At 57.6% G+C, this 69,926-nt stretch overlaps 1 protein-coding gene across 1 annotated transcript; it reads right to left on the reverse strand.

Annotated features, from left to right (window-relative positions):
* Positions 1 to 5,319: 5,319 nt before the first annotated feature.
* EN2 (engrailed homeobox 2) lies at positions 5,320 to 9,173 on the reverse strand. The gene is made up of 2 exons (XM_036356115.1): positions 8,495 to 9,173; positions 5,320 to 5,636 (listed from the first exon to the last, which is right to left on the reverse strand). Exons 1-2 carry the CDS (start codon positions 9,171 to 9,173, stop codon positions 5,320 to 5,322), a joined length of 996 nt encoding a protein of 331 aa, XP_036212008.1.
* Between the last annotated feature and the right edge of the window lie 60,753 nt (positions 9,174 to 69,926).

The following is a 69,926-nucleotide window of genomic DNA, read 5'->3' on the forward strand; positions in this document are numbered from 1 at the left end:
GAAGTTGGAGGGAAGTGGCCAGTCTGCTGCCAGGAGGGGCAACGGACCCAACGCGGGGCAGCGCTTCCTTCCCGAGCGCCTGGGCAGCGGGAGCCTGTGATTACCCATCCAAAGAGGAGAGAAAGGGAAGGCTCAGCGGAGGGGGCAGGGGGAGGGGACAGGGGCTGGGGGGTAGGGGGTAGAGGCTGGGTGGAGGAGGGGGAAGAGGAGGCATGGACTGGGGGGAGGGAGAAGGTACTGGGGGAGGGGGGGCCAGGGGCTGGAGAAGGCAGGGCTGGAGGGGGAGAGGCTGGGGGAGGGGGCAGAGGCTGGGGGAGGAGGGGGCCGAGGCTGGGGAGGAAGGCGCAGAGGGGGCAGGGGCTGGGGGAGGAGGAGGAGGGGCTGGAGGGGGGAGAGGCTGGGGGAGGGGGCAAACCCCAGCGGCAGAGCCTGACAGTCCCCTTGCAGACAAAGGACTTGGCGGGAGCGGAGAACCCTGAACCGCCTTTGAAAGGCGCTGGGCGGCCCTTCCGCGGGCTGCGCGCTCCGGCCGCGCGGCCAAGTTTGTCAGCTCGACAGATGGGGACGCGGCAGCCGAGTCTTCAGAGGCTCGGGCTCGGGGCTCGCAGTTCGGCAGCCCGCTTGGCCGGCACGCGTGCCAGGCTCCTCGGCCCCACGGAGGACCCGCGTGTGTCAGGGGCCCTGAGGGCCTCCGCCCGCCTCCCCACCAGACCCTCCGCGGAGGCTCCTCGTCCCTCCCGGCTCCCCGAGATGGGGCGGGGCGGCGGGCGGGGCTCCCGGGCACGCCTTCCAGGCCGGGAGGCTGAGCGGGCCCTCTTTGTTCCTGCTGGGGCGAAGCACGGGGCTCAGCCCAGAAAGGGGGCGGGACAGCCGTGGGGCCGGCCCCTGGCTCTGCACCCAAAGTCCCCCCAGCCCAGAAAATCGGGGACCCGGAGGGCCTAGGGGCCTGGGGACACCCTTCCTGTGCCCAGAGCCAGTGCCCAGGCCTGGCACGGCCTGACGGGGGGGCGGGGGGACGAAGGACAGGAGTCTGACACCTGCTCCCTGAGACTCTGGGGTCGTTCAGCCCCCTCCCATCTTGGGGCTCCCCAAACGCCTCTGCGGGAGCTGGGCTCTCCCCTCAGCGGCTGAGCACGTGGCCAATGGCAGCAACAACAACAATAACGCCATCGCCGTCAGCCTCTCCAACCTCTCCACCCGCAGGACCGCCCCCCCCCCCCCATAGAGGCTCCTAGTCAGGAGCCACCCGATGAATGTGACGACATCGCCGACGGTGTCCAGGGCGCCTTTCAGTTCTGGGGCGGGAGTGTGCCGAGAACGGAGCCCTAGAGACGCACAGACCCCGAAGGTGCGCTCTGGCTCAGCGGGGCCCGCGACTCAGCGCGTTGTCCCCCGCGGCCTCCCCTCTCCACCCCCCCCCCCCCCAGCCCGTCCCCTTTGCTCCGAGGCCCGGAGGAGGCCTCGCCACGGAGAAGCGCGGACCAGGGGTGCCGGGCCCAGGTCCGCGCGGGAGCTGCCAGCCCGTGCGCAGGGAGTCGGGTGCGGTGAGGAGGGCCCGTCCGTCTTGCCAGAGGCTTCGGCAGCGAGGGGCTGGGTCGCCGGTCGCTATCCACCCCCAGCGCGCACACTCCGCCGGGCCGGCTGCAGTTTTCGGTGGAGCCGGGACCCTCGCGGGCGCGTGGAGAGCTGCGGGGCGAGGCGGGCAGTTTGCGCAGAGACGTGGAGCGGGGCGGCCGCGGGCGCTCTGTATGCACAGAGCCTGGGTGTCTGTGCGCCCTGCGCCGGGCCAGCCAGGGCCCAAGGCCCAGGAGCCCCTGGATTTGCCCTTTTCACTCAACAACAACAAGAGCAGAACTGGTGTCACCCGTGTGGCTCCCTCTCCTGTCCCTACAGAAGGCGCACGGCGGGTCCACACTGGGCGCTTCTCGTGCTGCGCTGCCGCCCGAGGACCCTCTCACCCGACCCTGCGGGCAGCGGCGGCGGAGGCTCCCGAGCAGCTCGGGAGCGCGGACCCGGCAGGCCCGGGGTGGCGTCTTTCCACCCCACTCCCAGCCCCGCGCCTGTCCCGCCGGCCACGGAGGGTGGTGGGCGCAGCCGGGCCTGGGTGGGTGCGGTTCGGCGGGGAAGCGCAGGGCCTTCCTGCAGACACGGGCTTTCCGCAGAGGAGCGCTTCGAACCCGCCTCCTGCGCGGGAGACAATCGGCGGGAGGGTTGGGCGGAGCGGGACTGTGTGCCGAGAGTCTCCTGCTGCGTCCCGGTCCTGGTCCATATCCCAGATCCCAGATCCCAGGTGGGAACCGCGGGGGCGGGGTGTAGCCGGGCTTCAGGGAGGAGCCCCGCCTTCCTGCAGGCCTCGCTCGGGTCTCCATCCCTCCTCGCGAGAGCGTGGGAGCGGCTGGCTGGGCGCAGGGCCTCTCCAGGAGTTAGAGCTTAGAGCGCGAGCTGTTGATTTTACAAATGTAGTAACAGAAGCGAAAGTAGCCTCAGCGTTCCGAGAGGGTCCGACGTCTCATTCAGTTACATCCCCTCCCGGAGAGAAAAAGGAAATAAAGAAAATTTCCCTTTACCACTGTAGACCTGGTATCTGCTTGCATGCCTCTGGGGACGGGGATCTCATTATCTTACAAAACCGTACCTTGCCTGTAATCGTGTTACGATTTGCAGATGAAAAATCAAAATGGTTGTTTAATGTTGTTATACTGTCCTTTTATTTAAAAGAGAGCCCAATAAGGGAATAGTTGTGCTGGTGGGCTTTTGTTTTTAATCTGGGAACCCAGAGCTGTGCAAAAGTGGGTGACACTGGGTATGGCGTCCTATTGTCCAAGACCCTGGGGCACTCCTGGTGCTCTGGGGCCTCCTCACTAAGTCCCTCTTTGCAAATCCAGGGAGCATCCGGCCCTGCCCCAGGCCCAGGGTCCTCGGGAAGCCGTCGGTGTGGAATGAACAGCCTGGAAGATTCCCTTTGGCAACATGATCCTCTGAGTAGTCTCTGAGTTTCTTTTACTGGGAGAAGAAAACTTTTTTTCCAGCCAAGAAAGTTTGGCAATGGAGCAACTGGCGCTCCAGACGCAAGCGTGGCTCCTGGAGGTAGGTCCCCGCTGCTCCCTGCTGGCCCAGGTGCCTCGTGAGCTCCGAAAGGCCAGTGCTTTCCCGAATATACTTGGGATGTTGTTTTTCTCATCCTGTACTTTTGGGGTAAAAGCAACAACAAAAGGTAAAAGAGGAGCGCCTCTGTTGGCTGAGTAGGAAGAATCCCTCCGGGGTGGGGGTGGGGGTGGGGGTGGGGGGGATTACCTGTTGCCTTCTGTAGGATTGTAAGTATTTATTCAATGGAATGGCTCCATGCTTTTGAACACTTCCGTCTGGTCAAGAGATGTGAACCTAAATTACTTTGATATTTTCTGTGCTCACATAGAAAATATCCAAAGTGTCTTCATCATTTTAAAAAGAGACACCAGCACCGGGCTGTGGGGAGAGGTCCGGAGTCGCCGGCCTCAGAAACACACTGAGGAAAACTAGTCATTCCACCTTGAACAGCCAATATTTTACAATAAATTGGGGTTATTTTTATTTAATGTAACTTTCAAGATTTTAAACACACAAAAATGCAGAGGGAATGTTCACAATTTTGATAACCACAGTTGGAGATAGAAACATTCAGAAACATTCATTTCTCATAAGATTATAAATATTTGATACTGGAACTGTAAAATGCACATTTTACAAACTAAAAAAAAAAAAAGAAAAACTTTGCTTCCTGCGAAAAAGGCATATCATTTCATTGCGTTTCCTAAGCAGCAGATGGTTATTCACAGAATGTTAAATTACAACTTTTTGATTTTATAGTTCCTTTTGCAAAAGGTTCACGCTACTATGTACAGAGTGAAAGTGTTGTCAACGTAAAATAAAGAGGTTTAAGGCAAAGAGAGAAAGTCACCCTCCGTCCTCAGGGCCCGCAAGGCTCCACCCAGGCTGCGGAACGTTAGGACGTGGTTCTTTTCTGTGCACTAAACAGAAGACAGTGTGGCGTTATATAGAAAGATAATGTGTTTGTTTATATATATATGTACTTGGTGAGGATATATGGAATATATTTAATTTACACTGTACCACACCTTCAAAAAATAAAATGTATATTTAAAAACAAAAGACAGTAAGCAGTAAGAAATCATTATTTACACGTTGTCCTTCCTCTGGATCCCTGAGGACTCAGAGAACCTTTAAAAGTCAAGGTAGCCATGTGTCCCAGAACTGGGGGCTCACATACAGCTGTCTGTGTGTGTACACACCTACATACATATGTACACACCTCGAACGCTCTCTGTAGCAGAAGTGACCACTTACAAAAAAAGGAAGGGCACAAAACAGAAAAAAAAAAAAAAGCAAGGAGAGGCCACCTCTGCCAGGAGCCTCCTACCTGCCTGGCGGTGACGGACCTGGACCTCCGCCCCTTCTGGGGCCGGACAGGCTTCTGAGGGGCCGGAGGAGCAGCAGAGAGGCCTGAGCCTGGGCTGCAGGGAGGAGGGTCACCCCTCTGCTCGAAGCCCTGGCATTGAGGCCGCAGAGTTGGCGCTAGCTGTGGGCGGAGGGACAGGGGACAGCAACACAAATACAGATGCAGACTAGCACTCACGGCCTGGAGCGGGAGGGGGGGCGGGGGAGAGAAGGCCAGAGGAGGGATGGAGCGGCCTGTGATGAGGCTGAGAACCACTGTGGGCCCGCTGCCTAGCACAGGCCCTGGCAATAGGCACAGCCACTCTCCCCGAGAGGGCCCTGCTCCTCCAAGGACCCTGCAGCCCCATCCCCACCAGGGCCCTGCCAGGCCGGGCTGCGGCAGAGCGGCCCCTCCTGTTGCCCATGGCACGACCATACAAACAAAGTGGCAGAACTCATAGGCCAAGTAGGAGCTATTTATTCGGTTCACAGTTGTGTGAAATGCAGCAATAAAAATCTTTGGACTTCAGCAAGTTGTTTTAATTTTTCTTCTTTTGAAATTAAAAAAGCGTCCCATGTCCCATATGGAACTTAGGGGATTAAAAAGATGAAACCCTAAGCAGCCCCCTTTCAAAAAAAAATAAAATCATAAAATTAGCATAATCTCATAAACACACAAAAATAAAAAAAATATTTTATAGTCAGATATTTTGGATTTTATATCACCTGTAAATTATATACACATAGAATATTGCAGAACCATAGCTAACACACGATCTTTTCACTAGGAATGCTGGTATAATTTTTGTACACTTGCCCTTTTTGATAACTTTAAATTATTGCATTGTTTTGCGCGCACAGAGACACACAGGGAGAAGACGGGGCCTACTCGCTGTCGGACTTGCCCTCCTTGGCCGCGGTGGAGTGGTTGTACAGGCCCTGCGCCATCAGGTGCACCGCCAGCGTGTTCTTGTTGCCCGTGGCCTTCTTGATCTTGGCGCGCTTGTTCTGGAACCAGATCTTGATCTGCGACTCATTGAGGCCCAGCTCCTGGGCTAGGCTCTGGCGCCGCTGCTCAGTCAGGTACCTGTTGGTCTGGAACTCGGCCTTGAGCCTCTGCAGCTGCTCCGCGGTGAAGGCTGTGCGTGGCCGCTTGTCCTCTTTGTTGGGGTTCTTCTTCTTTGGTTTTCGAGACCTGGGGCCTGGGGAAGTGTGGAGAGAGAGTGCTGGTCAGGGGCTGCAGACCTGCCTGCTGGCTCAGAGGCAGGTCACTCCACCAGTGCTGGGGGGGACGCAGGCTGCGGAGGGAGGCGACCAAGGTCTCTGGGCTGGATTTAGGGGGACTGAGCGTGGGCTGGCAACCACCATCAGGTCCCAACCCCCAGAAAGAAGGCTATGGGCTAGTGAAGCCTAGTGAGGGTGGAGTGGGGCGCAGGGCAGACTGCATGGAGAAGTCACCAGATAAAAGGGCAAGTTCTGAAGGAAAGCAGCCCCTGCAATGCCTGGCCTCGCCTTCCTAGCCCTTCCTGAGGCTCTGTCCAGGAGTTGACGGGTAGGCATACGTGCTGGGCTAGAGACAGGGGAAAGAATGGGGGGTGCAGAGTAGCAGGAGAAGCTCTGGGGGCTGTGGAGGGGCTCCCACAGGAACCTCACAGGGGACACCCACAGGGTGCCGAGGGCTGTGGGTCCTGAGAACGGGGCGGCAGGGGCCGATGTCTGCCTCCACCCCACCCCCCACTGGCCCTGTGGGCCCAAGTTTATTGTTCCTTTAAGAACAGGAGCACAAGGGTCCTCCGGGTGGAAAAGCAGCCCTGCCAATCCAAGCTCCCCCTGCACCCCCACCAAGTCTCCGTGGTCCCTAGCACAGGAGGGAGGGCCTGGGAGCTGACCCCAGCTGCCTGCCTCCCCTGCCGGAGCCCCCAATGAAGCCTACTCAGGCTAGGACCTTCCCCTCACTTGTGAAGTGGGGTAAGGCTCCCAGGACCCCGCCATCTGCAAAGGCCGAGCAATGCAGAGGGAAGCATTTCCTTTTTGTTGGTCAAGCTCACTCCGCCCGGAGGGTGTGTGAGAGATGTGGAGGCTGCTGGGGGTGCGGGGTTGCACCCCTGGGTCTCCATCTGTGAAGTGAGTGAATCAGCTTTGGGGCGCTCCCCACCTTAATGTCTACAAAGGTGCCTGTGGCCGGAGACTAGACCTTGGGCAGCCAAAACCCCAGGTCCCCACCCAGTTCCCAGCCCATCCTGCAGGCTGCACCCCCACCCACCGGGACCTGGGGGTGGGGGTCCACAGCTCCAGGGCTGTGCTGAGCCCAGGGGTGGGGATGGTCTGGGGACCCAGTGGGTGTGGAGGCTGACCCAGCCAAGCTCTCTCTCTGGGGAGGTAGACTCCCACAGAGGGGCCGTGGGCACCAGAGAGGGGTGGCCTGAGGCTGTAGGGCTCAAACTCCCGGCCTTTTCGATGATAAAACACTCACACTCCCGCTCTCGCCCCAGTCGCTATCCACGCACAGTGGAGGGCACCAGCACCAAAGCCCAGGCCTGGCCTTGATCCCCACGGTGCAGATTGGAGCAGCCGGCTGGCTCTGGCCTCAGGAAGGGGCAGGGGTGGCTCCGTGAGGCCGACAGGACCAGGCGCCTGCACCTGCCTCTGGTCTAGGAGCCAGTTCAGTCTCCACTCTCCCCCTCGCCCCGGAAGCAGCACACTTACCCCCCAAACTCCTCTGCTGCTCGGGTTCCTGCAGACACAGAACAGCCCCCCCCCCCCATACACACTAGTTGGAAAGAAAATCTCTCCAAAAGCAGAATTTTTAGTTCCCTTTCTTCCTGGATTTTCTTTCAAAACGAAACACGTAGGAGTCTTGGAAACAGAACCAAACCTCAGCAAGAAAACTCTGCCTCACTCTTTCCTGAAACCCCAGGAACACGAACGTGATCTCACAGGGTTTGTTGTTTTAAGTATGGGAAGACCCGATACCAGGCTCCTTGGGGCTGGGTTTGGCGGGCTGCTCCTGGGCGCACAAAGCCAGCGAGGCTGAGGCTCCTCGCAGCCCCATTGTGAGCCACTATGTTAATTAAATATTAACAAAGGAGGGAGGCGAGAACAATGGAGCAAATTTCAGATCTAACTGGAGAAATTTGGGTTTCATGGGAGAGAGACATACAGTCTGCAGCAAGGCAGCCAGGGGTGCCGGGGTTGGGCTGCAGGGCACACAATCTCTGCGAACACCGGAGGGTTTGGGGCAGGGGGTCCGTTACCAGCTGGGCACAGACCCGCACTCAGTGCAGTTGGGGTTTGCACGAGGACTTGGCCTTGGCTTTTTAAAACCCAGACCTGTGAGAGCGCCTCCAGCACCTACACAGACCTCTCTGCAACCTGCCCCTTCCCTGCCGGGAAGCCTCCGGGAGGAGTTCCCTTCTCTGGGGGGTACCGCAGGTCCCCCTCCTCCCAGCTATGTGCGAGGTGGGTGCTGCACTCCCCCGAGGCGTGCAAATAACACTGGGATGGGAGCAAAGGGCGCCTGTTTCCGCCATGCCCTCTCCCGCTCCCCGCTCCGTCGGCGGCCCCTGCGAGGGGCCGAGGAAAGAGCTGCATCTGGGGTTTCTGGGTCGCAGGATGAATCTAGGTCTGGGGTGAGCTACTCGTGGGTCCTGGGTCTACTCTAGACTGAGTTGAAAGGATCGGAGAAGGGGTTGAGCGGCGAGCTTCCGGCCGGCTCCCAGCCAGCCCCGTTTCCCACCAAATAAACTCCAGCCAGGGGCTGGGGGGCTGGTGGGGGGGGGGCTGGGAACTGCGCGGAGAGGCCCCGAAAGGCAAGAGGGAGCCCAGGTCCTGTCGCTCCTGCCGTTCTAAGAAGTCTGTACACCTCGGCGAACGGATCCTGCGCCCTCCCTCCGGGCCGCGGCCTGGGCCAGCAGCAGCCACACAAAATGTCGCTGTGTGCGTCTTTGTGTACTTGTGGGGAGGAGGTCCTGGCGTCTTCTTCCCCCGGTAAATTCCCGCGCCAGCGCCGGCCTAGCCCCGCAGCTGCCCCAGCTGCCGCGGCGGGGTCCCCCGGGCTCACCTGAAGAAGGCCGGTCCGAGTAGCGCGTGCAGTAGACCCACGCGGGCCAGAGCATGGGCTGCGCGCCCAGTGTGGCGCTGGCCTGCGAGCTGTCCGAGTCTGAGCTCAAGGACAGGTCGCCGCCTCCCAAGCCGCGGGCCTTGAGCGCCCCGTCCAGGGGGCCGCTGGGGTCGCTGCCTTTCTTGGCGTCGCTGTGCAGCGAGAGAGCCTTGGAGCCTCCTTCGCCTTCGCCCGGAGACTCGCCCCCGCCGCCTGGCAGCGGCCCGCCGGCACCCGGCGCACAGGGCGCTCTCGGCCGGGGCTCCCGGACAGACCCCAGGAGCTGATCGGCGCCACCCGCGCCACCGCCTCTATCCGCCCCGCCCGCCCCGCCTTCGCCGCTGCCTCCGGCGCCTCTTCCTCCGCCCGCGCCGGCACAGCACGTCCCCGCGTCCTTTCTCCGGCCGAACTCGGGCCGCAGGATGTTGTCGATGAAGAAGTTGGTGATGCGGTGAGGGTGCTGGTGGTTGCCCGGCACCTGCAGGACCGCTGGCAGCACCAGTGCCCGACGGCGTCCGGTGTCCGCATCGCCGGGGCTGCTGCCGCCACCGCCTCCCGAGCCGCCACTGGGGCTGGATTCTGGCTGCCACGGCCCCTCCGCCGCCGCTGCGTCGCTGGGTTTGGCGTCATTCTCCTCCATGCTGTTCACGACAAATCCCAAATCTTTTCTCCGGGGACCCCTCCAATCAGCCCTCGGCCCGCCGGCGGCGCACAAGGGGACCCCCGCAGCCGGCCCGCGCCTCTACCCCGCCGAGTCTTCCACGGGCGTGTGCAGGGGCCGCGGCCAGGGCCAGGGTCCGAAAGCGCCGGCCGCGCTCGGAGCGGAGCCGTTCCAATCCACGAGTTGAGTTCGAAAATACCGGGAGTTGCCCCGCGCCCAAAGCCCGGGGATTCAAGAGTCCGGAGCGCGCGCGGGCGCTGGGCAGTCACAACGATCCTGCAGGGACGCGGGGCGCCTCCGGGCTCCGCTCCGCGTGCGGCTGCCTCTGGCTCCGGCGCTGCCGGCGCTGCCGCCGCGGCCGCCCGGAGCTGGAGCTGCGCGCATGCAGGCAGCGCGCTCCTCGGCCCTTACGCCCGCCCGGGCCTGCCCCGGCCGCCGCCGCCTCCCGGCCGCCCTCGCCCGCGCGCCCGGGCCGGCCCTCGAGGGTGCGGGGCGCCGGCGGTCAGCACGTCCGCCGCTGCCAACACGCACATGGAGGCCCGCGGGCCCGCGCTGCGCTCGGCCGCCGCCCCGCTGCGGGCCCGGGCGCCCCACCTGCGTGCGGCCGCGCCCCCGCCGAGCCCCGCCGAGCCCCGCGGCCCGAGCCGCATGGGTGAGAAGTGGAGGCTGGGCCGGGCCGGGCTGGGCTGCCCGCGCTCCCTCGCCGTCTGCGCGCCCTCGCGGCCAAGACCTCCGCGCCGGCTCGGAAATTTCCAGGCCACTTAGCGCAACCTGAGACACTTTCACTCTGGATTTTGTTCTTATTTTTAACAGAGCCCCCTCGAGTGACGTCGCGGGCCGGTCTCATGGACACGTGCCTCGGGCCAATGGCCGCAGCGTCTCGCGCCCACGTGACGCGCCAACAGCGGCTCGGTGACAGGAGGCTCCCGCCGCCCCGCCGCCGCCGCCCCTCCCTCCCTTAAAGCAGCCGCGTCCTCTGGCTCCGGGTGCGGGACCCCCGAATCCGCGAGACCAGGTCAGCGTCCCTGCGCTCCATCGCGCTTTCCCCGTCGCTGGGACCGAAGGAACCCCCGCGGTGGCATTCTCTGGTCACCCTGGTTAGCGTCCGCACACACGGTCTGGGAGATTGCAATTTTTAACATTTCCATATTGTTTACCGTGGGGAAAAATCCCACAATTCCTTGCACAAAAATGCATAACTCATATTAAATAGGCTGCCGAGATACAAAGGGACTTTTGTAGCCCGTGTTCCTCGCTATGGAGAGGGAAGTTGTCACTTACGTTTGACTTTGGTGACCGGGCAGATTTCTGTGTTGAACGCAGAGCTGGCGCACAGGACCCTCCTCCTGCAGACACTTATTGTAAGTGTGCGTGTGTGTGCGTGTGCGTGTGCAGAGCGGTGCGTGCAGAAGGCAAGGTCCCCTGGGGACACCCATCCTCAGGAAACGGGCAGGTGGACCCGGAGGAGCGCGGGAGCAGATTTCGGGCTCCGCGGGAGGAGAAATAAAGGCGCATGGGGGTCAGAACTGAGTCGTCGGTTTGGAAATTCCCATCCAACCACACGCCCTGCCCCCAGGCCTTCCACCTCGTTTTCTTAGTCTTGAATTCCTTAAACAGGTTTCGTAGAGAGCGGGGCCCATCCGAAGGGGGATTAGGAATTACTTGGTGGGGGATTTGTTTTCCCCTCCCCTCCGTCCTCTGTCCCTTTGGACACTTCCTTTCCAGCTGCTGTCAGGTGTCCAAATGGAACTTCTATTTCCTCTTCTCTTCCCTCCTCCCTCAGGGTCCTGCCAGGAAGCTCCTCTCTCCTGGCCCCCAACAGCCTTTGTTACCCCAGGAGTACCTGTCCATCATTTAAAATGCATTTTTATGGAAATTTGAAAACTTCGAAGAAAACACCCAAAAGGGCAATTCTGAGGGTGCAGGAGCATTGGCACAATAAAAGTGCCCTTGGTGGAAAGGGGGCTGGAGAGGGGGGAGGGGAAAGGGGAGAGGAGGTGGAGTCAGGTGCTCCGGGACTGGCCTGAGGAGGGGCAGAGGCAGCAGCCAAACAGCGGAGGCCCATGCTAGTGCGGAGCAGGCTCTGGGTCAGGGGCTGTCTGCCCAGTGCTGCCAGGCCAGGAGAGGGACAGGTCTGCAAGCAGCCATCCAGGCAGAGTGATGGCCAGGCCTCCCCTTCCCCAGCCCAGCCAAGCTCTGCTCCTGTGCCCCCCAGGTCCTGTCCTTGCTCACCCACTGACCCACTGCAGGCTCCAGGTGCAGCAGCTGCCACACACACTGCTCCCAGGGGAACTGACCCAAGGAGGAGGGGCAAGGAGGGTGGAAGGAGGACCTGGGCTGGCCACCAAAGGGGTGGAGGCATGTAGGTGCTGGGTGTGGGTAGGCTCTGGAGACAGATGGGGAGTCCCTCCTGTGAGATTCAAGTAGGGGGGGAAGCCACTTCTCACTTGGGGTGACTCACAAATCATCCTCGCCACACGCCCCCCCCCCCTTTGGAAGGGTTATCACCAAATTACCTGGCTAAACACACAGCTGCCAGGGACACTGCCTGGGCCTCAAAAAATGACATCCCACAGTCTGCTGGCCCCTAGGAAAACGGGGCTGCTGGGGCTTGTGGGAACACCCTGTTGACAGGTGGTTAGGGTCTGGGGGAAATTTCCTACAGCTCTGGGAGCATTCAGTCGCTTTGGGTCTCCTGAAGGCAGGGGGTGTGAAGGGACAGCCCAGGCCCTCTGATTCCTGCAAAGCGGTCCAGGCTCATTTCTCAGTCGTCCCCTGAGAACCAATTAGGCCGCCTCCTGAGAAAGATTTTCCTTTCTTGGGCACTGTTGCTTCTGAGTGCCTCGGCATTAAATGAGCCCAAGGTGGGGACCTCCTGCTGTGTTCCTTCCTGTGACCCAGACCCCAGCTCACCGAGCGAGGCACTCTCCTGGCAAACCTGGACTTGGGGGTCTTCAGGCTGCACAGGAGGGGCACTCCTGAGTTACTGGCCTGGGGGGGCACGGGTGGTGCAGGAGGAGCAGAGAAAGGAGTAAGGAAAGCAATAATTGGGGGCGGGATCTCAGGCTTCCCAGAGCCCCCTCAAACATTAAAAGTCAGCCTTGAGAGTGGGCACCATCCAACAGGCAGTGGGGAGGCTGTGGGATTTGGGCCAAAGCCGCACAAAGTTAGTTTGCTCAGGGGCAGAGAGGATCGTGTCTTACATAGAAATCTCAAGCTGTTTCCAGAAGCTTCTAAAACGTGCTGGAGGCTCAATGTGGCCTCTTGCCGGATCTGGGACACCGCCCTGGCTGTGAGTGCTTTTCTGGGGACACGGGTGGGCGGCGGGGGGGGGGGGGGGAGCCTGCCTTTCCAAGTCTCTGCTCCTGGACCTGCAATGCAGCAGGTCCCCTCAGTCCTGGGCCCAGCCGGCCTGCGCCCCTCTCTCCAACCCAGACCCGCTGAGGCCCTCAGGGTCAGTCTCTGTGCAACCAGGCAGGCCACCTCTGGACCGTGTGTCTCCCCAAGCAAACCCAGCTGGGGAACCCCAGCCCTTCTCCTCTGGCAGGAGGGGGTCGGCTTCCTGAGGACAGCTCTGCTTCCTTCCAGGGGTCTGCACGGACCGGGGTAGGGATGGGGGGTGGCTATCTGAGCCAGAAAGAGGCCTCTAGACAGGAGGATTTATAACACTGACGCCAGTGGTGCCACAAATAACGTCTGGCACCTGAGGGTGGCAGGGGTTCCTGGAGACTCGGGTGCCTGGCTGCAGAACCAGGCTCCCTCCCTGCTTTTTCTTAAAACTGGGCCAGAGGACGGTGACTTTTGCAGAGGCTCTGCTGCCCCTCACCTCCCACACTCCTCTAGATGGGCGAGGGACACTGGGGGGAGCCACTGCCAGACATGGGTTCGCCCTGGGGACATTGGCACTGGGTTGGTAGACAAGCCCCACAGAGAGTGGCACCTGACCTCAACACAACCAGGAGCAGGGCCCTGAGCTGGAGCAAGAGCCACCTCGGTCCTTGCAAAGCGAAGCGCTGCTCCCCAGTCCTCAGACAAAGGCCGGAAGAGGGCATGGGCGGTGGGAGTGAGCTCTCCTGCAGCCAGGAGGGCCAGGGTTGGGGACACTGGCCTTGGGGGGGGGGGGACTGCTAGGAGAAACCCAGGAAGGGAGGGGTAAAGGCAGCAGCGGTGCCTGGAAAGGGGGTGGGCACCTGCCCTTGTCCTCAGGACACCACCTGTCCTGCCGCAGGCCCGCAGGCCGCCGGGGCCCAGCCAGAGGCACCCTGCGCCCGCAGCCACAGGGAACTGGGCAGCCGGAGCTCGTGCTGCCTGCCCAAGGAGGGCGGTGGGCATTGGCCTTGCTGGTCTGGGCCCTGCCCCAAGGGCTGGAGCAGAAGTGGCTTGTGCTCAGCCACAGCCCCCTCGGTGCTGGGGTCACATAGGAGGTGAGGCCACCACGGGAGACACGCTCCTGCCCAGGCCGCAGGGAAAAGACCTCCTTTTGACGCTCAGCCCCAGTGCTGGCTGGGCAGGCCGGGAGCTGCACACAGGGCGGCAGGTCTCCAGAGCCCGAGACTTCCATGCAGAACCTCCTAGAACCTATTTCTCCTGAAAACAGAGCTTCTGAGGACAGTGAGGAAGGCTCTCCAGCTCACTCCGGTCTGGCCCCGCACCGCCCTCCCTGGATTGCTCCGGGGCTGGGGACTCCTACCTTAGACTCCCTGCCTGTCCTTGGGAATCATGTGTCCTGGGAACCCCTTTCCCGTGTCCTCACACTGTATCACTGCTGTCCGCAATCCCAGGAAAAGCTGGCTCCCTCTGGAAGCGGGCCCCTGCCCGGGAGGTCGGCCATGGCATCGTCTGGGAGTCATACAGATGCTCCCTCACCTGACACCTCTCCCCAAAGGGAAATGTCCCCTCAGAAAGGCAGGGACCCAGAAGAAAACAGTCTAAACCAGCGGTTCTCAACCCTCTGGCCCTTTAAATTCAGTTCCTCATGTTGTGACCCAGCCATAACATTATTTTCGTTGCTACTTCATAACGTAATGTTGCTACTGTTATGAATCGTCGTGTAAATATCTGATATGCAGGATGGTCTTAGGCGACCCCTGTGAAAGGGTCGTTCGACCGCCAAAGGGGTCGCGGCCCACAGGCTGAGAACCGCTGGTGTAAACACTCCAGAGGCAAACAGAAGAGCTGGTTTGCGGAGGTTTGAAGAGCTGTGAGGGTGAGGGGTGTGAAGGAAGGCCGCTCTCCAACCTTACAATCACTCACAGACAACTCAGGAATGCTCGTGTCTGCTAGCCAGCCGCCTTTTGACCTTTGGAAGGAAAACAAGCTTTTCAAAAGCAACGCCCGCCCAGCCCACACCTGCTTCCCCGCCCCGAGCACCAGCGCTCTGTCTTTCTCCCCCAAGACACAGGTCAGCACAGAGGCTCGGGCTCCACGACGCATGTACACCGGCCTTACGGGGTTTTAGCAAAACGATTGGAGTGGCTGGAGAGTTCCAGTTTTAGGCAAGTTCCAGAGAAAACGCCTAAATCATGACCCCCAATTAACAACGGAGCGCCGCTTCACAGGGGCGCGGCTCCTGTCTCCCGCACTGCATAGGTCAGGGCGCAGGTTTTTAAATAACCTGTTCAAATTAGTCATGGAATTGATTTACTTTTTCCTTTATCAAATAGAAATACAGGGTGTCCCAAAAAGCACATGCACACTTTAACAGCGGATAGCCCAATGCTGAAAATGGAATGTATTTTAGTAAGTACTGCCTTTATGATTATTCAAAGTGTGAGTATACATTTTTGGGACACCTTTTATATTAAAATATATGGTTTACTATAAAGTGTGAAACGAAGGTGTGGATTAAATTTAGAATCCCCTGTACTAGATTAAACGATTGATCAATTCCACTGGGTGTGACGAAGGTGGTCATTTAGCACGAGTATCTGGCTGATAAACATTCTTATCTCCATGGTCTGCGAAAGGGAGCTCTGCCCCCACCTTGTCACTTCCAGGGCGCAGCACCGAACTGTGGGGGACCAGTGCTGGCCCTGGAGGGGCACCAAGGCTGGCCATGAGCTCTGAGAACCACATGCCAGGATCCCCGGTGCCACCCGCAGGGTGGTGCCTGCCTGCTGACTGCATTCCGGGCTGCTGACCAAGCCCACCACCCGCCGCAGGCAGCTAGGGCCGGACGGTCTCCGCGCCTCCCCGCGCTCCCCCTCCCCAGCCCGGCTCGCCCACTTCAGGAAAAGCCCAGCAAAGCAACACTTTCGCGCTGAGGCACTCGGTGAGGTGCCTTTTCTCCCCCAAAGCCACCCCTTCCTTTCCCAATCGTTCCTCTAAAAACCCATGTCTTTGCAGACAGCTTCTGTGCTCAACTGCGCGATGGAGTTTCAGGTGGTGTGTCTCATCTCACTTAATCCCCTGAGACACAACAGCCTCTGGCCGGCGGCAGAGTTCAGGGCCCTGGGCCATCTGGAGCCTCCGCGGCGCAGTGAGAGAGGGGTCGGCGCAGGATTCCCGCAGATGCAGCTAATGCCCCGAATTCCTCGGGATTTACACCTCCCCGCGTTCCGAGCGAGACAGGCGAGCTGTTCTAATTAACCGCCCGCTGCAGCTCCCTTCTCACTGCCGGGCCAACTTCGGCGGCGCGGCCTCGGGGTGGCTGAGGCTGGGGGTGGGGGCGGGGGCTCCGCGCCTGGGCGGGCGGGAAGGTGGGTGCCCATGGTGGCAGACGGCGCCCAGAGGGCAACGTTCGGGTTCCCCCAAACACACACACTCGCGACGCTGAGGTTTTCTGTCTGATTTGCAGAGACCGCTTCCTCCGGCCCCCGCGCCGAAGCACCCGACGAGCTCAGCCCGGAACGTCGGGTGTGAAGCCCGGGCTGGGTCGGTGGGAAACCTCGCTCCGCGGTCGGCGGCCAGGATGGATTTTGGATCGAGAGCGCCAGAGGCGAGCGTCCGCCGGGCCCGAGCCTGGGCCGGATGCAGGCCCCACCTTCCTGCTGGCGGGGGTCTCCGCTCCGCAGCAGAAACAACGGAAGGCACGACGCGGAGCGCCCAGGGAGCGGCGATGCTCGCTGCGCCGGGTCCGGGAGCCCAGGCGCCTCGCGTCCCCTGGCTCCGGGCTGGTGGGGGCGGCACGGGCCTTGCTCGAGTCTGGAGAGAGGAGGCTCACTCCGGGCACCGCGCGAGGGCCCGGTCCTCTCTGCGTGGCGGGAGAGGGGGCGCCACCTCCCCGGGCACCGGGAGCGGCCTGGAGGCGCCGGAGCCGAGGCGGAGGCAGCCCCGCTGCGTTTTCCTGGGCGCCGGCCTGGCAGGACGCGCGCGGCGGGAGCGGCCCGTGTGCCCGGGGGTGGGGGGCACTAGCCTTTGCTCGCTCGGGCGAGACCCGACCTTTTCCTTGCGGAACTGGCAGCCTCAGTCGGGGCGCGGCTCCTCGACCCCTCCCCGAACTCTCCTCCCCCCTCGCAGCTGCGGCGGGTGGAACCAGGGCGACCCTCGGGGAGCCTCGAGGGCCAGTCCGCCGGGGAGGGAGGGAGATCCCGAGGCAGGTTCCCTCCTCTCCCTGCGCGTCTGAGTGATCAGCGAATCCTGGGGAAGCGTGGTTTTAGGGGTGATTCCTTGTGTTTTGCCGGGTGCCTTAGGGTGCCCCAAGAGGGAGGGAGGGAGGGAGGGGGCGCTGTGGTCCGGCGCCCGACCTGCGGGGGAGACGCGGAGGGGCTGCACCCGCGGCCCCTGGCTGGGAGCAGGCCCCTGGGGGTGCGCCCCTGCTGCGCTCGGTCTTCTTTGGCGGCTGGCGAGGAGGGGACCTCGGCCCCCACCGGGACTCTTGGGTCCACAGCAAGGGCCCGGGAGGCACACAGCCCTGACCTACGGGCGGACTCCCGGGGGGCGGGCTTCTCCGAGGTGCGAGCCTGTGCCCCCCACTCCCGAGCGCCCGCGGGAGGCGCAGCCGGGGAGGGCGAGCCGGGCGCGTTGTCGGGGCCTGAGCTCTCCGCGGCTCACCGATCAGAGGCCGCCCGCCGCCCGCCGCGGTCCGCTGCGCCGCGCAGTGAGCGCGCAGCCACAAAGCGGGGCTCCGTGGGGACGCGGGTCCGCGCGCGGGCGGGGGCCGAGCCCAGCCCCGACTTCAAAGCCGCCCCTCCGGGCCCAGTGAAAGGGTGTCCTGCGCGGGGCAGGGAGTCGCGGTCTGAAACCGCGTTTCCCGACCCCCCCCCCCCCATCGGAACGCCCCGGGCAGGCCTCTCCGCGGGGACCCTGAGCTTCTGGCTGCCAGGACCCTCGACCCTCGACCCTCGTGTCTGGGCGGCCGAACCCCGGGCTGATCACCTAGTCCGGGCCCAGGACGTCCCCGCGCGCGTCTCCACAGCTAAGCAGCTGTGTTGGTCCAAAAGCTCTCACTGCCCCTTTTAAAATTAAAGTCTTTTTTGGGGGGCGGATCCCTGCTCTCCCCCGTGTAGGGGAGCAGCCCCCGCATGGGCGCCGGGGAGGGGAGCAGCAGCCGACCGGGCCTGCCCGCCGCGAGGCCCCTTCCCGGGTAGAAAGTCCCCCTGCGTGTCTGAAGGGCGCGCCTTCAAGAGATTCGGTCTCCTGGGTCCCCTAAGCCTTCCGCCCGCACTCTAAACGCCTGAGCTGTTTTTCTATTAAGCGGAGGGGGTAGAGAGAGGCTGGGGGCGTGGTGGGGTAGGGAGCTTGCTTAAAAGGAAGGAGAGAGGTCAGAGGTTAGAGGGATTCCGGCTCCTCGCTCAGTGACCCTTCTCATCCTCAGTCGCCCGGGGAGGGAATCGCTGAAGCAGGGTGTCCGGGCATCCCTGATAAAGCCGGTATTTGGGGGAGGGCGTTGGTCCAGGGTAGACACGGGAAAGTGTAAGGGGAGGTCGGAAACCAAGAGAGAGCGGAGGACAGGATCTGGCGGAAGGAGGCTAAGGGCCAGCCCAGGAGAACAGGGGTACCAGCGCAGTCTCCGTGACTCTGCCTCCCAAGGTGAGAAGGGCACCCCCAGCTGTGGGCACCATTGCCTGGGTCCTTCAGCAGCTGTCCGCTTGCACTTGGGGGCCAGGGTCACAGTGACAAAGGTAGACAAGGACTCAGCATAACTGTACCAAGAGCTGCATGGGGAGCCTCTGAAAGGGTCTCGGGGCCCCCAGGATCCGCAGACCACATTTTGAGAACTGCTGCACTACACAGTATGAGTGAATGAGTGAATAAATGAATGGACTTGACTACAGTCTTCTGAAGAGGACACTGGATGGCCACTGCCCGTTAACTCCTGTCGCATGCAGGACTCTCTTGATTCTGGACAGCGTGCGTGCATGTATGACCTGGCGGGGCGCATCCATGTTTCCTTGCGAGTGGGTAGGAACCTCACGTCGGTGGTTCAGGGCAGCGTTGCCACCAGGTGAGATTGGAAAGTGACTTGCAGTTTGGAAAGCTTTTGTAATGGAAAGGATTTGGTGGTTGTAGGTCCCTATCTTTACCTCTGGTGCAGCGGGGAACAGGCCCACACACCCAGCTGGAGGGCCAGGCTGCCAAGGAGCCCTGCTTCCCAGTCTGTCCCTGACACTGACCTCGGCTCCAGGGCAGCTTGGCCTGCGTCCAAGGCTGGGGCTGCCCCAAGTCTCTCCAGATGTGGGTGCCTCACAGGCTGACGCCAAGGCCCCAGGGCCCGACTCTCCCACACCAGCCGCTCCAGCTTCCGGGCTCCCCCGGCTCAGCACCCCTGAGAGCCCACTCCCAGCAGGGCTTTGGCAGCGTGAAAACTGTAAAATCTGAGATTGAAAAGGAAATTGTGCCTCTTGGCAAATTTGAGTTCTGCTGTCTCTGCTCAGGAGATGGTTACTCTCAAAATGTAGAGTATAAGTTGTATCCAATAATATTTCGAGGAGAAACATTAAATAGTGAAAGTTGTGTGTGTCCGATCTAAATTTTGATTTCATATATTGTTGAAAGGAAGTTAATTTTTAATTATGAAAAGGAGACAAAGTGTATCGTTGTGATCATTTTTTAAAAATGTTTTGACTATTTTTTTTTAGAGGAAGAGAGAGGAAGGACGGGAGAGAGAAACATTCACGAGAGAGCCATCAGGCTGCCTCCTTCACGCCCCTGCGGAGGATGAGCCTCTAACTCTCGCATGTGCCCTGCCTGGGAATGGACAGCTGACCTCTGGGTGCATGGATCACGCCAACCACTGAGCACTCCAGCCAGGGCCTCATCCTGAGTATTTTTTAAGCAGCAGCTCAGTGGCATTAACTACACCCACATTGTTGTGCAACCACCACCTTCATCTCCAGAACTTTATCTTCCCAAACTGAACCTCTGTTGCCATTAAATTAAACCGGAACGCCCTCCCCACATCCAGCTCCTGGCACCCACCATATATGTCTGTCTCTGTGAATTTGAGAGCGTAGGGTCCTCATTTAAATGTAATCAGACGGTTTTTGTCCTTTTGTGACTGGCTTATTTCATTCAGCATAATGTTCTCAGGTTCATCCATGTTGTAGCATGTGGCAGAAACTCCTTCCATTTACGTCTGAATTAAAAAAGAGAAAGAGAGAGAGAAAGAAAAAAGACTGAATTATATTTCATTGTGTGTATATACGGCCTTTTGTTTCCCACTCATCCATTAATGAAAGCCTGGGCTGTTTCTACCGCTGGCTATTGTAAATACTGCTGCTATGAACCTGGGTGTGTTAACATTTCTAATTCTTTGGGTCTATACCCAGAGGCGAGACCGCTGGATCACATGGTAATTCTACTTACCGTTTCCCCAACAACCACCCGTTTCCACAGCACTGTGCCAGTTTGCATCCTCACCAGCAATGCGCCAGGGCTCCAATTTCTCCACGTCCTTGACAGCACTTACTGTTTTCTGTGGGTTTTTTCCTTAGTAGCCATCCTAGTGGGTGTGCAGTGATACCAGCTCCCAGACTTTTGACAAGCGTTCCTTCCACTTAAAATACCCCCTACTACCTGAGGAACTGGCCACCTCCTACCCTGGCGCAGGGCCCCTGTCTGTCCGTCTGTCTGGCTGCCCCCTCACTGAGCTCCCTGCTTCCTCTCTTGTGGCCCCAGCTCCTCCTGCAGCTGGTCAGTGACAAAGGTGGACAAGGGGCCGCTGAGCGAAGGGCAGAGTGGAGCTGGGAGCAGCGGGACTGTGCCTCCAGACCTCTGTCCCGTTCACCTTCTTGGGGGAGGGGATGGCGGAGGAGAGTGTGGGGACACCTGAAGGGGGTGTGGGACCGCATCTCTCCAGCCATCTGTAGCATCGAGCCCTTGAAAGTCGGCTAGTGGGACTGAAGAATTTAATCTTTAAAATTAATTAAAAAATGACTTTCAGCTCAGCGTCTAGGAAATGCCCACTTACGTTTGGAACAACTTGGGTGTGACGGCCTCTCCCTGCAAACCTGACCAGCGTTCATTGCGCCAGGTGTTTTCCAGTGAAGACGTGGGGCGCTGTGTGTGTAGACTGTGGGAGCTGAGCCAGGCTCTCCATGTAAACTGCACCCCGGAATGTGAGGACTGAGGGCCAGAAAGTGTAAACTACCCCATTGATGAATATGTCCATCACAGCCCTGGCTGGTGTGGCTCAGTGGGTAGACTGTTGACCTGTAAACTGAAGGGTCCCAGGTTCGATTCCGGTCAAGCGCACAAATCCGAGTTGTGGGCTCAATCCCTAGTAGGAGGTGTGCAGGAGGCAGCCAATCAATGATTCTCTCTCATCACTGATGTTTCTGTCTTTCTCCCTCTTCTTTCCTCTCTGAAATCAATAAAAATATATTTTAAAAATATGTCGATCATATATTGCAGTGATATTTTGGATACATCAGGCTAACTAAATATATTATGAAAATTAATTTTACCTGTTTCTTTTCTTCCCACGACTATGGGTAAAGTTACAATGACACAGTGGTGAGTCTGAGCCCATCAGGGGAAAGGAAAGAGGGGAAAAATATGAAAACCCCAGGCAACAGCAGAGGGAGGGGGCGGCCCACAGGGGCCCCTGCCAAGACCTGGAGAGCAGGTTTGCTTACTTGCTTTTCGAGGTGGGGTGCAGGGAGGTGGCTTCAGCACACACCCCCGCCCCCCATGGCTGCCAGCACAAAAGCCCACAACCTGGGGACTTCAAACAACAGAAATTATTCTCTCATAGTTCTTTTATGAAAAAATATTTTTATTGATTTCAGAGAGGAAGGGAGAGGGATAGAAAGATAGAAACATCAATGATGAGAGTCAGTGATTGGCTGCCTCCTGCACCCCCCCAACTGGGGACCAAGCCCACAACCCTGGCATATGCCCTTGACCAGAATCAAACTTGGGACCCTTCAGTCCGCAGGCCGACGCTCTATCCTCTGAGCCAAACCAGCTACGGCTCTCTCATAGTCCTGAAGTCCAAGGTCATGCTCCTTCGAAGCCTCCAGGGTGATCCTTCCTGCCTCTTCCAGAATCCACTGTCACCTCCATCCTCAGCATCCCTGGCTTGTAGGCACATCACGTGGTCTCTGCTTCCAGCATCACATGCCCTCCTTCCTGTGAATGTGTCTCTTTCCTCTTTTAAGGACAGTCGTGTTGGAAGGGGCCAGTGTTCACACTTAGCGTCCACAGCCTCCGCCTGTCCAGTGCTTGACCCCTAGGCCCCCTCTGCACACCCAGAAACCCTGTCCCCAGCCTCCACGCTCCGTGAGCACCGTCCACCTGTCCCGTGACCCGCTCAGGTGTCCTTCGTTGTGATCTAAGGAACAGGTCCATGGCAGGGTCACATGGGCAGGTGCTGGGACTGGAGCGGGGACGTTGGGGGACTATTATCCTGTCGGACACAGCAGGGCTGCGTGGGGGATGTCTTGAGCGCTGCACATGCTAACCCCTGGTGACTCGGCCAGGAGCCAGTCGTCCCTTCTCCGCCTCTAGAGTGAGATGGATTCTCTCCAGGCCGGAGTGTCTCATTTCGAGAAGCACCTGGCAGTTGTCATCAACAGAACGCGCTGTTCACCAGCAAACCAGGAAGCAGCAAAGCTGAGGCGCCAGGCCCCTGTACAATTCCCCCCCACCCCCCGCCTGGGTCCCCCGCCTGGGTGCCCGCGCCTGTGTGCCGTGTGCCCTTGGTCTCGGACTAGACCCGGGGTGCAGGGGGGGAGGGCTTCCCCCTCCGCCCTGGCCTGCAGCGCCCGGCGGGCACTTGGTGAGGGCACAGAGCGCCCCCTGGCGGCGCCTGCCGTGCTGGCCAGCCGGGGGCACCCACAACAGCCCACACTGACCTGAGGGAATTCCAGGAGCAAAACTGCCCGTGATGAGCTTTCGGGACGTCCTCCAGGGGTGGGCAAGTGGAACCGCCCTTTATCTCGGGCTCATGCTAACATTCTGCCCACGAGCCCGTCCAGCCCGCCCCGGGGCAGTGGGCTGCGCTGCCAGGAGAGGAGCCTGGCGAGGCGGCGATGAAAGCTGGGGAAGCGCCCCTGCCAACGCGGTCCCCCGGGAGCGCTCCCCGCACCGAGGCTGTGGAGGGGTTTCTAGGCTAATTGAGCCTTGACCCCAATTCCGCCCCCTCTGAGCGAAAGCTCTGGATCATCCACGAATGAAAACAGGGCTTTAAATAGCACCTCCATTTGCTCCCCACCCACCCAGCCGTCTCCGTGGGGGCGCCCGCCCCCGGGAACCTTCTCCCATCACGGGGGGAGGGGGGGGCGCTCTGGCGGTGGGAGCTGTCCCTGCCGCCCCACCAGGGAGGGGGCCCGCCTCCTCCTCATTCCCAGGTGGTGGCGAGGTGGCTGCGACAATTAAAAAGGAGGAGAGTTATTTGCATTTTTCCTGGGTGTTAATGACCTTCCAAACCAGCGCTCACTGTCTAGTGGAAAGCAGCCGCGAGCGCACGTGGCATGAATAATGCAGCTGCCGCGGAGGTCGCCCCTCGCTCTGACCTAGTTCCCAGCGCGAGTCCGCGGTCACCTCTCAGACACTTGGTTCCGGTTTCCGGGTGTGTGTTATTGTACTCAGAGATAACACATCCGAGGTAAACGTCCTGTTAAGGTTTGGGGACGTAAATGGCTGGAGCCGAGACCTAATTTGTATTACAGCACCTGAAGCTTTAAATTTAATTAACTTTGGTCTTGGGCACGGAGGCACCTGCTGGTTGGCTGTGATCCGGCTCAAGCAGGCCCTGTAGATGCACACACAAAAGGAGCCGCAGGGAGACGTGGGGGAGGGGGTTCAGGATGACCTGGGGGCCAGGGGCTGCCAGAGGTGGGGGGTGATGGGGGTCTGCGGGGGTGGGGGGGCTGCCAACTGCAGAGTCCGGGCCCTCAGCACTACTCTACTGTTGTTCTCAATTTATAAACGAGGGAATTGTCACTTACTTGGCTTTGCCACACAACCAGGGAGTGGACTCACAGGGTCCCTCTAGCTCTCAGCTGAAGACCCCAAGGGCTGTGACTCCTCCTCCTCCTCCTCCTCCTCCTCCTCCTCCTCCTCCTCCTCCTCCTCCTCCTCCTCCTCCTCCAAGCCACTGGAAGCTAAACAGAGCGATTTCCCGGCGCCCACAGAAAGCATGATGGGTTTAGTGTGCAGCCTCCCCCTCCCCCTGGCACACCCACCCGGGGCCCGGGAGCCTGGCAGGCCGGGGGGCTGGGGGCAGGACCCGTGGTGCCTTCCTCTGCCCTCCAGCTGCTCCCAGACACTGAACACCCGGGCTCACAAAGGACAGAGTTCTTCTCCATCCGGAGGCTGGAGGCCGAGGCCAGGTGCCGGCAGCGCTGGTTCTGGTGGGGCTGCCCCAGGGCTGCAGGCCGTCTCCTCACTGGGTCCTCACTGGTGGGGGGCAGGGCACCGTCTGGGGGCCTTTTGTAAGGAGACACCTTCCATCCATGGGGCTCGCCCTCATGACCTCATCACCTCCCCTCAGCCGCCTCCTAACATCACCTTGGGGTTAGGATTCAGCAAAAGAACAGTTGAGGGGACAGACGTTCAGCCACAGTCGACGTGATCTGGGATTGGGGCGGACGAGAGGCATCCAGAAAACCTCGATTTCAACCCAAGTGAAAGGGTTGGCAGGGCCACTGGCAGAGGTGGGCAGAGCACCTGGCTGGGAAGGTGTGGTGTCGTGAGGCTGAGGAGCTGCCGGAGCCACGAGGGCTGGGCCGCAGGTCGGGGAGGTGGTCCTCGGATGGATTACGTAGGGAAGCTCTGTGTGACCAGGAGGCTGCTGGAGACAGGATGAGGGAGGGCCCCTGTGCAGGGGGCGAGGCCCCACACACTGACAGGCACAGGCCCTGCGGAGACCTTTGAATTTAGGGTTCTGGAATCAGGACACTCACCGCTCTTACCCTCTTACCCGAAGCAGGTTGGAGTGGGGGGCACCCACGTCCACACTCCCTCTCCCCCCCGGGCTGCGGGTCTCTGAGGAGAGGCCATGGGCTGTGCAGCCTCTGAAGCGACCCGGCTCTGCAGGGCTCCCCTGAAACAGGGGTCTGTCCGTCAGCAGAGATTTCTTCAAAGCCTCCCTTGGCCCGGTTCCCTGCAGGGCAGCTCCCGCCTGGGCTGCTAATGCTCCCGCCCTCTCCCGTCGGCTCCCGGCTCCCAGTGCGCAGCTTAGATAAATCCACCTGCTCTGAGGCGGCCGGGCTGCTGGTCAGGTGTGCGGCTGGTCTGGGCTCCAGTCCTGAGCCCTGGTATTTCTGAGACCGGAGGCTTCACAGGAAAAAGGCATCTTCTTCAAAATGCAATAAAATTCCCGAACAAACAGCCCTGTGCTGAGCTGCTGGAGACCCAGCTAAGGCGCCCCAGATGGGGATCCCACCGCCCAGGCCTCCGGCCGCCCTGTGCTGAGCGCATGCCTGTGCGAGACTCTGGTGTCTGAATGTGCCGCCCCTTCCCGTTGAGTTACTCTGCTTGTTTGGAGCTTGGAGATTTATGGCGTGTGCACATGTGCGCGCGCACACGTGTGTGTGTGTGTGTGTGTGTGTGTGTGTATGGGTGCATTGTGTGTGTGTGGAGGGGGTGCATGGTTGCCCGTGCATGCACGTGTGGGTGTGCCTGTGTGAGTGGTTGCATGTATGTGTGTGTGTAAGGGTGCATTGTGTGTGTGTGTGTGTGTGTGTGTAAGGGTGCATTGTGTGTGTGTGTGTAAGGGTGCATTGTGTGTATGTGTGTAGGGGTGCATTGTGTGTGTGTGTGTGTGTAAGGGTGCATTGTGTGTGTGTGTGTAAGGGTGCGTTGTGTGTGTGTGTGTAAGGGTGCATTGTGTGTGTGTGTGTAAGGGTGCATTGTGTGTGTGTGTGTGTAAGGGTGCATTGTGTGTGTGTGTGTGTGTAAGGGTGCATTGTGTGTGTGTGTGTAGGGGTGCATTGTGTGTGTGTGTGTAAGGGTGCATTGTGTGTGTGTGTGTAAGGGTGCGTTGTGTGTGTGTGTGTAAGGGTGCATTGTGTGTGTGTGTGTAAGGGTGCATTGTGTGTGTGTGTGTAAGGGTGCGTTGTGTGTGTGTGTGTAAGGGTGCAGTGTGTGTGTGTGTAAGGGGGCATTGTGTGTGTGTGTGTGTGTAAGGGGGCATTGTGTGTGTGTGTGTGTGTAAGGGTGCATTGTGTGTGTGTGTATGTGTGTAAGGGTGCATTGTGTGTGTGTGTGTGTGTAACGGTGCATTGTGTGTGTGTGTGTAAGGGTGCATTGTGTGTGTGTGTGTGTGTGTAACAGTGCGTTGTGTGTGTGTGTGTAAGGGTGCATTGTGTATGTGTGTGTGTGTAAGGGTGCGTTTTGTGTGTGTGTGTGTGTGTGTAAGGGTGCATTGTGTATGTGTGTGTGCATGGAGTCCCAGGCCTTGCAGACGATGATGCGTGTAGGACCTCTCCCCTCACTCTGCTGTGAAAGACAGGGTTTCCTTGTCCTCCACAAATGGAGAGGCTGAGTGACCCTCTGGGACAGCGATTTGCAACCTCGTGTGCTGTGGCAAAAAACAATGTATTTGTTGGTGTGCTGCAGAATTTTAGTAATTAGTTTATGTGTGCCAAGAGACGAAGAGGTTGAAAATTGCTGCTCTAGGACCACTGAGGTGACCCGTCCAGTTCAGAGGAGGAAATTCCAACCAAGATAAATTAAAGGACTGCCAGCCACAGCATGCTCGGCAGAGCCTGGAGAAGAAGCAGCCTCAAGCCATCGCTAGTTTCTAATACAGCCCGTGTGCGACATAAAATTCAGAGTTTGCAAACCCTACTGAGCAGTAGGCATTTACTCCACAGCCCACGGTGGGCGGGAGGAGACCACACACCCTTCCAAGAGGGGAGCGGAGGGCTCCGGTGACTCTCCAGGTGCCCAAGGTCAGGCAAGCAGTGTCAGCCCAGACTTGCTCCTTGGAGGAGGAAAGAGCTAATTGTGGAGAGTTCACAAAATGGCCTGGTCCCAGCAGAGGCCTCCTGGGTGAGCCTGGCAAGGAGATGCCCAGCAGCCCCGGTCCAGGGAGGGCCTGCTGCCGGGCTGCCGGAGGACAGCCAGCAGACATCTCCACCTGTCACCTCCTCCAGCTGTCACCTCCTCCAAGGCTGGCCTCAGCTGCACACCTTTCCCAAGGTGGCCACGGCCAGTGACCGGGGTGTCGGGGTACAAAAGGCCCCCCCATCAGCAGCTCTCACAGGCCACTCTGCCCTGAAGCTCTGGCTGTGTCTCTGCTTGGCGCCCCTCCCACCCGGCTTCCAACTGTGTCCCAGGTGCTGCAAACACCACCTCGGCAGAGCAGCCAGCGGCCCAGGTCTCTGTTGTAAGAAGACACTGGGCTGAGGAAGTCAAATTTAGGGGGAGGGGTGTTTTACAGCAAAGATGGGAGAGAGGTGGGAAAGCCTAGGGGTGGGGTGGGGTCAGCACCTAGGGAGGCTTGGCAGACTGGGGAGTGATATCTGAGCAGAAATGATCTCATGTGTGCATACACACGCCACAAAGCTCTAAGCCCCAACAAACAGGGGGGTGGGTTGGAGGGAGGGGAGGGCCAGGGGCAGCAGGAGCAGTTATGATCCTTGCTCCCTGGGCTGCACAGAGAGGGCCTGCTGCTGGGCAGGACTTCCCTTCCTGCCTCTGTCAACAGCACTAACAGATGGGTACCACCTGCTGAGCCCACGCTGGTTCCTGCAGGAAGGCTGGGCACCATGCAGCAGGGAGGAGAGTCCTGAATAGGCGCCGAGGAGGGACCACAGAGGCCTCTCCTCTCCTCAGCATGCACATAAATATACTAACCAGCCTTTGTATACGAAGAGTGCCTATGTATCAACAAGAGGAAAACGATAGGAAAATCCAAGGAAAGGATCTACACAGGTAATTTCACATAAGAGGAAATTGGGTCAAAGCCAACAGGTGGGGAGATCCACACTCCCACCCCTACCCCCATAATCACAGACAGACAATAAAGAGACACTGTTTCACCTAACTGACTGCAAATTGGTAAGGACAGTAGTACTGCACTTGCTGATATGAAGAATTAACATTACTTTATGGATAGTAGTTATGTTGCTGAAAAAGCCCTTTTCTATTAGAAATGCATGAGGATGGACATCTTGCCAGTCAAGAAGGCAGCATAGGTGACCTTGGGACTTGCAGCCTCCCACAACCACATCAAAATTACAACTAAAATATGGAAAAATCATCATTCAAAACTACCCAAAATCTAGCTGAATGGAAGTCCTACAACTAGGGAATTAAAGAAGCAAATTGAGACTGGTAGGAGGGGAGGAGATGCAGGGCAGAATTTCAGAACCCATTGGTCCCACACCCACATGTAGAGGGGTATCTTGGCTGTGGAGGTTTCCCTGAAGAGCAAGGGGTCCCGGCCCCCAGCCATGGTGCCAATACCAGAGAAGTCCCCACAATCTGTGGCTGTAAAAACCAGTGGGAATTGTGGCTGAGTGACACAGGGGCAGGGGAGGGGGTGCTGCAGGAGTCCCAGGCAGTTCCTCTTAAAGGGCCCAGGCATGGACTTATTCAGACTCATTCCCTCTGAGCTCCAGTGCTGGGGCAGCAGTGTGAAAGGAACCTGGGACATTTGGGGAGGAATTAACTTGTCTGGAATCAGGGCAAGAGTTGGCAGAGGCCAGTGTTCCTTTGCTGAGCTCTCCTGCACCATATCTGAATCTACATTAACCTGGCTCACACTTTTTGCCTTACCCTAGTGATTCCCTGAGATCTCACCTCTTCCTACTTGCAGGCTCATCCAAACTATTTCCAGTGTCTTTTTCATACAACTGCCCTCTCTTGCCTCATCTTTTGACTAAAATCTCTCAAACAAGCATCAGCTGGCATCAGCATGCCCTGTACCTCTCAATAAGTGGCTCCAGGCCTGGTACTAGTAGCAGCCCACCATGGTTCATAGCTTGGCCTCCCCTGGGCACCTCCAAGCTCAACACAAGTAGCAGCCATCGGCAGGTTGCTATGTAGCTCATACTGGATGGCCCCAGGCAGGGACCAACTGAACAGGCAGAGACTGACTTTGCACCTCCTGGGAGGCCCCAGAGCCAGTGCACCCCGTGGTCAACTTCAACCATGCTGAATTACAACTCTACCACCTCCACGAGTAACACACTTAAAGGGTAGACTTGGTGACCACCAAAGACCCACTGAAGCAATTCCTGCTCCATAGGGGTGTCTCCTGCACAGTAGCTCTTCCACTGTAGTTGCAACCAATCTTCACAGCCAATTGGCCTAGGGGTCAATCTCTCCCACTAACACCAACATAAATCAAGGCTCAACTACAATAGGACAGAGTACACAGCTCACATAGGGGTGCACCTGGAGTGCCCAGCTCAGGTGACTGGGGAGGCTGAGCCACTGGGTCCTACAGGACACCTACTACACAAGGCCACTCTACCAATTCCAGGGGACATAGAAGCTCTACCTAATACATAGGAACAAACACAGGGAAGCAGCCAAAATGTGGACACAAAGAAACATGACACAAAGGAAGCAAGCAAACTACTGGATATAGAGTTCAAAACAATGGTTATAAGGTTGCTCAAGGACCTAAAAGAGTGCTTCAAGGGACTTAATGAGAGCTTCAAGGGAGTTAGTGAGACTTACAAGAATCTTAGTGAGAATGTCAAAGACATGAAAAATGGCTAGTCAGAAATTAAGCATACAGTAACTGAAATAAAGAATAATTTACAGGGATTCAACAATAGAGTAGAGAAGGCTGAGAATCAAATCAATGATTTGGAATATGAGGAAGCAAAATACACATGATCAGAAGAGCAAAAAAGAGAAAAGAATACAAAATTATGAAAATAGTGTAAGGACCCTTTGAGACAACATTCACATTATGGGGGTACCTGAAGGAGAAGAGAGGGAGCAAGAAATTGAAAACCTTTTGAAAAAATAATGTCAGAAAACTTCCCCTACCTGGTGAAAGAAATAGACATACAGATCCAGGAAGCACAGAGAGTCCCACAGATGAACCAAAAAAAGCCCACAAAGCACATCATAATTAAAATGCCAAAGGTTAAAGACAAAGAGAAAATCTTAAAAGCAGCAAGAGAAAAGCAGTTAGTTACCTATAAGGGAGTGCCCATACGACCATCAGCTGATTTCTCAACAGAAACTTTTCAAGCCAGGAGGGAGTGGCAAGAAATATTCAAAGTGATGAATAGCAAAGACCTACAACCAAGATGACTCTACCCAGCAAAGCTATCATTTAGAATTGAAGGTCAGATAAAGAGCTTCCCAGACAAGGAAAAGTTAAAGGAGTTCATTACCACCAAACCAGTATTTAGAACAAATGAAATGTTGAAGGGTGAAGAAGAAGAAGAAGAAGAAGAAGAAGAAGAAGAAGAAGAAGAAGAAGAAGAAGGAGGAGGAGGAGGAGGAGGAGGAGGAGGAGGAGGAGGAGGAGGAGGAGGAGGAGGAGGAGAAGAAGAAGAAGAAGAAGAAGAAGAAGAAGAAGAAGAAGAAGAAGAAGAAGAGAAAAAGATAAAAATATGTACAATAAAATGACAATAAATGCATATTTATCAACAATTAAATCTAAAAATCCAAATAAATGAACAAGGAATCTAATGAACAATATAAACAGATGAAAAAAAATAGAACCAGAGGCATAGAAACAAGGAACAGACTGAGGAATTTCCGAGGGAATGGTGGGGAGATAAACCAAAGAATTTATATGCATATAATATGCATTACCTATGGACACAGACAATAGGATGGTGTAGGCCTGGAGTGGGGCGATGGGAGAACAAAAGGAGGGACATCTGTAATACTCTCAACAATAAAGGGTTTTTTTTTGTTTGTTTGTTTTTAAAGAAATGTCTGAGGACGTATATGGGAAAAACACCTTAATGCCTGGGATGTGTTCTAAATATATTCCCAACCCCAAATGGCAGATAGGTGGACTCATTGTTCTAATCTCTGGACTTAGGTGTATGTTGAGATTTTCTGTACTGAAGGTTTAGAAAAGAAGAAAGAACCCCATTGGTGTCTGGTGAGCATGTGGAGACTGGGTCCCCCCCACCCCCACGCCACCCCCCATATCTGGGGCCCATGTCTCATGGTTTTCAGGGAAGTGATCTGGCCCTTTTAACAAAGCACACCCGCCCTCGAGGCAGAATCCCACTATAGGTAAGTTACCCTATAGAAGCAGAGCCATAGGCACCTGAGGACACGTGCACAGGCGACCAGTGGGTGCTATATTGACAGGCTGTTGCAGACACAGTGGCCCATCCAAAGGCCCACTCTTCATGCAGCTATGTCAGGAAGGACGACATGTATGGGGTTGGCCGGGAGGGACATATATTGTGTGGTTCCATCACTGCCAACCTTAGGATGGATTCTGACTCCTGGCCTTGGAGCTGAGTGACGACCAAGTATGGAAGTCTTTGTTTCCTCTCCCGCTGGAATAAATCCCACCGCTTGCTCCCAGGCCCATCCCCAAGGGCCCCGGCAGAGGAGGGCTGAGTGCTCCGCCTTCCTGGGAGGAGTGGCAGGGCCCCGGGGGCAGACACACCTGTCCTTTCATGTGGTATTGGGCTTCCCTCCATGTTCGCTCACTTTACTAGGACACGGTGACTTTTCATTACAGAATCCCCCCAGTGCAGAGTTTTTAAAGTATCATTATATGAGAATAAAGACCCAGACACAGCATAGAACCAGCACGTGCTAAACACCGAAGCCAGCATTTTACAATTCAGGATGTGTCGGCGTCTTTAAAGCACAGACCTTTCAGGAGTAGGAGAAGGAGGGAGAGCATGCTATGTTTTCATTTATTTCTAAGCATTTGCATCCATTTGAGACTCAGCTTCACCCATGATTGGTGGTTATTCTCTGGAGCTCATCTGCTGTTGGGTTTTTAAATTTCCAAGGCAGGCATAGATTCGCACCTGTGGTTGCTGCAAAAAGAACAAGAGAACACTGGCTATTCTCACCCATGTGGTCATGGAATTCAAGCCTAGGCAGACTGTTTTTTTATTCACTGATATGTTCATAGTGCCCAGAATAGAGAAAGTCCCTAGGAAATGTCTGTCATAGGAGTGAATGAATGAACAAATACCAAAATCATTAACAAGACTGAGTTCTTTAAAAAGTATATAATGACATATTGTTTATCAGTTCATCCATTGAGCCAGCAAGGGCAGACTGCATCCCGGTGCAGGGCTGGCAGCCGGTTGGCACTCACTAATATTTGTGGAATGAATGAACATCGTAAATCGGTTATAATCCCTGACTTCATCTGGCTCCTACCTGGGAGGGGATCCCCTTCTCCTGGGGCCACACCTGGGGCTTCTTTCTTACACCCCTGCCTGGAGATGAGGCTGCTGTGGGAGGCAGTAGGTTCCTGAGCACCCGTGCCCTCTCACCCTCCGGGACTTAGAGTAGGGCCCAAATGCCTGTCTCGCCTGATTTGGCTTGACTCAAACACCGCTCCTCAGGGGCTCTCCTGTGCCTCCAGTCCAGCAACATGGGGTGTACCCCATGTCCACACTGGGGTCTGTCTTGGGGTGCCTCCAGTCCAGTGGCATGGAGTGCACCCTGTCCCAGCTTTCTGTTCTTGGCCACATGTCCACACTGGGGTCTGCCTCGGGGTGCTGAGGTTCTCCAGTGTGGGGACAGTGCCCTTGCAGCCCTCCTCTGCAAATGGCATAGCTTCCAGGGACAAGGTGTGACTCAGTGAAACAAGGATTGCATCTGAGATGTGGAGACCTGGCTTGGGGGTCTCTGGGGCCTGCACGACTGGAGGTGGTTGGCAGAATGGTGCCCGTAGATGTTCACAGCCTGGCCCCCAGACCCATGGCTGTGTCACCTTAGGTGGCAAGGGGGCTTTGGCAGATGTGACTAAGGACCTTGAATGGAAGAGAGCCCTGCGTTACCCAGTGGGCCCCATCTGTCACCAGGGAACCAAGAACAGAGGTCAAAGTCGGAGGGATGCACAGGTGCTGGCTTTGAAAGCGGAGGAGGGGCACCTCTAGAAGCTGGAAAAGGCCAAGGACTGATTCTCCCTTGGAGCCTCCACAGGGAGTCAGCCTGGCCAACTCTTGACTTTGGCCCACTTTGACTTCTGACCTGCAGAACCGTAGATAAAAAGTTTGCATTGTTGAATAGGAACCAAGATGGTGGCATAGGTAACCACCCGTACTTGCCACCTCCCACAACCACATCAAAATTACAACTAAAATACAGAACAACCATCATTCAGAACCACTTGAAAGCTGGCTGAATGGATGTCCTACAACTAGAGAAGTGAAGAAGAAAGCACATTGAGACTGGTAGGAGGGGCGGAGGCGTGGAATGGGCTGGCCTGACACCCACATGTGGCAGTTTTAAATCAGGAGGGATATCTTGGTTGCAGAGGCCTCTTGTGAAAAAGCAAGGGGTTCCAGCCTCACACCAGACCTCCAGCCCAGGGTTCCAGAGCTGGGAAGAGAAGTTCCTGTAACTTCAGGCTGTAAAAACCAGTGTGAATTGTGGCTGAGTGACACAGAAGCTGCTGTAGTCCCAGGGAGTTCTTACATGATCTCACTTCCTCTGAGCTCCTGCACTGGGAGGCAGCTTTGGGGGATCCTGGGACTTATGGGGAGGAACTGGTTTGTCTGGCATCAGGTCAGGATCTCAGGGGCAGCTTTCTCCCAGACAGTGGGTGCTCACAGGGGTCATTGTTCCTGGACTGGGACCTCCCCATCACAGACCTGACTGCCAGCCATATCTGAGTTTCCATCAGCCTGGCTCACACTGTTTGCTCTGCTCTGGTGATTCCATGAGACCCTGCCCCAGCCAATTTGCAGCCCCACACAAACTGTTTGTAGCAGCTTTTCCATATGCATGGCCTCTCCTGGCTGAGGCTTCAGACTTTTCTAAAATCTTTCAAACAAGCAACAGCTGGTGTCACCATGCCCAAAATCTATCAGTAAGAGGCCCAAGACCCAGCACTAGAACCAACCTTCCTTGCTTCACAGCAGAGCCTTGCCTGAGTACCTCTAAGCCCAATACAAATAGCAAATAACAGCCATCTGCAGATCCCTCTATAGCTCCTGCTGGGTAGCCCCAGACAGTGGCTGACTTTGCACCTCCCAGGAGGCCCCAGAGCCAGTATATCCAGGGAACAGCTTCAGACCACACCAGATTACAGTTCTACACATCCACAAGCAACACACTAAAGGGGCAGACTCAGTGAGCACCAAAGCCCCATGAAGCAAGTCCTGCTCCATAGGGGTGTCTTCTGCACAGCAGCTCTTCTGCTGTAGTTGCAACTGGTCCTCACAGCCAATTGGCCTAGAGGTCAATTCCTCCCAGAGATGCCAATAGCAATCAAGGCTCAACTACAACAAGACTGCACACACCCACACAGGGGTGCACCTAGAGGGCCCAACTCAGGTGATGGGAGGCTGAGCCACTGGGCCCTACAGGACACCTACTAAACAAAGCCACTCTATCAATTTGAGGAGACATAGCAGCTCTACCTAATTCATGGAAACAACTCAGGGAAGCAGCCCAAATGTGGAGACAAAGAAACATGTCATAAAGGAAAGAAATGGAAGCAAGCCAACTACTGGATACAGAGTTCAAAAAAATGATTATAAGGTTACTCAAGGGACTTAATGAGAGCTTCAAGGGACTTATGAGGCTTACAAGAATTCTACTGAGAATTTCAAAAACATGAAAAAAGACTAGTCAGAAATTAGGCATACACCTGAAATAAAGAATAATTTACAGGGAATCAACAGTAGAGTAGAGGATTCCAAGAATCAATTCAACAATTTGAAATATGAGGAAGCAAAAAGCACCCAATCAGAACAGCAAAAAGAAAAAAGAATCCATGAATATGCAGATAGTGTAAGGAGCTTCTTGGATAACTTCAAGCATACCAACATTCACATTATGGGGTGCCAGAAGGAGAAGAAAGAGCACAAGATATTGAAAAACTATTCGAAAAAATAATGATACAAAACCTCCTCTACCTGGTGAAAGAAGTAAACTTACAAGTCCAGGAAGCGCAGAGAGTCCCAAATAAGAGGAACCCAAAAAGGCCCACACCAAGGAACATTATAATTAAAATGCCAAGGCTTAAAGACAAGAGAGAATCTTAAAAGCAGCAAGAGAAAAGCAGTTAGTTACCTACAAGGGAGTGCCCATATGATTGTCAGTTTATTTCTCAGCAGAAACTTTGCAGGCCAGAAGGGAGTGGCAAGAAATATTCAAATAAATGAATAGCAAGGACCTACAACCAAGATGACTCTACCCAGCAAAGCTATCATTCAGAACTGAAGGTCAGATAAAGAGCTTCACAGACAAGAAAAAGCTACCAGAGTCATCACCACCAAACCAGGATTACATGAGATGTTGAAGGGTATTTTTTAAGAAGAGTAAGAGGAAGAATAAGAGGAAGAGGAGGAGGAGGAGGAAGAAGAAGAGGAAGAAGAAGATGAAGAGGAGGAGGAAAAAGAGGAAGAAGAGAAGAAGAAAGAAAAATCCTATATAATAAAAGCCTAGGGGGCATCACTTCCTTGTGTGACATCATCCACAAGATGGCCACCACAAGATGGCCAGCAGGGGAGGCCAGTTGGGGGCGACCAGGCCTGCAGGGGAGGGCAGTTGGGGGTGAACAGGCTGGCAGGGGAGGGCAGTTGTGGGAGATCAGGTTGGCAGGGGAGGGCAGTTGGGGGTGACCAGGCCTGCAGGGGAGGGCAGTTGGGGGCCATCAGGCAGCAGGGGAGAAAAGTTGGGGGCAATCAGGCTAGAAGGCAGAAGCGGTTAGGGGCAATCAGGCAGGCAGGCACGTAGTTAGGAGCCAGCAGTCCTGGATTGTGTGAGGGATGTCCAACTGCCGGTTTAGGCCTGATCCCACAGTTGGACATCCCTCTACGGGTACCAGATTGGAGAGGGTGCAGGACAGGCTGAGGGACACCCCCTGTGCACACATTTCATGCACCGGGCCTCTAGTATGAACAAGAAAATGGCAATAAATACATATCTATCAACAATTGAATCTAAAGATCAAAATAAACGAACAAGAAATCTAATGAACAAAATAAACTGATGAATAAAATAGAACCAGAGGCATGGAAACATGGAACAGACTGACCAATCTCAGAGGGAAGGAGGGCTGGGGGTTGGGAAGAGGTTAAACAAAGATCTTATATGCATACTAGTGGCCTTGTGAACAAAATTCATGCACATTAAAAGGTGATTAATTAGAGGAAATATTTTAATACTAGAGGCCCTTTGCAGGAAGATTCCTGCAAGAATAGGGTTTCCTGTGGCCAGAGCAAAGCAGAGAAGTGAGCAAAACCTGCCGCCCCGCTTTCTTCTGCAGCACTTGGCTTCCTCCTATGTTGTCTTCAGTCTTTGCTCCACGCCTGCGTATGCAAATTAACTGCCCTCTTTGTTGGGTTAATTTGCGTAGTCACTCTGATTGGTTGGTGGGCATAGCGGAGTGACACCAATTTGCATGTTTCTCTTTTATTAGTGTAGATTGCTATTTGCCCTTTCTCTATAATAGAAGTGTCAGAGATGAAAGAAAATTAGTAAAATGTATATGAAAATCTTCCTCTCGTCAGAGTCTGGGGCATACTGTGGGATCCAGAGTCAAGTCCCCACCCATTGCACGAGACCCAGACCCAGCTGGCCCCACCCCCATTGGGCGAGATCCAGACCCAGCCAGTCCCACCCTAGTCAAGTCCTGCCGGGCAGGGGGCGCAGCCTCAGGTCTCCCAGTGCGCCCTCATGTCCCCCAGCCCAGTGCTGGGGTGGGGTCACAGCCTGAGGTCCCTCAGCTCTGCACCAGGGCAGGGGGCATGGCCTGAGGTCCCCCTGTCAAGCCCTACCAGGCGGGGAGCGCAGCCTCAGGTCCCCTGCCCTGGCCCAGTGCCACGCAGCCTCAGGTCCCTGCTGATTGCTCGTTAAGGCTCGTTACAGGGACTCAGCCTCCGCTGTGGGTGCAGCCATCTTTTGTTATGGAAACCCCATCTCCACTGTGGGCGCTGCCATCTTCATGATGGTGTGATGGTCAATTTGCATATTCCCTCTTTATTAGATAGGATATGCATTACCCATGGGCACAGACAATAGGGTGGAGGGGAGGCCTGTCTGTAATACTCTCAACAATAAAGAGTTTTTATGTTTGCATTATTTTGGGCCAGGAATGTGTCACAGCAGGAACTGGAAACGCATAGAACATGGATCTTAAAGCCCAGACCAGTTGCCTTAGCATCTCCCCAGGATTTGGAGGTGCAAGGAGGAGTTTTCTGTTCTGGGTCATTCCAAAGAGCGGAAGGACTCAGGTGAGGTGGTTCAGATTCCCGCCTTCCCCTAGAACAGGGGGTGCCTGTGGGGTTACCCATTTCTTGTCTCTCCAGCCTCTGTTGCAGGCGGGTCCAAGGAGAGAGGCTAACTGAGCAATTTCCTCTGTATGCGCCACTCTGGGGACCCCCTGGCCAGGTGGTGGGCAGGGTCTCAGCGCTCTGTGCCTCCCAGGCTGTGCGTTCTCTCAGGGCCACTAGAACAGAAGCTGCCATCCAGACCTCACAGGACTGCAGGGAGCCCCAGGTGCGACCCTGGGGTCCCTGGTGGAGGGCAGTGTGGGTGCTGGAGCCCTGGCCATCTCTGGGGGCACCTGTGCATCTACACTTAATCTTAGCCAAAAGGCCGAGAAGCGATGCACCTGTGCATCTAGACAAGGCTGATGAGATGCAGGTGAGGGGTATTTGAAAGTGTGGAGAGTCAAGTAACCACTGCCCTTCATCCAGGTCCAAGGCTTAGCGGTCAGGGCAGGACGCAGAGAGAGCAGAGCCACCCTCTCCGTGGCTGCGGGGTCCTCCTGTGCCCAGCAGCCCCTGGTCTGGGGGAGACAGGAACCCTCATTAGAGGAGGCTGTTCCTAAGCAAGGACTCCCCGTCACACACCAGCACACACTCACACTCATGCACTTATACACTAGCACAAACTAACACTCTCACACACACTCACACTCATACACGCTGACACACACCCATACACGCTGACACACACATGCTGACATATAATCACACACTCATACATGCTGATACTCTCACATACATGCCGAAACACGCTAACACATGCTGACACACACTCACACACATGTTGACACATCCTCGAACACTGACACTCTCACATACATGCTGATACACGCACACACACTCACACGCGCTCACCTGGCTCTAGCTGATGGCAATCCCTGACCTACCGTGAGCCCCGGCCCCCAGCCCCAGCCCCAGCGCTTTTCCACTCTTCCTTGCTCCCAAGGTGAGGTGACGTGACGAGGCACTCTGGTCCCCGCTCCTCCCTGGATGAGTTCTGACTGCCCTGTGGGTCTCGGTGCCTCTACTGGGTTCCCCCAGGAATGATGGTGCAGAGGGGACAGCAGTCCCCATGGGTCAGGACCAGCAGCCGGCAGTGCAGGGGACTCAGGTGAGTCCCCAGGTCCCCCACCTCCAGTCTGGGGCTGCGGCCGCACACTGACCGCTCCCCGTCCCTCGCCCTCCCGCGTGCCTCGTGGTCCCCGCTCCGGGAGCTGGGAGGCTGTATGAAGTTATGTGCTTGCCGAGCTGACAGCAGCCTCCGGGCTCAGCCTTTGATCCGCCTGTCTGCTGACATGTTCAAAACAGCCCGGTTTCCAACCTCCTGGGCCCTGGGCTGGCGGTGGCAGCTGGCCTGCAGGGGTGTGGCAGGGGACACTGCGCTGGGAGCACAGCACGGACCCGACCGTATGTGCATATATGCTTCACCTGTGGGCACAGGCACTAGGGTGCTGACGGCCTGGGCGTGGCCGAACCGGTGGCGGGCCCTCCTGGCGGGAGGACTGGGGGACAGCCGCCCCTCCTCACTCAGCTGCCAGAGACCCGGGCTCAGGAAGGCGGTATGTGTGGAAGTGCAGGTCAGGGCTCCGCGGGGACATGCGAATGAGCCTTCAGGGGTGGCCCCTGGGACGGTGGCGGCCAGAGAGGGCTGGTCTGATTTCTCCAGTGTCCTCGATGGCACAGAGGATGACAAGGTGTCCTGAGGGCCGGCGGTCTTTGCTGGGGGGGGGGGGGTGGGGTGGGTGGGGATGGGAGGAAAGTGCACGGGGCAGTGGGGGCTGGAAGTCCGTGCTCCAGGTGTGGGCAGGCTGGCTGCCCTCGGGGCCTCTGTCTTTGGAGGGTAGAAGGCGTCCCCTCCCTGCATCCTCACGCGGTCGTCCCCTGGTGTGTCTGGTGTCCTCATCACCTCTTCTTATAAGGACCCCAGTCCTATGGGCTCAGGGCTCCCTAATGAGCTCATTTTACCTAAAGGGCCTCTTTGAAGACCCATCTCCAAATTCTGTGGATTGGGAGACGGGATTCAGCCTGGAACTCAGACTCTAACATGCTCTTTCCTCCTGGAAAGACTCAGGTTTTGTCCGCAGCATCGGCCGGGGGAGACGCGGGGTGACGCAGGCTTTTCCTTCAGGGGCTGAGGCTGGTGACATGTCATGTGTGTGTGAGCGCAGTCCCAGGTGCAGGAAGCATGGGCAGCACTGCCTGGCATGTGCCCGGCGCGCAGGCAGGTCTGAGTGGGGCTTTGCGGCTGCGGGAGCAGGAGGTCTTCCCAGAGCCGCGTGTGTGCAGGCCCGAAGCGAGCAGGTCTGGGCAGCGGGCAGAGGCAGGACCCCGCACGGAAGGGGCGGCTGAGGGCAGGGCACGGCTTGAACCTCTGGTGCCAGGGGGCCGTGGGCGAGGAGAGCGGGGGATGGGTCATGTGCGAGGTGGGTCTGTGAGAGCAGTGGGTACGGGACCAGGGTTGGAATTCTCTGGGCTGTGGGGGCTGTGACTTAGTTGGTCGCGGAGCTGTGACCCCAGTGGCAGAGCTGGGGAGAGGGAAGTAAAAAACACCACCTCCTGGGCTTAACTGTCATTCAAGGAGCCTGGCTGGGCCCACAATGCCGGCTGGTGTCCCCACGCGACAATGGCCCAGCTGAGCCTGCCAGCCCTCGAGCCCCAGGCCTGTCCCAGGGAAATCTGCCGCTTGGACAACTGTAACCACCATTAGCATTAAAAAATGTTTTGCTTTTTGAGGACAAAGAGAAGGAAGAATCGAGAGAAGGCGACTGGTCTTGATTCTGGGGCGGCGGGGACCGTGAGACTTAGAGCTAGAGGTTCCATCACGACATGGGGACCCCTGCACCGGCCCCAGGCTGCACGGAGAGAAACCGAGGCAGGAAACTGGATTTTGTTCAGTTGCAGCCCAGCTCTTCACAGCTCTTTAGCTTAATACTGCGCTTCAGCCACACGTGGAAGGACCTTCCGCTGCCATTTCCCGCCACGAGGGTGGGTCCTGGGCTGGCGGGCAGCGGGTGGGGGCAGGGTGCAGCCGGCGGCCAGTCCTGACGGGACCCCTCTCCTCTCCGTGCGATAACTGTCCCAGAAGGGAGCCGCGCCTCTCCGGTCCTCACGTGCGCCCTCGGGCGGCTGCGGGGCAGTGAGGCTGCCTTAGCGTCACCGAGGCCACTGGGCTGCGGCAGAAGCGCCACCCGGCACCTGGCAGCGTTTCTGAGCTGGCAGCTCACAGTGAAGCCCTCGGCGGTTTCCAGACTTTCCCACGTGACCTGCCCTTTGAAAGGGGCTGGTGTGGAGGTCACGTGAGGTCCCTAATGTGATTAGGAGTGCGGCTGTGACTGGAGGTTCCGGGCATTTGAATGGAGCATGCCCAACTCCTAGAAGCCGCTGCTCGCTGCCTGTCAATCAGTAAATGGTGTTTATGCTGATGGATCTTTTTTTCTTTTTTTAATCCTCACCCGAGGATATTTTTTCCGTTGACTTTTAGGGAGAGTAGGAGGGAGGGAGGAGGGAGAGAGGGAGTGAGAGAGATCAGGAGGGAGATACACTGGTTGGTTGCCTCCTGCACGCGCCCTGATTTGGGTGGGGGGTTGGGGGGGGGCGGGGAATGAACCTGCCACCGAGGTGCCTGCCCTTGACCCGGAATCGAACCTGGGACCCTTCAGTCCGAGGGCCGACGCTCTAACCACTGAGCAACTGGCTGGGCTATGCTGAGGTTTCTTCAGGCCAAGCTGAGGGGCCAGCCCTGGGGTGGAGTCGGTCAGGGTCAAGCCCTGGCTCCATGAGGTGCAGGTTGTGTGACCAGAAGCAGACGGATGGGGCCGCGGTGAGGACCAGCTGGAGATGGGCTGCTCTCGGGCCTCCCTGGGCGGAGACCCCAGCCTGTGGCTGTTCGTGGCCGGGGAGCTGACTGCGGGCAGGCTCTGTGGGTGAGGAATTGCACTGGGGAGCGGGGAGACGTGAGTCCCGGGATGGGCTGGACAAAGCCCCCCCTTCAGCTCTGCTCCCCCCGTGAGGCCAACCTCACCTTCCAGAAGTGGCATCTTTGTGCTTCACACTCTGGCTGAATCTACTTGTCCCCCAGGACCTGTCTCCCCATCGTCCTGAGTAACAGAGCCCCCAAGTGCCAGCAGGTCCCTTGGCCAGAGAGAGCCTGTGGCCAGCGGCCGTGAGGGAGCTCTGGCCGGTGGGCAGGGCCGATGCCGACCCCAGGGCGCGTCCTCACGGAGGTGCTGCTGCCCACCTTACTCTCCCACGCAGGGGGCACGACGCGCCGGGCACGGAGCACAGGGCAGGCACAGCGCCTGCCTGGGGAGCACAGCCCGACCAGCACACTCATCCAGGAGGCGGCACTGCTCAGTCGCTCATCTGTTTCCTCAACGCATGGGATGGGCCTCCTGTCCCAGCACCTGGCAAATGTCCGTCTGTCCCACCGCGACCATCTGAGGTGCTGCCACTCCCCTACACAGGAGGACACTGAGGCAGCGTGGGTGCAGGACGGGTGAGCCTGGAATGCAGAGGGAAGGCCCCAGCGTGCGCCGAGGGTGAGCCCGGCTGCCCCGAGACGGGCTGCCAGAGCCAGAGCGGGCAGTGAGTGTGCCCTCTGGGGAGAGGAGGGCCCCCCGCGGAGTCCCCACTGAGCTCTGTGCTGTGCACGGTCTCCACTGTCACTCTGGGTTCTGTTGCTTAAACGCAAAGTGGTCAGATGTCAGATGGACGAGTAAAATGGCAACGTCTTCCGGTGTGAAGAGAACTAGACGGTGATACGGAGGAAGATGTCAACCACGGGAGAGACTGTGTATCTCTTCTTGGAAACCTGAGAGCCCACAGACCCCCCTGAAAGGGGCCCCCAGCCTGGCGGGGGGGGGGGGCAGAGGCCAGACTCAGGGGCAGCAGGACAAATGTAGCCCGGAAGGGGCTGGGGCCCGGGACAGAGCCCGGGGCAGGCCCCGTGAGCAGGGGCAGCACGGGGAGCCTGGAGCCCTGTGTCCTGTCCTGGCCCCATCGTGGGGTGCCTGGGGAGCCAAGCCGCCCGTGCCTCAGTGTCTTCATTGTAAAGGCAGGGCTGGGTCAGATGCTCCCGAAGGTCCCTGGGGCCCCCACACCCGGGACCAGTCTGCTTGCTCCCGTGAATGCAGGCCGGCCCTCCTGCACTCTCCTTGCCTCCGGCACCCTGTGGGCCTCACCATCCCCTGACTGCCTCAGGCTGCGTGTGCTCAGTCCCCAGGGCTGCTTAACAAAGAACCACACACGCCCTGGCCAGCGTGCTCAGTGGTTAGAGCATCGGGCCGAACACCAAAGGGTCACAAGTTCGGTTCCGGTCAAGGGCACGCACCTGGGTTGCAGGTTTGGTCCCTAGCCCAGGGCAGGGCACATGCGGGAGGCAACCAATCCATGTGTCTCACATCAATGTTTCTCTCTTCCCCCACCCCAATCCTCCTTCCCTTCCATGCTCTAAAAATCAATGGGAAAATATCCTGGACTGATTGATTTTAGAGAGAGAAGAAGGGAGAGAGAGAGGAAGAGAAGCATCAATTTGTTGTTCCGCTTATTGATGCACTCATTGGTTAACTCTTGTATGTGCGCTGACCAGGGATCGAACCTACAGCCCTGGTGCATCAGGATGATGCTCCAACCACCTGAGCCACCTGGCCAGGGCCGAGTTTCTCACTTTTTCAAAGGACTCCAGTCACATTGGACTAAGGGCCCACCTGACTCCAGGATACGTTCAGCTTAACTGATTACATCAGCAATGACCCTGTTTCTAAGTAAGGTCACAGTCTTAGGTCTTGGGGTGAAGATGGCAGCATCTCTTTTGGGGGATGCAATTCAACACACAGCACCCAGTTCTCTCGAGTTTAAACGTGAAGACTGTCCCCTGCCCCACAAGGTCTGGGGGGGGGATTTAATGATCGGTGCATCTGAGGTCCTTTCACAGAGCCTGGCACACAGTTCATGCTCAGTAAACACTATCCGGCTGCCATCTGTGCAGCTGTGTGAGACTCGGTGGCGAGTTAACAAGGAGAGGGAAATGGCTGGAATCGGGTGTGGAGGCCGAGACTTCCTGTTTAAATGTGGACGAAGGCTGGTCAGGTGTCCAGGGTCCCCAACATAGCAACCCGCTGAAACCACGTCCACCCCATTTCCCAGGCGGCACAGCGACAGCATGCCCCCAGGGCGGAGAGGGAGTGAGTGCCCGCTCCCGCTCTCGTGGGCGGCCCCCGTGCCTGCTGTTTGCTGATTGCTGAGGTGGAAGTGCTCACCGAGGCAATTTCAAGCCTGGGAACAAGGAGCTATGAAGACATGTACACAGAAGAAACGCCTGCTGCCTGCTGGGCCGGGGGCGGTCCCACGTGTCCTGCGGTCCTGGCTTCGGTCAGCGGGTCAGGGCAGGTGCCGCCAGCATGTGAAAGTGCGTTAATGGCGTTGGGCTTAAAGAATTGCCGGTGACTCAGCTTACCGCGCCCGCCTCCCTTTCTCCTCCTCAGGGAGCACTGTCCTTGGGTGTCTATCGCGATGCCACAGCGGTCCCCCCTTACCCGGGCTTTGCTTTCCGTGATTTTTTCTTGAGTTGAGTTACCTGAGCTCAACCACATTTTAAAAATATGAAATGGAAAATTCCATAAACAAACAATCCATCCATTTTCAGTTCCTCGCTGTCCTGAGTGGCCTGATGGAATCTGGCACCTTCCCACTCTGTCCCACCCAAGGACCTGACTCATCCCCTTGTCTGGCGCCTCCATGCGGTACAGACAGGACAATAAGGTAACTTAGCAGAGACCATTCACCTGACCTCCATTACAGTGCATTGTTATTATTGCTCTATTTTACATTTTTAAAATGTATCGATTGATTGATTTTATAGAGCGAGAGGAAGTGGGGGGTGGACAGAAAAAGAGATCAATTTGTTGTTCTACTTATTGACACATTCATTGGTTGACTTTGTATGTTCCCTGACCAGGGATCAAACCCACACCATGTAGGGTTAGTATTAGGTTGGTGACGCAGTGATGAAGACAGCTGAGGAGACGGAGTGAAAGCATAACCTGGTGAGATGCATGTTAGAAGCACCGCCACTGGAGGAGCCATGCCTCAGCATGATAGAGGCCGTGTATGTATGGCAAACCCACAGCCAACATCACACTCAGTGGGCAAAACTGAAAGCATTGCCTCTAAGGATAAAACAAGGCAGGGACGGCTGCTTTCACCAATCGTATTCAGCATAGCACTGGAAGTCCTGGCCACAGAGAGCTGACAAGAGGAAAACAAAAAAGGCATCCAAATTGGAAAGAAGGAAGTAAAACTCTTATTATTTGCAGATGACACGATATTGTACACAGAAAACCCTAAAGACTCCACCACAAAAAACTATATTTAATAAATGAATTTGGCAAAGTAGCAGGATACAAGATTAACACCCAGAAATCAATTGCATTTTTATATACCAACTAGAGGCCCGGTGCACAAAAATTTGTGCACTCGGGGGGAAGCGGGGCGGGGGGGGGGGTACCTCAGCCTGGCCTGTGCCCTCTCACAGTCTGGGACCCCTCGGGAAATAAGGACCTGCTGGCTTAGGCCTGCTCCCGGATGGCAGAGGGCAGGCCCAATCCCTAGGTGCAGCCCCTGGTCGGACTCAGAGCAGGGCCGATTGGGGAGTTGGGGCACCACCCCTGTCATGCACAGAGCAGGGCGGATCGGGAGGTTGCGATGCCACCCTCAGTCACGCTCAGGGGAGGGCTGATTGGGGGGTTGGGGCACCGCCCCCTGTCACACTCAAGGCAGGGTTGATGGGGAGGTTGTGGCACCACCCCCTGTCACGCACAGAGCAGGGCCGATCAGGGGGTTGGGGAGCTCCCCGCTGTCACTCACAGAGTAGGGCCAATAGGGGAGTTGGGGCACCACCCCCTGTCACACACAGAGCAGGGCGGATCAGGGGGTTGGGGTGCCGCACCCTGTCACACTCAGGGCAGGGCCGATGGGGAGGTTATGGCTCTACCCCGTCACACACAGAGCAGGGCCGATCAGGGGATTGGGGCGTTGCACCCTGTCACACACAGAGCCGCAGGGCGATCAGGGGGTTTGGGCGCTGCCCCCTGTCACGCTGATCCCGGTGCCGGGAGGCCTCGCGGCTCCATTGATCCCGGTGCTGGGAGGCATATTACCCTTTTACTATATAGGATAGAGGCCTGGTGCACGGGTGGGGGTCGGCTGGTTTGCCCTGAAGGGTGTCCTGGATCAGGGTGGGGGTCCCCACTGGGGTGCCTGGCCTGTCTGGGTGAGGGGATGATGGCTGTTTGCAGCTGGTCACACACCCTTCAGGGTGGGGGTCCCCACTGGGGTGCCTGGCCAGTCTGGGTGAGGGGCTGAGGGCTGTTTTCAGGCTGGTGGGTGACGGAAGCTCCCAACTGCTCCTTTTTTTTTTATTCTGGGCCAGCTTTAGCTCTGAGGCCCCAGCTCTTAGGCCTCTGCTCCTGAAAGCAGGTATCTGGTTTGTTTCGGTTCTATAATCGAATGTATAACTCCAGCTCTGAGATCCCGGCTCGCTGAAAGCAGGTTTCTGGGGTTTTGTTTAGCTTCTATATTTGTTACAATGTTTGAAACTGCAGGCTCAGAGGCCGGCAAGGCAGGCGGGGAACGTTGGTTTCCTCTGTCACTGAAGCAAGCAAGCCTCATGTTAGTTTCAAGCTGCCTGGCTGCCGGCCGCCATCTTGGCTGGCAGTTAATTTGCATATCACCCTGATTAGCCAATGGGAAGGGTAGCGGTCATACGCTAATTACCATGTTTCTCTTTTATTAGATAGGATAATGGATTCCCAGAAAGAGAAACTAAAAATACAACCCCATTTACCATTGCAACAAAAAAAATTAAGTTACTTAGGCATAAACTTAACCAAGGAGGTAAAGGATCTGTGCTCAGAAAACTACAGGACGTTGAAAAATAGAGGAAGATGTAATCAAGTGGAAGAATACACTATGTTCATGGATTGGTAGAATCAACGTCATTAAAATGCCCACAGAACAGTCTACAGATTCAGTGCAATCCCTTCTGAAGTACCAATGGCCTAGTTCACAGATCTAGAACAAACACCCCGAAATTCATATGGAATCAAAAAAGGTCCCAAATAGCCACAGCCATCTTGAGAAAGAAGAACAAAGTTGGAGGGATCACAATACCAGATTTCAAGTTATGCTACAAAGCCATTGTAATCAAACAGCCTGGTACTGGCATAAGAACAATGGAACAGAGTTTCTTTTTCGAGAAACTAAGATGGCGGCATAGATAAACACCGGGAAATTGCTGCCTCCCACAACAATTGAAAAATACAAAACGGACATCATCCAGAACTACAGGAAGGCTGGCTGAGTGTAAATTCTACAACTAGAAGGAAAGAAAAGCACACTGAGAGCCAGAGGAGCTGCGGAAGTAAAGTGCAGAGGTACGGGGGCTCGCGCACGCGGAAAGGGGCTGGCACCTGAGGACGCAGCTGTCTTTTTGAATCCGGAGGGAGTCACAAGCTCCCGACGGCTCTGAACTCTGGTTCCGGGAAGTCTCTGGAGACCCAGGACTCATACAGGGAGAAACTGGACTGTCTGGCAGCGGGCGAACTTGAGGGCGGCCTTCCCTCAGAGGTGCTTGCAGCCATTACCAGGACACTGAGACGCGAGACTCCTTAGGGCAGGGCTAAGGATCCGCCATAGCTGCTTGCTCCGCCCTTTGATTCCTTGAGACCCCGCCCCACCCAGGCTGCGGCAGAGGCTTTTGCATATGAATGCCCCGGCCCTTTGCAACCTGATAATTACCTAACTGCAACCGGGCCAGACAGACCCAGAACTTCCAAGAGAAGGCCCAAGGCCCCACAGCAGCTTGCATTGCTTCACAGCTGAGCCTCATCAGGGCACCTCCAAACTCCAAAAAAGGAAGGAGAATCTGCAGTTCTCTTTGTAGCTCCTGCTGTGTAACCTCAGGCAGAGGCTAAATTAGCACCTCCTTAGATCCAAGAGCCACTGTACCCAGTGGTCAGAGGGGGACCATCCAGATCACAACTCCTCAGATCCATAAGGGACACACTCAGGGTGCAGTCTCAGTGAGCACCAAAGCCCCATTGAAGCAAGTCTTGCCCCAGAAGGGTGTCTCCAGCACAGAAGTTCTCCCACTGCAGACACAGCTGATTCTCACTGCCAATTGGCCTGGAGGTCAATTCCTCCCAGTGATCCTACAACAACCAAGGCATAACTGCAACAAGACTGTGCACAAAGCCCACAAGGGGGTGCACAAAGAGTGTCCACCTCAGGTAACTGGGGAGGCTGAGACACTGGGCCCTACAGGACACCTAGCACACAAAGCCACTCTATAAACACAGGGAAGCAGCCAAAATGTGCAGACAAAGAAACAGGTCACAAATGGCAGAAATGGAGGAAAGCAAACGACTGGATATAGAGTTCAAGGCCACGTTTATAAGGTTTTTCAAGAATTTTATGGAAACCGCCGATAAATTTAGTGAGTTCCTCAATAAGTATAGTGAGACCCTGGAGGACATGAAAAAGGACCAACTAGAAATTAAGCATACACTGACTGAAATAAAGAATAATTTACAGAGATCCAACAGCAGACAAGAGGATCCCAAGAATCAAGTCAAAGATTTGAAATACAAAGAAACAAAAAATACCAACCGAAAAAGAAAAAAGAAAAGAGATTCCAAAAATATGAAGATAGTGTAAGGAGCCTCTGGGACAACTTCAAGCATACCAACATCAGAATTATAGGGGTACCAGAAGAAGAGAGAGGGCAAGATATTGAAAACCTATTTGAAGAAATAATGACAGAAAACTTCCCCTACCTGGTGAAAGAAATAGACTTACAAGTCCAGGAAGCGCAGAGAACCCCAAACAAAAGGAATCCAAAGAGGACCACACCAAGACACATCATAATTAAAATGCCAAGAGCAAAAGACAAAGAGAGAATCTTAAAAGCAGCAAGAGAAAGACAGTCAGTTACCTACAAGGGAGTACCCATACGACTGTCAGCTGATTTCTCAACAGAAACCATGCAGGCCAGAAGGGAGTGGCAAGAAATATTCAAAGTGATGAATAGCAAGAACCTGCAACCAAGATTACTTTATCCCGCAAAGCTATCATTCAGAATAGAAGGTCAGATAAAGAGCTTCACAGATAAGAAAAAGCTAAAGGAGTTCATCACCACCAAACCAGCATTATATGAAATGCTGAAAGGTATTCTTTAAGAAGAGGAAGAAGAAAAAGGAACTCTTACCATTTGCCACAGCATGGATGGAACTGGAGAGCGGATAAATACCACATGATCTCACTCATTTGTGGAATATAATGAACAACATAAACTGATGAACAAGGACTGATCCAGAGATGGAGAGGCATTGATTGGACTGTCGGGCCTTGGAGGGAAGGTAGGGGAGGGTGGGGTAAGGGGGAAAGATCAACCAAAGGACTTACATGCAAGCATATAGGCCTAACCAATGGACACGGACAACGGGGGGCGGGGGGGGGGGTGAGGGCATGAGTGGGGGGGGAGGGTAGAGGGTAATGTGGGGACAAGGACACATATGTAATATCTTTATCAATAAAAAATATATTAAAAAAAAAGAACAATGGAACAGAACAGAGACCCCAGAAATCCACCCAAACCATTATGCTCAATTAATATTTGACACAGGAGGCAAGACCATACAATGGAGTCAAGACAGTCTCTTCAATAAATGGTGTTGGAAAAATTGGACAAGTACATGTAAAAAAATGAAACCAGATCACCAACTTACACCATACACAAGAAAAAACTCAAAATGGATAAAAGACTTAAATGTAAGTCGGGAAACCATAAAAATCCTTGAAGAAAACATAGGTAGCAAAATCTCAAACATCTCACATGGCATAATTTTCATAGATACATCACCTAGGCCAGTGATGGCGAACCTTTTGAGCTCGGCACGTCAGCATTTTGAAAAACCCTAACTTAACTCTGGTGCTGTTTCACATATAGAAATTTTTTGATATTTGCAACCATAGTAAAACAAAGACTTATATTTTTGATATTTATTTTATATATTTAAATGCCATTTAACAAAGAAAAATCAACCAAAAAAATGAGTTTGCATGTCACTTCTGACATGCGTGTCATAGGTTTGCCATCACTGACCTAGGGCAAGAGAAACAATGGGGGAAAAAATAAACAAATGGGACTACATCAAAATGAAAAGCTTCTGTACAGCCAAAGAAACCAGCATCAAATTGAAAAGGGAACCCACTGCATGGGAGAACATATTTGCCAATGATACATCTGATAAGGGGTTAATTTCCAAAATAGATAAAGTACTCATACAACTTAACACCAGGAAGACAAATAACCCAATTAAAAAATGGGCAGAGGAGCTAAATAGACACTTATCCAAAGAGGACACACACATGGCCAAGAAACATATGAAAAAATGCTCAGTGTCACTAATCATCAGAGAGGTGCAAATTAAAACGACAATGAGGTATCACCTCACACCTGCCAGAATGGCTACCATCAACAAATCAACAAATAATAAGTAGTGGTGAGGATGTGGAGAAAAAGGAACCCAAGTTCACTGCTGGTGGGAATGCAGACTGGTGCAGCCACTATGAAAAATAGTGTGGAGTTTCCTCAAAAAAAAATAAATATGGAACTCCCATTTGACCCAGTGATCCCACTTCTAGTAATGTATATCCTAAGAAACCTGAAGCACCAGTCAGAAAGAATGTACGCACCCCTATACTCATAGCAGCACAGTTTACAATAGCTAAGATGTGGAAACAGCCCAGTGCCCATCAGTAGGCCAGTGGATAAAAAAGCTGTGGTACATTTACACCATGGAATACTATGCAGCTGTATAAAGAAGAATCTCTTACCCTGTGAGACAGCATGGAGGGAGCTGGAGAGTATCATGCTAAGTGAAATAAGTCCATCAGAGAAAGACAAGTGTCACATGATCTCACTCATATGTGAAATCTAATGAGCAAAATAAACCGATGAACAAAACAGATCCAGAGACATGGAAGCATGGAACAGGCTGACGATTCTCAGAGGAAAAGTGTGTGTGTGTGTGGGGGGGGGGGGGGGCGTGGGGGGAGGGGGGCGTGGGAAGAGATTAAACAAAGAACTTTCATGCATATACTCGTCACTTTCACGGGTCCTGCCCTGTGCCCACACCTGGACACTCCCCTCCATGTTCCAGGTCCATCCTCTGCCCGTGGGGACCTGCAGATACTTCCCACAATCTGATCATAACTTCACTCATTCACCAACACCTCATGGTCCTTCACCCACCTCCTTGTCATGAGATCATCCCTGGTCACCAGTCCCACAGCCTCCAGCCAGAGGCAGAGGAGCCCAGGGAAGATGTTGGGAGGGACTCAGGGAGATGGTGGCCCTGTGACGGGTGATGGTGGAGGTGGGGCCTGAATGCCGCAGCCACAAGCCAAGGGACCCCAGGGGTCGCCAAGGGTCCCCAAGGGACACTAAGGGTCCACAGTGGCCATGGGAGCCAGGACCAGGCTGGAAGGCCTGCCCAGGAGGATTGCAGACCGCCAGCCTCCGGGCTGTGAGCAGGAAGTTTCTGCTGTCCTAAGCCACCAGTTTACAGCCCCAGGAAACGAATGGAAATGGATCAAGTGACAATTAGAGGGCAGGTGGGGCTCGGGGAACCTGGGGACGAAGGTCCCGTTCCCCTCCAGGAGCCCCACAGTGTGTGGGGAGGCTCCCCAGAAAGATGGGGTGTGGAGACACTGGGAGGTGAGCTCGCTGCACCCCTCTGGACAGACAGACAGGACACAGCCCAGAGCTGGGACAGGGCCGACGGGGCTGGGGACCCTTCCTGGGAACAGGGGAGATTTCTCGTCACCTTGGTCTCCCCAGCTCTCATTGGTCTGGGACACAGAAGGGGCTCAGAATAGTTTGGTGGCTGTTTGGGGTCCCTAGACTAGCTGCACCCACACGATGCCCTCCCCCCAGCTGGGGCAAGGGGCACTTTCAGCCCCTCAGCTCTGTGGGTGGGCAGAGAGCTCAGGATGAAATGCATTTTTATTTTCATGAAACCTCACAGCTCAGGTGCCCGCTGGCCTGGCGGGCGCGAGTGCTCACACCAGCCTCCCACCCAGGCTGCGGCGGCTGTTCACCTGGAGGAATGATGTTGCTTTAACTCAGCTTCATTGGATCATCTCCTAAGGAAGTGGCGCCTCTCCCCTCTCAGTAAGGTCATTTCTACGTTACCCCTCCCCCATACAAGGGCTCCAGGTCCTGGGAACCAGCCAAGCGGAACCACGTGAGCTCCCACCAGGGCGCGAGGGGGCCTTCCACAGCCAGCATGTCCCGCCGAGGCCCCCAGGGCTGGGACTGCGGAGAGGGCTTGCCAAGGTCACCCGAGGTCAAGGGTGGTTAGTGACAGATGGTGTCCACGGTGTCAGCCCCAATCGTGCTCCATGACTCATCCTCCACGAAGCCCAGCTCCAGTCTGGGGACCTCCCTAGGCCCGATGCCCGGGTCAGGGTCCACACAGGGTCCTGCTCCTGTGTGCCCACCTCTTCTTCCACGGCCGCTGCAGGCGGAGGGGCTGTGTCCTGAGCTGACGCTGCTTCCTCCCCGCCCTGTCACGCAAACTCAGTGCCCAGGTGACGGGTGCGGACGGCCTTGTCCTGCCTCCTCGCTGCTCAGAGCCCTGCCCTCGGAGCCGGCCTGCAGCTTCCCGCCCGTCCCTCAGCCCTGCTCACCAGTGAGCCCCAGAGGCGTGTGGCCCAGGCATGGAGGGGGCTGCGGCTCCCTGGGCGCCCCTCTCCCCACCCCAGTCCTGGTCCCTCCCAGCGTGACCCTCTCGGTGTCCTGGACCACACATTGGGACCAGCAGCACCTCTCAGGGGAGAGCTCATGTCCCTCTAATCAGGTGGGTTGAGTGGGCACCCAGGGGAGGGGGCCATGTGCTCAGGGGCTGCAGGAGAGAGGGGCAGCAGCCCCCCCACTCCCACCGTTGGTGAGGGCACAGGGCCGGGGCTGCTAGAGAGAAATGCCCCAGACACTCACGGAGGACGGTGCCCAGGCGGCAGGGGTGGCTCCCAGGCCTCAGGAAACACGGTGGGCGCTTCCTCCTCTGAGAGCCGCAAGGCTCAGCCTGGGCCCCTGGCATACACACACCTGCACCCACATGTGCTCACATGCACACACACCTGCACATTTACATGCACCCACACACATATGCATTTACACGCACACCCCTGCACACACTCACATGCACACTCACATACCTACACATGCATGCACACACATGCACTCACACACATGCATTCACGTGCACTCATGTGCACACTCATACACACACCTGCACAAACATGCACTCACATGCACTCTCATACACACACCTGCACAAACATGCACACTCACGCACATGCACATGCACTCACATGCACACTCACACATATACACAACTGCACACGCTCACATGCACAGGGTCCTCACAAGCTCCCCTCAGACCACAGGGGCTGAGGCCTGGGAGAGTGGAGGGCGGGTCTGAGCTCCATGGGGCAGGGGTCTCAGAGAGCTGGGCCACGTGAAGGAACCTGAAGGGCGGCCCAGGCTGAAGACCCTCAGAGATCAGGCGCAGCCTGGAGGCCTGGGGAGGGAGCAGGAAAAGGGTGTCCTGGGTGAGGCTGGCAGGGTGCTGGGGGGCTGGGACCTCTACACCTCCCCCTGGTCCCCATCCCACTGGGCAACCCAGCGCTGTCTCCCAGCTTTGCCCAGAGCCCTCGGAGGGGAAGATGGAAGTTGTCTTTGTCTGGCCGGGTCAGACAGAGCGGTTCATGGGATAAAGGCTTAACGCTGGGTGAACACGCAGAAAAAGCTCGCGCTGGCCCTCTGACAACCCCATTGTCTGGGGCCTGAGCCTGGGCGGTTTGGTTTGAAAGCGCCAAGTTCATGACATTTCAAAGAGAAATGATAGTGGGAGGGGGTGGGGAAGGGAGGAAGCCGGGGGCAGGGGGCAGGAGAAACAAAACCCTAAACCACGGAGATAATATTTGACTCCTTCACCAGGGTGCCCTCAGCTCCCCCTGACACCCATGCAGACCAAGTCCCTTCCTGGGACGAGCGAGGCTGTCCAAGGCCGGTCGCCACCTGCCGGGCTGCCGGGGCTGCTGGGATGCCGCGCCAGGTGGTGGACAGATGCCGCTGAAGAACCGTGTGGAGTCCAGGGCAGTAGTGGTAGGGCAGCAGTATAGCAGTGGCCATTGGCACAGACGCCCATTGTCCTAACTGCCCTGCACGATAAGAATTTGCCAAAAGGGCTGCGGTGACAAATGAGTTTATTTTGCCAGCGTGCTGCTGCTGCCTTTCCTTTTTGTTATTCTTATTACCATACCCTTAAACAAAAACTATTTTCCAAGCCAGGGAGCAGAGGGTTCCATTCTTAGTGTTTAGTTTGTCTAATTGCCTCTGTAAAAGCAAATAACTCCGGGAGAGAAAGCCAGGAGCCAGGAAATGGAATGTGTTTTGTTTCCAGCGGAGTTTCCCTTGAGCGGTTTCGTTTGCTTCCTGTCTCGGGCAGGCTGTGCGCCGGCCCCAGCGCGCCGGGCCTCAGGCCGCTCCCACCTCAGGCGCCGGCTTCGCGCCCCTCAGCCCATCGGCCACCAGAGCGTCGTCCCGAGGAACAAAGAGGGCCTTGCAGAATCAGCCTAATGCGGAGAAAATAGGATTAGGCCCGAGTATCAGCAAGGTAAGTCGGATTACCGGCAAGGTTCAGTACCTTTTGGCAGCCTCGCTGGGGTTTTTAATTGTACAAAGGTATACGTTTCCCTTCCCTGGTTTTATTTAAAGAGGCTATTTGTTTGTGCCCAAGAGGTAAATGGTGAGCGATAAGGCTCTGTGTGGAATTGGAAACAGATAACCTTGCAAAATGACATTCGCCTTGTACCCTGGGACACGCATGGCAGGTGCGGGCAGAGAGCCGCGCCTGCTCTGTTACCGCCTCTTGCCCCCTGGCGTCGCTTTGATGGAAAGACACCCACCCGCGGCAGTCGGCTGACAACGGGCGCCGGCGCTGTCCCCTGGCGACAGGGACTCCGCTGCAGTCGGCTCATTTTTAAATACCCAAAGTCAGCGTTTAAAACCTTATGGATGGGGCGGAGCGCCTTCAGCCAGGGCGGAAAGCTTGGTGCAAGCACGGTGGTTCATAGGACGGGAAAGCATATGCTGGTGTCTGTATTGCGGTTTGTCACATGCAGATGGGGCTAAACTTGCCAATCAGCTCGTGTGTGTTTGAAATGAACAGTTTCTTTGGGGGCAGGACAGGGGAGCACTTAGCGTTTAGAACCACGGGGCAGTGCACGCTGGGGGCACAGGCTGCAGCTCCCGGTCGCCGGGCCTCCCCACCGGCCCCTGGGAGGCCGCTGATTGCAGGTCCCCAGGGTCAATGCAGGCAGAGCCAGAGGGGGCAGAACCAGGGTTGGCTGAGAGGGAAACATTGCAGAAGCTCAAGGTCAAAGGACAGGAAGTTATGCCGGCTCCATGCCCCCCTCGGGGAGGCTGGGCAGCATGGGGGGGGGGGATACTAGCTTCCCTCCCAGACTCTGCTAAGGGGGTCGGCATGGAGTCGGAGTGTCCCCAGGAGAACACTGTGGGGGTCAGAGCTGGGGAGAGCTGCGTGAGGTACGTCTGGGGCTCATGTCAGCGGATCTGGTCGCAGGAAGAGAGCACAGAGTTTGCTTTGTGCCTCTTTACCGGCATCTGCGAGCTCCGGGCGGCCCCACGGGGTCTCCCTCCAGGCTCCCGTGGTGACCGAGGCCCACTCAGGACGCCATAGGCCCATTTTGATTTCCGTGGTGAGAGGAGACACAGGGTTTTGTTTATTTTCTTTTCCTCTTTCCCGTATTTAATGTGGATGTGGGTGTACATCTCGCTGATGCCACGCTTCGTCCTCTAGGACAGCGGTTTTCCACCTTCTGGCCCTTTAAATACAGCTCCTCATGTGGTGACCCAACCATAACATTATTTTCGTGACTCCTTCATAACTGTAATGTTGCTGCTGTTAGGAATCGTCATGTAAATATCTGATATGCAGGATGGTCTTAGGCGACCCCTGTGAAAGGGTCATTCGACCGCCAAAGGGGTCGGGACCCACAGGTTGAGAACCGCTGCCCTAGGAGCTGATCAGCCTTGGCTCTCTCTAGGGCTGGGGGCTGGGCAGCATCTCCTCTGAGGGGGATGAGACCCCGACCTGCCGTCTCCCCTCTGTGCCAGGATTGGGTTCGTTTGCTTCTAGTCCTAAGGGCCTGGGCGAGCTCTCTGCCTCTCCCTCCTCTAAGCTGGGAAGCTCTGAGGGGTTTCCTTGACTTGAGACCAGATCCATGCACGGGGTGTTCATTTCCCCAGGGGACCCACCTGCACCCCCTCTCCTCCTCTAGCTCATCTACCGGAACCCCAGGCTGAGGGCGGTGAGCAAATGTCCCCCAGAGCCGGCCCTCGGCAGAGGTCTAGCGTGGCTGTGCGTTGACCAAATGTGGGGAAAACACCAAAATGTGCATCCCAGGCCTGGGCGTGTCCCTGTGCAGCCCCGGCGTTTCTTAGAGGGAGACTTCCTGGTGCCCACGCGTAGCTGTTCCTTTCGTTAGAAAAGCGGGGTAAGCCATCCTCCGAGGGGAGGGGAGCACAGAAACTCCCTGAACAGAGACAACGAGGGCGCAACTTCTCCACGAGCGGCCCCCAAGGAGCAGTGGGAGGGGGCGGCTCTCCTGACAAAAGGGGCGCTGGGAGACCCCCCCAGGCAGGCCTTCTCCTGGGAGCCTTTAGTCTGCACTCCAACCCACAGACACTGCAAATAATAACCCAGCATCGCGGAGGCCCTGTGTTTTCCCGGGGGTCTGGGCAGCGAGGCTCATCTCGTGACCCAGGGCCCAGGTCTGGGCGCTGGGCTGCGTGCAGCTGAGCCGCTGCTGCGGGAGGGGCGTGGGGGGCTTGAGCTGCTTCTGGGAGCTCAGCCGCACTGATCATGGAGGGGCTGGGGGTTCCTTGTCCCCAAAGTCCCCCGCTCTGGATCAGGCGGGACCTGAGCTGAGCTCCTGGCCCCGGGGTTGCCCGCTTTTGTTTTTGTTGGGAGAGGAGTTTGGGGACGGGGAGTGCCTGGCGAGCGTAGGGGAAATGTTAGGAGATGCGGGAAGAATCCAGCCCCAGAGCCAAGGAGGCCGAGTGCAGGGAAGCCCAGCCAGGTGTGTACCTCGGGAGGGGACGTGCTAGGCCTGCGGGCTGCACTCAGGTGGCCCACGAAGACAAAGACCGGAGGAACTGCCTTCCGTTGCAGCTCCGAGGAAGGCCCAGCGGCCAGGCCAGGAAAGGCTCAGGCAGCCGCTGCTGCTCCCACCGCCAGCTCCCGGCCGCCAGCTCCCCTCTGCCTGCTCCCCGCCGCCTGCTCCCCGCCGCCTGCCCCCCACCAGTAGCTCGAAGAGATGAGCAAATCAGGAGAGTGACAAACCCCTGTCGGGGCAGGGAGGCCCTGGGAAGCCCAGGGTGGGAGCAGGAGGCTGACTCAGCCCCAGGAGATGCTGTCGAAGTAGCTTTGGGAGAAAACAAAGCAAAAACGGTCGATGCTGTAAGTTTATGTATTTATTTAGTATTTGTATTCTCTAAATAGAGCTTCATCCTAAGTCTTAAAACCCCTAAATGGCCACGTTCACGCCCGCCAGCCCTTCCGGGCTAGGCTTCCCGGGTTCCTGTGCCCTCAGCTGATCCTGCCTCTATTTGACCCCAGAAGGCAGTCCCCCTGGCCAGTGAGGGGCGGTGCGCTCATTGAGTATGCATTGCGGAAGTTTTCCGTCAAATGCCAGGCCTGCTTCCAAATGGGGAGGTTCAATATTTGTTTTTAATTTTCTGACTCAAAAATGTTAACTAACAGATGAATCTTGCTGCTCCGTCGTGTTTTATAGAAATGGGGTTGGTATGAGAGCCTGTCCCTGGGACCGGCCTTGCTTCCTGTCCCCACGCTGTCCTGGGAAACCCCTCTCAGAGGAAACTTTAGCTCCCACACATCAGAGGCCAGTGCTGGACCTCAGCGCGTTTGGCCCAGAGGGTAGGAGGGGCCGACATGAGAACACGCATTGCTGTCTCTCCGAGTAGCTCGATTACAGACAGGTTTAAACAAAAGCATGTGCTGTGGGGAGAAATTGCCAAGAGCTTGCTTTGCAGAAAACATTGGCACCAAAGGCCCCTGACGTGACTGTCCTCTTCATATAACGATGGAAGGTTGAATATATAACTTAAAATTTAGAAATTTGTAAAGAATTTCAAGGTTTAATTTGCCAAATATTTTCCCTTTGTGGCATTATTTTGTATTTACCCATTACCCAATGAGTAAATTAAGCAAACTGCCTCTTTCTTCCCTGAATGCAAGAGAAGGACAGGACAGGGGCAGGCCTGGGAATGCCCTAGCACTCAGCCGCCCGCCGCCGCCCACCGCTGGGATGGAAGAGCGAGTCCGCCACCTCCGCTGGTTTCCAGGTAAACCCAATGGCAGTTTAAAACGCCTGCTACACCCGTGGTCCGCAAACTGCGGCTTGAGCGCCACATGCGGCTCTTTGGCCCCTTGAGTGTGGCTCTTCCTAAGCCTCAGGAGGACCCTAATTAAGTTAATAACAATGTACCTACCTATATAGTTTAAGTTTAAAAAATTTGGCTCTCAAAAGAAACTTCAATCGTTGTACTGTTGGTATTTGGCTGTTGACTAATGAGTTTGCCGACCGCTGTGCTACACTAACGCTGGTGTGCGATGGTGAAAACACATGCTCTGCCGGAAACCATGAAGAATCCGTGTCTCCACGCCTTCGCCTCTGACTCCTTAGCACGTTTTAGGGGAGTGGATGTTTCCCACAACGGCGACGGGCTAATGATCCCTCACCAGTCGCCACTCGCTGCCTGTGCGCGGCCCTCTCATCGGCAAAGGCAGCCAAGACGCTACCTGCACGGGGTCTCCAACAGCCTCAGACAACAAAAATGCAGCCTCAAGACCCCTCGCCCAGAACTTGGCATCAACTCCCGGAGAACGAGCGGCCGCTGCACACCCCGCCCAGGGCTTGCCCGCTCACACCTTCCCCGCCCCGGGCGTGTGGAGCCGCCCAGGCACCCGCGTGCCTGCTTCCGGAGACGGTGATGGGGTCCCTGTGGGAACCTGAGAAGGAAAGGAAAGCGGGGCACCGCTTTCTGGCTGCCGAGCTGGCAGGGACGCAGGGACTCCTGGGGGCAGGTCCTTCCTCCCACCAGGTCCTTCTGCCACCAGGTCCCTCCTTCCTCCAGGTTCTCAACAGCCATTTGGACTCTGCCTGAGCCTTCCCTCCCGCCCCTCCCTCCCTCGTCTGGGCTGGGGAGGCCTTGGGGCAGCCCTGCTGCTGCCACCCGCTGAGGCAGCCCCCTCTCTCTGGGCACCTGTTTCCTGGACCATTTGCCCGCCCTCAGGCTGCTGTGAGGAGACAGCACCCCCTGCGCACCCCACTCCCGTCCCCACCTGACGGGGTTGGAGCGGAGCCGGCCCAGCGGGAAGGGAGGACGGGCTCCCCTTATTGTTGAACGCGTCCTAGAGTCTCACCTATTAGCTCCCACCGCCCGCGCAACCAAAGCCCGTATTTAAAAAGCAGCCGCGGCCCCTTCCCGCCGGTTAGAAACGCTGCTGTGCGAGCCGCTGCACTGAGCGCGGCCCTGCAGCCCCAGGTCGCCGGCGCGGGCCTGTCCCGTGTCCACAGGGTGCACGCGGCTCTGGCCAGGCCCCCTTCTCCGCCGGAAAGCAGGGGACATGGTCAGGGGAGCGGAGCGGCAGTTAGGGCGCCGGCACCCTCAGGACCCACCGCCCCTAAGCGACCTCGGGGTCCAGGAGCCCGCGCCGCTGGGAATGAGACCGTGGGCGCACGGCCGGAGCCGGCGGCGGCCTCTGCGCATTCGCGTGTCCCCGAGTAATGAATTCGTCCATTTAGGAACATTTTAGGGGACGTTGGAGATTGACGGCCAGAGGAAGTGACACTTGACCCTGACATCCTGCGCCTGGAGGGGGCAGCCGCCGATTTCAAAATAGCAGTCCCCGAGCCGCGCCTGGAGGCCGCGCTCCCGCCACCTCCCCAGGCCCCGCCTCAACTCGGTCTGCCCGCCCCAGGCCCCTTCCCTCCCCAGGCCCCTTCCCTCCCCAGGCCCCTTCCCGCCCCAGGCCCCTTCCCGCCCCAGGCCCCTTCCCTCCCCAGGCCCCTTCCCTCCCCAGGCCCCTTCCCGCCCCAGGCCCCTTCCCTCCCCAGGCCCCTTCCCGCCCCAGGCCCCTTCCCGCCCCAGGCCCCTTCCCTCCCCAGGCCCCTTCCCGCCCCAGGCCCCTTCCCGCCCCAGGCCCCTTCCCGCCCCAGGCCCCTTCCCTCCCCAGGCCCCTTCCCTCCCCAGGCCCCTTCCCGCCCCAGGCCCCTTCCCGCCCCAGGCCCCTTCCCCCCCCAGGCCCCTTCCCTCCCCAGGCCCCTTCCCTCCCCAGGCCCCTTCCCGCCCCAGGCCCCTTCCCTCCTCAGGCCCCTTCCCGCCCCTCCCGCGTTTCCCACTCGACTCCTCGCGGCCGCGTTTCAATCGAACAAACGCACTGATGGGACCAAGCCCGCGCCGGGGACCGGGAGCGCGGCGACTACCGCGCTCCCCAGCCCAGCCCGCGCCCCAGCGCCCCGTCCACACGCGCTCTGCTCGCGGACCCCGCGCCCGCGCCCTGGGACCGCAGGGTGGCCCCAGGCTCCTGCAGCACCATCTGAGCGGCTCCGAGCAGACCGTCCCGGAAGCTTCCCCCAAGAGCCGGGGCCTGGGAAGTGGGGACCAGGAAAGGGGGAAAGGGACGTCACCCCTCAGTGCGGGCTCCCTAGGCAGCTCCCACAGGAGACCGACGCAAACAAAGGACGAGAGGCAGGGCGGGCGGAGAGGAAGGAAAGGAGCCGGAGGGAGAGGGCCCCCGTGCGCCTCCCGCCCTCAGAGCCCCAGTGCCCACGCCAGGGCAGGCGAGGCAGGGCGTCCCGGAGACCTCGCGGCGTGGATTTGGGGCGCTGGGGGGGGGGGTGGCATTCAAACCATAAGCTGGTGCCAAACTGGGCTCCTTAATTTCGACGTCCGGAGGGGGGGGGCGGCTGGGGCGCCCGGAGCGGGGACTCTGGGCAGTTCGCTCTGGTCCCCCAAAGGCCCACGCCCTGGCCTGCAGTCCGGCTGCGCCTTGGTGCTGGCCGGTGGCCGTAATTTAACATCAGATGCCTATTAGAATCCCTGCGGCAGCAACACCGCTGTCTCCCTGTTTTGCTACCAAGTAACAGGATTAGCCAACAAGAGCGAGATTTCAAATTAACCATAAAAATTACAAATTGCAATTCATTTAGCTGCCCATTTGCTACATTAAAAACATAAATAAATGAGTTTGTGTTCCGAGGGCCGAAACGCAAGCAAGAAAGTGATGGCAGTGGAACCAGGCCTCCCACTGCAGAGCTGGGGCCTGGCGGGGGAGTGCGCCCCCAGGGGCAGCCAAGGGCCAGACAGAGGCCCTGTGGGCTGCAGAGGTCCCGTGAGGACCGCCAACAGGCAGGAGGCCGCTAGCACCTGAGTTCTTTCCAAGGAAGGGGCTGTGTCAGGGGAGAGGTGTGGGGTGCAGTGGGGTGGTCAATCTAGGGGACAGGGCTGGGCCCAAACCAAGAAAGTCAGGAAAACCAGCAAATGTGTATTTTTCCAACCCTGTGACCTAAAATTCAGGGTGGGGCCATTCCCTGGTGCCTAGAGCAGTGGTCGGCGAGCCACATGCGGCTCTTTGGCCCCTTGAGTGTGGCTCTTCCACAAAATACCACGTGCGGGCGCGCCCGTACAGTGCGATTGAACCTTTGTGGCCCATGCTTAGAAGTCGGTTTTCGGCCTGGGGGAGTCTATTTTGAAGAAGTGGCATTAGAAGAAGTGGGGGGTGTCGGTCGGTCTGGGGACGGGACACTCGGTGCAGACGGGCGGGGGGATACGCAGCACGGGGGAGGCGCCCGCGATTCATGCACGAGTTGAGTGAGCCGGTCAGTCGGCAGTCTCATGTGCAGTGGTTAGTGCTAGTCGTGTCTGCAAATCACGTGCAGTTGACAAAAGTACCTACTCGAAGCATGAAGTTACCTGTATTTTTCCAACCAGCTGCAAATCCTACAGGTATTTTTATCATCAATTTAAGAATTGTAATTATTTTGTGTTGGTGGCTTTATTATTATAAAATGAGGACATTTTTAGCAAAGGCCAGCTTAGGAGGACCCTAATTAAGTTAATAACAATGTACCTATATATATAGTTTAAGTTTAAAAAATTTGGCTCTCAAAAGAAATTTCCATCGTTGTGCTGTTGATATTTGGCTCTGTTGACTAATGAGTTTGCCGACCACTGGCCTAGAGTGTAGGAGGGAGATGCCGGTGAATTTTGTTCGCAATCTGAAGTGGGCATGCCTTCGACACATTTTTTTTTTTAATATATTTTATTGATTTTTTACAGAGAGGAAGGGAGAGAGATAGAGAGTTAGAAACGTCGATGAGAGAGAAACATCGATCAGCCGCCTCCTGCACATCTCCTACTGGGGATGTGCCCGCAACCCAGGCACATGCCCTTGACCGGAATCGAACCTGGGACCCTTCAGTCCGCAAGCTGACGCTCTATCCACTGAGCCAAACCGGTTTTGGCCCTTCGACACATACTAATTCCAGTCCGTGTGCATGGTCACCCCAGCCTTTTTTAGGGAGCAGGGCTCTGGCCCTGCAGGGTGGATGTGTGGGGCCCAGGTGGCCCCTAGAACCCAGTGTCCGCTTGGCTATTATTGAGGTTTTTCGAGTGAAGGATGCCCAGAACGCCAAAGTTCTGTCTGCATAGACTCAGCATCTGCTTTGTGGGTCAGGAGATGGGTTGGTGTGTGTGGGCCCAGAGGGACCCCCGCTTTGCTGGGGGAGCGGCCTGGACAGGAGTCTCCGTGTCCTATCCGCCCATCCCCCCCCCCCCTCCCCCGCGCCCCAGACATCACCGGAGGAGCTCTGACCAGGCCTCCTCCCACCAGGTGGGTTTTGTTTACTTCGGGAGATTTCCTTGGAGGTGGCTTTGCCCCCATCGAGATCCGCAGGGGGCGCTGGGACCCCTCCAGCCCCCAGCCCCTCTCCCCCCCCCCTTGAGCTTCTCTACTGAGGAGGAGGGACCCAGCAAGTAGGTCTGTGCGAGGACCTCTCGGTGCAGTGCGTCCCCAGATGGGAGGGGGGGGGGAGGTGTGGCCACAAGGAGGGTGGCCAGGGGCTGGCGTTGGGATGAGCTGGCAGCGTGAGGAAGGGAGCAGGGCTCCCTGTCACCTCCAGCTGTGCACCCAGTTCTTTCCCACTCGCCTCCCTTCCTGCCCTCCTGCCCTAAACTCCAGGCCCAGGCCAGAGGCGGTCGCCCTTCTCCCTAGAATGTTCTCAAATAAATGGGAGCAAGTAGTCGGATTCCTCTGGAGCCAGGCCTCCCCGGGTAACACGGGAGTAAGGAAGGCGGGACCAGAGGCCAGGTGATGCTCAGGATGCCTTTTGGTGGTGGCGCCACTGTCCCACCCAATCCAGCACGTGGCGGCTGGCATCGCAGAGGCTAGGCCTTGGCGCCTTTGATGGGTGGGTGGGTGCCCTGGGTGCCCCCCCACACCTGGCCACATGTCTCCAGCTGTTCTCCCCGCTTCAGGCCCCAGGGAAAGAGGGGCTGACCCCCAGGGCGCATGGAGCTCTGGCCCTGGAAAAGCCGTGCAGAGGGGCCACTGAACTGTTTTCCGCCCTCCTGGCTCCCGCCCTCATCCTGTACAGAGTCAGGAGACACAAAGGGGTTTGGCCTTTACTTCTGGCCGACAACCAGGCGCAGGTTCGGTTTCATTTTCTCCCCTTCCAGCTCGCTGCTCGCTGTGAGGCAGGTCCAGGCAGGGGCAGGGAGGGACGCCTTTGTTCCCTGACAAAGACCAGAAAGCTGGCCAGCAGCGTCCTTGCAGCCTGGAGGGGTCCCCGCGTCCCTCTGCGGGTGTCAGGGCTGCTGGGCTGAGCCCTGTGGGTGGGATAGGGGCACCTGCTCCCATCCTGGCCCCGTTCTTTGGGGCTTCAAGCTGTTCCCCCTGAGCTGCCGCAACCCTCGCGGAATCCCAGCACAAAGGCTTTGTCCCTGCAAATGGGGCCTTCAGCTGGGGTTGAGGGTCCTGGGAAAACTCCTGTGTTGCCGGGCTGACCAGCAGCCCCTGAATGATAGATGAACAGATGACTCAGACACAGTTTGACTGTAAAAGAGAGGGCTAAGGGGCCCCTGGCTCTAGTGGCCAGAGCAGCCTCAATTGCCTGCCTCGTTAGCTTTTTATTGGAATTTTTATCTTTAGATGCAATCAGTAGGGTGAGTAACCTTGGGAGGACACATGTTACGTTGTCCTCTAGGCTAGGGCATCCAGGGGTTAAGCATAAGGATTCCAGTAAACACCTGGGGGTCTGCACGTGCACAGACTTGGTTGGAAAGGTCAAGGAATAATTAGGGGCGCCGCCTTCAACACTCCCCGAAGTCTCCCCTGAGTTGGAATTCCTATAAACAGGCAGGCGGCCTTCCACACACTCCCCTTTTCTCAGAATGTCCTCCTGACAGCTTTCCAGCCAAGTCCCTGTGCTCCCGGACACCGTGGCCACAGGAGGAGGTGGACAGTGACGGGGAACAAGGGCACCGCCGTCCTTTTGGACCAGTGACCAGAGCGCGTCCGCAGCCCCGTGGCTCCTCAGCGCGCCCCCTGGGCCATCCATTCCGTCCCTTCAGCCACGCAGCGAGGTGGGCGCTTCTATCTCCACCGCGGCCGGGAGCCAAAGCACCGGGAGGCTGAACAACTTCCCAGGCTGCATAGTCAGCAAGTGGCCAGAAATGGACCAAGGTCCCTGCCCACCTGGGTGGGCCCCTCCCGGCCGGCGCGGCACTCAGGCTCCTGGCCTGGAAGTGAAGGTGACAGCCTCCGTCCTCGCGGAGCGGGGCCCAGGCTGCGGGGCTGAGAGGGGACTCTGAAAGCAAAACATCTCGGCACAGGTTTGCTAGACGCCGAGTGTGCGGGCCTCCTGCCTGGAGCCGCGGGGAGCTTTGCACGTTGGGGTGCAGAGGGGTGGTCAAATGAATTTTAAACTGCCGACGTGATGAAGGAATGTCTGAGGGGACTCCACATTAGTGCCCGCGTCAGGGGCAGGGAGGCCGAGAGGGTGGCGAGGTCGAGGCCTGCGGGGGAGGCGATGCTGGAATTGCAGGGGTCCTGGCATCAGCCACCCCCTGACTTTATGAAGCACCCGCTGTGACCAAATATTGCCATCCGGTGCACTGGGCGTGTGCACGGTGTGGCACCCGGTGTGGCACCGTCCTTTTGTGACCAGAGCGCGTCCCCAAGCTTGCTCCCAGGTCTGCTCTTTACTCAGAGAAGGTGCCCTTGAGCACAGCCTCCTTGTCACAGCGGAAACAAATGGAGCTCCAACAGGTCTATCTAGAACCTTCCACACTGTAGCAAAAATCCTGCCTGCGTCCCATTGCCCCTCTGGCGGTCAGCACCCACTTGGGGAAGGCTCGATGCTCGGGTGCTGGGTGGGGCTGCACCTCTCCAGTTTCCAGTGCCCCACTGGTGAGTGAGTGACAGGTGATGGGACGGGAGCCTGGAGGTATATATGGGCGCATCTGCGCAAGGCGGCCACTCTCTGGAACATTCTGAAGAAGGCAGACCCTTTCCATACCTTCGGGAGTCTGGGTGCTGCACGCCTGGTGCTGCCTTTCCGGTTCCCACAGTGATTCCCTGCACCCTCCCCACCTGCTCCACCTGGGTCCTGAGCCCTCGGACCGCGTCCACGGATGTCTCTGGCCTGGGAAGCCAAGCTAGTGAGGAGCCTCGCGAGGAGGGGCCTCCGGGGAGACAGGCGGGGCCTGGAGAAATGACTGGCAGAAGCGGCCGCGCCCCCCTGGTCCTTGCTGGGGGTCAGAAGCCACCTGTCCACACATCTCCGCCCCATAGGTCCGAAGTGAGGCCCTAGAAAGATGGGATGACGGACTACTAGGAGGCTCACCAGGGCCTGGGAGAGCGAGCCCTGTCGGCCGACAGTAACAGTAACTCACCCTCGACTGCGTGCCCCGTGAGCGGGCACCGTTCCCGCCACCGTGTGATGCCGTCTCACACTGAGTGTGGAGCTGGGTGCCAGGCCACGCTTCCCACCTCACAGGTGAGGACACGGGGCCGCCACAAGCTGGTAAGTGGTGGAGCCTTGATTGGCTACCAGACCGTCTGGCCCTGCACAAGGCCACCTGTCACAAACACGTGGCTGCGGAGGAGCCCTGCCCTCCAGTGGGGCGAGGTGAGAACTGAGAATGGGCCCAGGAGAGCCCAGCCCTGGCCGCTGGGACCGCCTTTCTCGGTGCCATCCCTGAGGTGGACTTGAAGGACACCTTGAACCTTCCCAGGTGGAAGGACGCAGTTGCCCCGCCTGCCTTGGGCCGTGAGCCCTGGGGTGAGGTCCCAGATGCTGGCCGGCTCCGCCCCTCGTCCTGAGCTTTGATCTAATGAGTCAGTCCCACTGGCGACCTGGCCTCGGCCGTCTACGTCCACCACTCTCCGGGCAGCCCCGCCAGCCTCTGGGATTCTTTGGCCTAAACACCTGTTCCCAGCAATGACTTGTTCCTGAGACCTGCCTTCCCAGGGGTGGCCCAGACGCAGCTGGAGTGGAGCTGTCACCGTCCCCTGGGTAAGTGACCCCACGCCCAGCGTGTGTACAGCACGCGATGAAAAGCTGGAGGTGTTAACAGCACGTCAGCGATTCCCCCCGAAGTGGGTCAAATGCTTTACTGGGCCCCTAGCAGGCCCCTCCCTGGGACACAGGGAGCTTTCCCATGTTCACCCCAAGACCTGGCATCCCAAACGTCAGCCAGCAGCCAGCCACGGGAGGTGGCTTTGAGCGAGGCGCTCTGTCCAGCCCCCCGCGCCCCCCACCCGCTGTGTGGCCTGGCACGAGTGTCCCCACCTCTCTGAGCCTGTCCTCCTGCAGGTGAGGGGGGGGCAGGGCGAGTACCAGGTGCTGCTGTGATGACACAGGAGAAACCAGAACCAACTGCCGAGGACTCGCCCCTGTCACTGCCGCCCTCCCGGCGGCCACGCCTCACGCTCCAGTGGACCGAGCGCTCCGTACGGCCATGAGCAGCACACCCGGTGCCAGGCGGGCGCAGGAGGGAGGAGCAGCCGGAGGGCCCGGTGACAGAGAAGCACTGTGTGCTGGCGCCCGCCGGCCCTCGGGCCTCCATCCCCGTCTGCCGCCCTGGACACTGCTGGCCTGCGTGTGGCGTCACCTGCCTCGTGAGCCTGTCCCTCCCGTCTCTGCATCTCTGCGAAGAGGGGCATCTCCTCCCTGTTCTTACGTTGACAAGCCCGGGGGGCCCCACCTTCCCTGCTAGTTTGACAACTGCACCCAGTTGCCTATAAGATGAAACTGCACTTTCTTTAGGGTTTGGCTTTCAAAGCTTCAGGGACTGCGCGATGGAAGGACAGGGGAGTCACCTGCCTTTCCGGCTCCCCTTCATCCACGCTGGGGGACCCTGTGCCCCGTGTGGTCCAAAAGAAGTGAGCACCTGTGGGCGTCTCCCTGGCCTTCCTGCTTCTGGGGCGCCCGCACCAGCCTCATGACCTTTCCTGGGAGAAGACCCTCCGACCGGGGCTTACCTAGACTTGCAGAATGAGAAGGGCCAGCGCCTGTGGGCTGGGGCTGCGCCCCGGACGTTTGGGAGCCCAGGGCCGGTCACCTTGTGGGCGGCAAATGGATTTTCATTCAGAGGAAACCAGGGCCCTCGGAGCGTGCCCGGCGTGGGAAGTCGGGGCAGAGCCTGGGGCCTGGTCTGGTGTGTGGCGCGTGGCCGTCTCCTAGCAGCGACGCTCGCTGAGGCCGTCGGCGGTGCTGGTCAGCTCCGGCCACCCCGAGCTGGCGCCCGCCCTCCTCCACCCGCTCCTCCGGGTGCTTTGCTGCTGGAACGTGCTGACTCACCCTGCGGCCACTGCGACCCACACGTGTCTGTAGAGCAGACTGTTTCCTGAGGTCCCAGAGCTGCCCGGTGGGGTCTCCGTGGCACCCGCGGGGCTGGCCTCCCCCCAGGCTCCCGGGGAGTGTGTGCTTCCAGAGGGCAGGGCCACCGCAACCCACGAGGCGAGGGCTGGAGACGCAGCCACACCCAGGTAAGCCCCCCAAGTTCATCACCTGCCGTCCGCGCAAACCCCACAGCTGGGCTGGGGCTGAGCACCCGCAGTCTGGCCTGGAGACTCGGCGTGTTCCCATCTCGGGTCGGAGCGCCCCGAAGGGCTGCTGGAGGGCTGGCATCCCCGGACCGAGAGCTCCGGTTACACGCGTGTGCTGGCTCATGCTCAGCCAGCGCCGGCCCTGATGGGAGGGACGAAGCCACTCCCAGGAGCCTGGAGAAAGCCGCGGGAGCAGAGCGAAGGCTAAGGGGGGGAGGGGGGGGCACGAGTAGAAGTTGGTGTTTCCTGCTTGTCCACTTTCGAGGGCCTCACTCCCCTTCCGAGGCGCTCCTTGGGGGTGAGGCTGGTGCCCAGGGTGTTCTGGATGATTCTGTCCTGTTGTCTGGATACCAGGCAGCTTCCCCCTGGCGTCCCAGGGACAATCCCAATATCTGGAGTTTGGGAGGGCGCTGCAAGGATGGCCCGGCCCCTCTTCAGCCACCAGCCCCTTCGTTATGCAGTCACAGCCTCCGTCACCAAACGCTTGCTGTGCGCGGACTGGACTGCCACCCGTGTCCGGAGACCAGAGACATGGCAAAGGGGAGTGTCCCAGCGGGACAGGTGACGGCTGACGGAGGCCAGGTGAACCGGCTCCTCCTGGAGGGTGGGCAGTCTTGCCCCCGTGAGCCAGCTGTAGCCAGGACCCGGATGTCAGTCTCTCCCTGGCCGTGGCAGTGACTGTGGGAGGGGACCTGGGCTCGCAGTCCCTTCCGCCCCAACACTGGCAGGCGCTGCCTGAGCACCTGCCGGTCTGCAGGGGATTCTGCCTCCAGGTGAGGCCCAGGGAGTGCCATGCACCTTCAGAGCCTGCTGCTGTGGCCCCGCCCCGCACCCCCGCTCCTGTGCTGTTGGTGCCCTGGCTGCGGCCTGTGGGGGGCACGGCTTGGCCCCATCCCACAGAGGAGGGGGAGAGGGCTGCTTGACAGCATGTGCTTGTGCAGGGGTGACTAACCCCCCTCCTCACGTCCACCAGGACCTCGGAGTGCGGCCTTATTTGCAAGTCGGGTCTTCGCAGATGCCATTAGCTGGGCAAGGTGAGGGCCTGCTGGTTAGGAGACCAAGGACACTGGCCGGTGTCCTCGAAGAAGACACGTAAAAAAGATTTAAAAGAAGAAGGAGGAGAGGACAGTGCCCGGCAGTGTGGCTCTGGCTGAGCGTTGTCCCTGCGCCAAAGGGCCGCTGTTTCCATTCCCAGTCGGGCACATGCCCAGGTTCCGGTTCTATCCCTAGTGTGGCAGCCAATCAATGTTTCTCATCAATGTTTCTCTCTCTCCCTCTCCCTCTCTCTAAAAAAAAAAAAAAATCAATAAAACATTTTTTAAAAGAAGAAGACACAGAGAGTCACCCAGAGAATAGGCCGTGTGACCACGAGGCAGAGATGGGGTGATGTGCCCACAAGCCAAGGGGGCCGAGGACTGCCCCCACCCCCGGAGCTGGCAGAGGCAGGCGGCACCCTCTCCCGGCCTCAGGGGAGTGGCCCTGCCTACACCTCGATCTGATCTCCCACTTCCAGCCTCCGGACCGCAGACTTCACTCCGCTGCTCCTGCTGCCGGGTGGAGGGGCGTTGTTGCAGCCACCGCCGTGGGAAGCAGCACCGTGAGCAGGCGGTGGGCGCGGTGGAAGCCAGGCCAGTGCCCAGGAGCCCTCTTCCTGGTGCCGGGTCACTGTGGTCTCTCTGCTGCCGTGTGGCCCAGCCCGTGTGTGAGGGTGCTGGGCTCCCCGCTGCCTTTTCCTGCCCTGCCCCCTGCCCCTGCCCCCAGGAAAGCCGTCTGCCTGGCCTGCCAGGGCTGCAGGCTGTTGGGGGCTGGTGTGAGAGCCGAGGACACCCAGTGAGGCTGTACCCACAAGGCGGTCACCGCACAACTCGCCGGGTCGTGGGGGGGGCATAGGGTCACTGGGGAGGCAGAGGGGCCAGTGAGGGGACAGCTGAGGGTGTCCCCGGGCAGGCAGGCAGGGTAGCAGCTCGGCATGGGCGGCTCGATCATTCTGGTGGACTGGACGGGTGGGCCAGTGCTGCTGGGCCCGGCTTGGGCCTCGGGCAGAGGACACTGCCTGCTGGGTCCCCGGGCATGGAGGTCTGGCTCCCGGGGCAGGTGGCGGGGCAGGTGGGCAGGCCAGCCCTTCGCTGTCTCTGAGGAATGGCTCACAGGTGGGGGGCAGTCTCTCCCCAACCTTCCTTATCTTTTGTGGATTTCAGGGTCTGCAGCGTCTTTGCAAAAATGATTGACACTGTCACTTAGGCTGCCCTGTGCCTCGTGACCGGGAGGGAGGCGGCACGTTCTGCTGGGTCCAAGCCCCAGTGTGGGCCTCCCACACGCGGTCCCGGCAGCCTTCGTCTCCCTCCCGAGCATGTTGCCTGTCACACGGAAGGAAAGGGCAGGCCCACGCTGGTGCACCCGGAGGGTACGATGCTCACGGGCATGTTTCAGGCTCTGAAAGTCCGGAAGTGAATAAGCCTGTGTGTTTATGTAACCACATTTCCCCGGAATCTCTTTCCAGGGAGCCCGACAACCCCCGCAGCCGGTCCTGGGCTCCGGGAGGACCTGACATGCCACAGGGAGAGGAAGAGGTCTGGGAGCCAACCAACAGGGTGCGGGGCCCCTCGTTCCTGGGGAGATGACGGAGGGACAGTTTGTCTCCAACGCCCGTGGCCTTTCCCGGTGCCCACTTCTCTCCTGTCAGGGCTCCTCCCCTCCACCTG

This window comes from Myotis myotis, unplaced genomic scaffold (genome assembly GCF_014108235.1).
Source record: "Myotis myotis isolate mMyoMyo1 unplaced genomic scaffold, mMyoMyo1.p scaffold_m19_p_25, whole genome shotgun sequence".
NCBI lineage: Eukaryota > Metazoa > Chordata > Mammalia > Chiroptera > Vespertilionidae > Myotis > Myotis myotis.

Excerpts from the sequence above, each read along its gene's own strand:
- EN2 (XM_036356115.1), bottom strand. The coding sequence starts at position 9,173 with ATGGAGGAGAATGACGCCAAACCCAGCGACGCAGCGGCGGCGGAGGGG. Across the intron at positions 5,637-8,494 it reads CTCGGACCGGCCTTCTTCAG|GCCCCAGGTCTCGAAAACCA; the intron begins GTGAGCCCGGGG and ends ACACTTCCCCAG.